The sequence below is a fragment of the Salminus brasiliensis genome, chromosome 9, assembly GCF_030463535.1.
Source record: "Salminus brasiliensis chromosome 9, fSalBra1.hap2, whole genome shotgun sequence".
NCBI lineage: Eukaryota > Metazoa > Chordata > Actinopteri > Characiformes > Bryconidae > Salminus > Salminus brasiliensis.
Window position 1 is genome coordinate 4,867,842 of NC_132886.1, and position 72,089 is coordinate 4,939,930.

A 72,089-nucleotide genomic window follows, 5' to 3' on the forward strand; every position below is an offset into this window, starting at 1 on the left:
AGTCATGAGTTCAGCTCTGCATGGTCTCCTGCTTTTCTCAGGTCAGTGGAGTTCATGATCATCTGTAAAATTCTCTGCTGCTTCATTACTGTACTGCCATGCTGATGAGAGCTTTAACCCCTACAGCTCTGTGGACTCTCTCCTTGTGTGGGACTCGTCAGTTTCATGTGGTGAAAGAAGGAAAGAACTGGACTGAAGCTCAAATATACTGCAGAGACAAGTTCACTGATCTGGTCACCATTGAGAGCCAAGAGAGACTGGACAGTGTAAAAGCTGCTTTTGATGGGACAGCAGGCCATTACTGGATAGGACTGAGGCAGAAACCAGGAGAGACCACCAGAGTAAGCAGTTAGTGTTCAATTATAAGGTGTATTAATTGTTTGATGAAATTGTGTAGAGTTAAAGGTGAATTAGGTGTACAAAGATCAAAACTCTTTAATTTATGAAAGATAATTTATCGTTATAATAAGATTATTTTGCATCACTTTCTGTGTGTTAGCTCTACTCATTCATTTTGCCAGTACTATTGTGGTACTATTGTGAACAGGCAGTGGATGATGTTAGGCCCTCATTATCGTGCCCCCGGGGGGGCGATCCCATTTCCATTGTTTTGTTCATGTGTTTCACCTGGGACTGGGGGTACTTAAGGAGCCTCCACTCCATGGTTCAACGCCGAGAATTGTATCGGTTGGAACCTTGTGGTTGCCCAAGAGGTTCCCTGTATGATTAGAGATGTGTTGAGGTCAGCTTCGGCTCGGTATCCGTGTTCAGGAGCTGGTCACACTGCTATTCACGTTGTTAGCAAGGTTTGCTCGCTCGCTCACTGTCAAGATTTGAGCTCAACTTACGTTAACCCCTGTTCAGCCCAGGCTCTGCCTGCAGGGTTTCTTTTGGGTCCCTTTTTGGTTTTCCCCCTGGCCCTAGCCATTCACAGCATTCACTGGGCTCTTTCTTTCTCCTTTGTTCTCCTTTAGTTACTTCACAGAATTTTATATATATATATATATATATATATATATATATATATATATATATATATATATATATATATATAAAGCATTGTATAAAATGTCATTTGGTACAAGTAGGATATACATGCATTTGCAAATATATTCACAATTGACCAATCTTAATATGTTTAAATACAATTAAGTGCATTTAGAGATATTTATTTTTTTGGTTCTCAATAATAATGCTTATATGAATTGCTGTTGTTAATTAATATCCACTGTTCAAGAATTAGTGGATCTTAGGTTGTACTGAGATCCTATTTTATTATGATATATTTATGAGAATCAGAAGTTTTTTCCCTGTAAACTATACCTACACTTCTGACAGACCTTAGAACTGAGAGTTCAGTTCTTTCAACTGTTCACTGATCAGGAATTAATTTGTCTCTAGAGCTGGATCTGGTCAGATGGGAGTAAATTCTTGTACAGTAACTGGTACCCTGGACAGCCAGACAACCCTGTGGGTGATATCTGTGTGCAGTCATGGAATGAATATGGATACAAATGGATTGATGTATTTTGCCATTGGGCAAATCCATTTATCTGCTATGAAGGTAAGTGATATTTAATAAACACAGCGCATCTGTTACTGTTTGTGTTTGGAACAGTTACACCGTTAAACGCAACCTGATATGAATAATGATGCTCTTATGTATGTAAACCAGGACAGATTTTAGCGAACAATTTGATGAAATGTTCCTCTCTTCTGCAGAGATCCCTCTCATCCTGATTAAACAGAACATGACATGGAGAGAAGCTCTGAGATACTGCAGAGAGAATCATGTGGACCTGGTATCTGTTCATACTGAGGACATTCAGAACCAGGTGGAGTTTGTTACTAAAAATGCCTCCACTGATAATGTATGGATGGGTCTGCGTCACACCTGCACTCTGAGCTTCTGGTTCTGGGTGAGTGGAGAGTCCATCTGCTACCAGAAATGGGCTCCAGGGAACGGGACGGTGGAGGAAGACTTCAGTGGAGGAGAAAGAACAGGAGCGGTTCAGTCTGGAAGTAAGAAGTGGGTCAGTCTGCCAGAGACCCAGAAACTCAACTTCATCTGTAGCACCACCTAGAGCAGGTCTGAGGATTATATATGTATCAACAGCTGGATTTTGTGGCTGTCATTGCAAAAACATCTTATCTCCAAAATGTTAAGGATGCAAAACATTCACCTGCATCTTAGCCGCATAGTTCAGGATCCAACTGATCTTTCATAGCCATTTGTTCAACAACATGCTTCTGATACATCTTTTGTCATGGAAAGATACCATATTATTTCAACAATATTAATATTCATAAGACTGATGCTGTTTTATTCTTTCTTCCTTAGACCAATATTAATTGGGTTATTTATAATAAGCTACTCTTTGGTCACTTATAATGGCAATTTCCGGTATGTAAAGATACCTAAGAACACATTACTCCAGTTACAGATATTACAGTAAAGGTACGTACAAAATTAATTTTAAAGTGCTGCTACTAGTTTACTAGTTTAAATCATGGAATTGTTTTGAGCCAGATCTGTTTTGAGCCAACATCATCTAATATTCTTAAACAAGATTATTTAAGTAGGCCTCTTAGAGCCATGGTCAACTAGTTGAGTCCAGACTAACAGGGTAAAAGCATGTAGCTTTATTATTTTATAATTGAGCTCTATAACTTGACTGTTACTTCATGTTTATTTTGTCCAATGACTTGTCCAATGAATTAATGTTATTAATTCTTAACTAAATGTTTTATTAATACAATATGTAAATATTCATCCAAGCTTTATCAACTTCTAAGTCTATTCCTGATCTCAGGAATGTACTAATCACTTATATGGTTAGGTAAAGCACTTTGAATTGCCACTGTGTGTTAAAGGTGCTATACAAATAAATGTTTATTGGCTTGCTTTAAGTGTATTTTCAGTTTCTTTAAATTACAGGGTAGGTAGTAATGCACTAAAATACTTCTAGAAATAGTTGTGTAAAAATACAATAACCACAACATAGCCAAAGGTTTCTAATCTACAAATGTTATGATTTAGTTTATGCAGTACAACCTTTAATTGTTTACAATAGCCTATATTATGGAGAATGAAAATCCAAAATCAATTCTTAAACTTTTATTAATCACAAGATAAACTATGGGCAAAGTATTGGGACACTGTTTATTTTTAAATGATTAAAAAGGGTATTAAATTAAAAGGTTTATCCTGCTTTTGTTGGACTTTCTGTCCCTACTGTCCAGAGAATGCTTTCTTTTAGGTTTTTGAAACATTGGAAGAATAGAAAGTTAGTGAGGGCAGGATTATGAATAATCATTATCCCACCTGATCCTCAACCCAAATATATTAGATGGAGCACATACTTCCAGAGAACACTATAGCCCTTCCAGTCCTCAAGATACTGTGTGCTGCCCCAAACCCACCAGACATTTAGAAGACACCTGGTTATGTATTCAGGAACCATCTCCACCGAATATGGAGCTGGAGAGGGTGAGGTCACTGTACAGCAATGACTTGGTGGAGGTTAGGAGCACTTGGACTGCTAAATGTAGGCCAAGTCCTTATGTTCCATCCAGACCAGGAAGCCAATGCCTCAACTGCTAGTGCTAGCTTAACTGCTAGTAACTCCTGATCACCCACATCATAGTTGTGCTCCACTGTGGTGACATAATGCAGAAAGGTGGCACAGAGATCTAACTTCTAGGCAGGACCAGAGTGCTGTGACCGGAGCACACCTAAGGCATTCACCTCAACCCCAAAGGAGAGCTTGGGATCCAGAAGCTGGAGGACCAGAGCCATGTTCAGGCAACACATGATTTCCTCAAATGTTTCCAAATGCCACCCAGAAAGGAGAAAAAGACTTTTCCAGCTTCACTAATAAATGGTTCACTAGGGGCTAAATGGAGAACCCAGAGCTACACTGTTGTCTGTTCTTGCTTTTGTCAAGATTTCATCCTGGAAGACATAACAGTCAAGAGTCTTCCTCAGGACCCCATTAATGTACCTTTGGGAGGTTGCCTGAGTTCATCAGCCCAAAGGGCATGACCAAATGTTCATAATGGTTTGACACACATATCAGGGGAGTCTTGGGAATTGGGGAGGGGGGGTGTTTCATAGGAGGACTATTCCTGCACCATTCCTCCTACCTGTATGGTTAGGCTAAGGGTTTGATCAAGTTTAGTTTGATCAATTTAGTGTGCAAGGAAGATCTTAAATGGCCAAACTGAAAGGTGGTCTTTAGCACAACAGAGGTCCACTGGCTTTTCTGCCACGAGTGTAAGGAACTCAGTAGCAAGTCAATAATCACTCTTTGTTATGTATGCCAATTAGATGGTAACTGCTAATTATAAAACACAGACTCTGAACCACTACTACACCCCCTCCCGAGAGGCAAAACAGCAAAACGGATCATTCCTCAATCCTGTTCCTGCCCATCTGTAGGCAGAAGCTCAAATAGGAGCTGCCCACCATCAGGGTGGTTTTCCAGACAGTTTTAATAATGTGGACTGGGTGATTTGTCAAACAAAATTTGAATAGTATGCAGACTCATATGGAAGTGCATAGAGGAAACAAAGACTGTTTGTACTTACCACAATCAGAAGCCATGGTACACAGTGCTGGTACACAGTGCTGCTTTCAGATCTGGAAAAAGTATAAAGTAGTATAAAATAGGCAGCTATGCTCTCCATAAGACCATAAAAACAGCAAAATGTAAATACAGAGCTGAAGTAGAAGCACAGTTTAGTTTCACCAATACCAGAAGCATGTGGCAGGGGTTAAACACAATCACAAACTTTAAAGGAAGTTCTTGCTTTGTGTTAAACACAAGGCAAACCACGCTGCACCCCTGAAGAAAGCACCATCCACCCTCCAAAGCTGATGTGTGCAGATCCCTTAAGTGATTCAACACGCATACATCTGCTGGCCCAGATGGCATACCCATACAGACCTAAAGCATGCACCAGTCAGCTAGCTGGAGTCTTTGCAGACTCTCTCAGTCATGCCGGCGTACTTCAAACTGACCACCATTGTTCCTGTTCCAAAGACAGCCAGCATTATCTGCTTAAATGACTGGTGCCCAGTTGCTTTAACCCCTATCATAAGCAAGTGCTTTGAGAAGCTGGTCATCTGTTCCTCATTACCTGCCACCCTGGATCCACTGAAATTTCAGATCTATCATTTAAGCAACATATAGCTAATATTAGCCTTTCTACTTCTTCAAAACAGTGCCAAATGAAGAAATTCCTTACAGGACGCAGAAAAGCTAGAACACACTTTTATTACCTCAAGACTAGATGACTGGAACCTCAATAAACTGTAACTAGTTCAAAATGCTCACAGTTAAATTCTGTATTGAGTACAAAATTCTTCTATTAACATATAAAGCATTATATGGCCTCGCATCTAAGTACCTGCAAGATGTTATTGCATATTATGAACCATCAAGATTACTTAGATCTCATGGTGCTGATTTTTTACTCGCCCCCAATATTCAGAAAGCCTCAGCAGGGGGAAGACCCTTTTCATTTTAAGCCCTCCATCTCTGGAATAACCTTCCAGATAATGTTCGGGACTCAGACACAGACTTAATCTTTAAATATTTTAAAACTCATCTGTTTAGTTTAGCTTTTGGTAATTAATGTTTCCCCTTAGATAAAGGTTGTAGGTCCAGGGGTTCGTGACACAGGGAATTGTAGTACACTGAGATGCTGTCAATTTTTTTCTTTCCACTGTTGCCGTTGGCTTGCTCACTGGGGGCCTTAGATTTTTCATGTCTTTTTATGTTAAATTTTTTTTCTGTCTTTTACCAATTACTGATTGTGAAAAAGTTGCTTTATGACATCAACCATTGTAAAAAGCATTATACAAATACATTTGATGTAATTTGATTTGAATTTGCATACAGGCGGAACAGATCCACAACCTTTCTCTTAACATCAGGAAGACCAAGGAGCTGGTTGTGGACTTCAGAAAACAGGAGAGAGTGCAAACCCCAATCTCCATCAATGGGACCACTGTGGAGAGGGTCCTCAGATGCAAATCTTAAGAATTTTCTTAAAATTCAAAAAGTCTGTCAGATTCATGATGTGTTTTTAAACTGCTGAACTGTTCACAGCTCTGCTCTTATAATGATGTTTGTTTTAAAGAATGACTTGAGGGATTATACATGTCTAGCAACTTTTTAAAAGAACCGTGCATTTTCTCTTACTGTGTCAAAAATATCAATGTAATAAAATGATTGGACTTCAAGTGAAAAGTGAACCTTGATTTTAGACAATGATCCATTTTGCTTGCTGTCTGCAATCGTCTCAAGACATTGAAGGCATTCATTTTTCCTTCTCTGCTTTTTTATTGTCCAGCTTTTCCATCCATAATGAAATTTAGTAAGAAAATACTGAATATTCAATAATATAAATTATTGTTTGCTATTTCATTATTACACTCAAGTCATTCGTTTTTTAGCTTTCCTTGTCAAACAAACTGAGAACAGCTGATTACTGATTTGATTTGAATTTGCATACAGGCGGAACAGATCCACAACCTTTCTCTTAACATCAGGAAGACCAAGGAGCTGGTTGTGGACTTCAGAAAACAGGAGAGAGTGCAAACCCCAATCTCCATCAATGGGACCACTGTGGAGAGGGTCCTCAGATGCAAATTCCTTGGTGTTCACATTACCGAGGAACTTGGTATGGACATGGACAGAACACACCACACGAGTGTGAAGGCACAACAGCACCTCTTCTACCTTCAGATGGCTAAGTAGGTTTGTTATGAACCCCTGCAGCCCAGCTTTTGCTAAGTTCTAAGACAAAGGTACACGCAATGTGTATCTCTGTCTAAGCCCTTTTCAAGCCCTCTTCCCAAGTGTTGGCAGTTGAGCTTTTATAAAAGAAACTACTTATAAAAGTCAGACTGTGGCTAGTCTCAGCCTCAGATGCTCTGTCCACTCACAAAAACAGAATCTGAGAACTTTGGCACATTAAGCAACCAAAATTTTTTTTTAGTCCAATTTGAAAGACACTAAATATATCATTTAAAACTTTTCTTTGAAGATTTAAAAAAAGGTTAAGCAATATATTCATAGCTGTTTCTAGCAAGGTGGTTTTGTTTACAGCTCTGTTTTGAAAATCAATTGGGCATACTGGTCACTCTAAAAAAGCTATCTGTGGTCATTCATTCTGTATGTCAAAAAAGTCTAATTGAATGAATTCCATTTGTGAAATGTATGCATTTTAATAGAAAAGGAAAACATTAAAAAGAAACATGCTTCAAAACATCTTTTAAGTGATTCATCCTTTTGATTACATAAAGAATCAATTTATAACAGAGACATGTGGAGAGTGTGAAGAAACCTTTAAAGGTCTAAAGAAAGTAAATAAAACACACAATTCTGAGTAAATTTACCTTTACATATTTTCTTGGACACAGAAATATACATGGTGTCAGATCTAGTGTGGTGCAAGTGTTGAACTGCTTGCTGGTCAAGAGACAGGAAGTCAAACATTTAAATCCCATCAACACCACAGCCAGACATGGTCTGTGTCTGAGAATACAGAAGCCTCCCACCCATGTAATAGTGAAGTTGTAATATGCAAATGGGAGTAAACAGTAAACACAAAGAGGGGGAGGAGCCACAGACTAAACATCTTACACATAATTGAATTCATTTGAAACTTAGTAATTTTTTGAGGCTCAACTTAAAATGGCTTGTTAACTGTAATCAGTTACTGTAACTGTAATCAGTTGATTTATCATTTAAATTTGGCCCTAATTTAATGTTGTTTTGTCCACAACATCAGTGATTGCAAACACTGTGTCCCACCTGTTTCACATGTGCATCTGTTGTGCTTCTGCATGTCTGTTTATTTGCATTTGTTCACACCATGCAAATGATCACAAGAAAAAGACACACAGAATGGATAAAGAAGCCTACAAGTTCTTATGTTCCCACACTGAACTCACAGCGTAGAACAGATGGACTAACAGAGCAGCTTCTGAATCAGTAACAGGTAAGAAACCTCTTTAAGACACTGTAACTCATTAAGACACTAAAACTCGTACTTGAAAACAAGTTCTCTTAATATTTACACAAGCATATATTCTTGCCCATTTGTATCCATGTGTATAAAATATGTAAAGAACATGAATGAAATATAGATCTTTAACTAATTTAAGTTGTTCTTGCACATTTATTCACTTTTCAACTGAAACTACAGATCTTTTTGTGGATGCAGTGTTCACTGTGAATCTAATCATTTTCAACCACTACTGTGAGTTAGAATTAATTACCAGGGGTTGGATTCACAAGACCTTCCCTAAGAAACAACTAATGTGGAAGCTTAAGGTGAAAAATAAGAAGCTTATAATAATTAGCCTCATTCAACAATATCTTCTTAAGAATTTTCTTAAATTTAAAAAGTCTGTCAGATTCATGATGTGTTTTTAAACTGCTGAACTGTTCACAGCTCTGCTCTTATAATGATGTTTGTTTTAAAGAATGACTTGAGGGATTATACATGTCTAGCAACTTTTTAAAAGAACCGTGCATTTTCTCTTACTGTGTCAAAAATATCAATGTAATAAAATGATTGGACTTCAAGTGAAAAGTGAACCTTGATTTTAGACAATGATCCATTTTGCTTGCTGTCTGCAATCGTCTCAAGACATTGAAGGCATTCATTTTTCCTTCTCTGCTTTTTTATTGTCCAGCTTTTCCATCCATAATGAAATTTAGTAAGAAAATACTGAATATTCAATAATATAAATTATTGTTTGCTATTTCATTATTACACTCAAGTCATTCGTTTTTTAGCTTTCCTTGTCAAACAAACTGAGAACAGCTGATTACTGACATATCTTCCTGAAACATATTGGGTATAAATAAAATCAATGATTTACATAAGATACACTGTTGATAAGGTACAAGAAAACAATGTACCCTGTGTTTAATGCATGTCTGTGTTCATTTAGACTTACAGCAAAAAACAACTTTACCAATTTTACATATCTTTACATATTTCTACACATCTTTACATTTCTTCACAGCATTAAATGTCATGTAAATTCCTAAATTCTATGTGGCTTTATATATATATATATGCACACACACTGTATATATATATACACATATACATACACTGTATATATATACAGTGTATCACAAAAGTGAGTACAACCCTCACATTTCTGCAGATATTTAAGTATATCTTTTCATAGGACAACACTGACAAAATGACACTTTGACACAATGAAAAGTAGTCTGTGTGCAGCTTATATAACACTGTAAATTTTAATTTCTTCCCTCAAAATAACTCAATATACAGCCATTAATGTCTAAACCACTGGCAATGAAAGTAAGAGACTACACCCCTAAATGTCCAAATTGAACACTGCTTGCTATTTTACCTCCAAAATGTCATGTGACTCGTTAGTGTTAGTTCCAACATGGCACCTCATGGCAAAGAATTCTCTGAGGATCTTTAAAGATGAATTGTTGCCCTACATCAAGATGGCCAAAGCTACTAGAAGATTGCCAACACCCTGAAACTGAGCTGCCGCACATTGGCCAAGATCATCCAGCATTTTAAAAGAGCAGGGTCCACTCAGAACAGACCTCAGAACCGACAGTTGGTCATCCAAAGAAGTTAAGTGCACATGCTCAGTGTCACATCCAAATGCTGTCTTTGAAAGAGAGTCGCAGAAGTGTTTTCAGCAATGCTGCAGAGATTGAAGAGGTGGGGGGTCTGACTGTCAGTGCTCAGACCATACGCCGCACACTACATCAAATGCATGGCTGTCACCCCAGAAGGAAGCCGCCTCTTAAGTCTGTACACAAGAAAGCCTGCAAACAGTTTGCTGAAGACATGGATTACTGGAACCATGTCCTGTGGTCTAATGAGACCAACATTAAATTGTTTGGTTTAGATAGTCTCAAGCATGTGTGGCGGCAATTAGGTGAGGAGTACAAAGATAAGTGTGTCATACCTACAGTCAAGCATGGTGGTGGGAATGCCATGGTCTGGGGCTGCATGAGTGCAGCAGGTGTTGGGGAGTTACATTTCATTGAGGGACACATGAACTACAATATGTACTGCGAAATATTGAAGCAGAGCATGATCCCCTCCTTTCGGAAACTGGGTCACAGGGCAGTGTTCCAGCATGATAATGACCCCAAACACACCTCTAAGACGGCCACTACTTTATTGAAGAGGCTGAGGGTAAAGGTGATGGACTGGCCAAGCAGACCTAAATCCAATAGAACATCATTGGGGCGTCCTCAAGCGGAAGGTGGAGGAGCGCAAAGTCTTGAATATCCGCCAGCTCCATGATGTCGTCATGGAGGAGTGGAAAAGCATTCCAGTGGCAACCTGTGAAGCTCTGGTAAACTCCATGCCCAGGAGAGTTAAGGCAGTTGTGGTAAATAATGGTGGCCACACAAAATATTGACACTTCAGGAACTTTCACTAAGTGGTGTACTCACTTTCGTTGCTGGTGGTTTAGACATTAATGGCTGTATATTGAGTTATTTTGAGGGAAGAATAAATCTACACTGTTATATAAGCTGCACACAGACTTATTTTCATTGAGTGTCAAAGTGTCATTTTGTCAGTGTTGTCCCATGAAAAGATATACTTAAATATCTGCAGAAATGTGAGGGCTGTACTCACTTCTGTGATACACTGTAATCAAAAATAGCAACTTTACACAAGAAGAAAAAATCCAGGTCATTTTGGATAATTTGTATTGCTCCGTCTATGTTGGATCTACTCTGTTCTTCTGAAATCACGGATTGTGGTTGATGGTACACATAACATTATTAAAATAAATACCATCACTGAAATATGATAATCTTATATACTCCCTATAAAGTCTGACCTGGTGTGTCTCTCTCTCTCTCTCTCTCTGTCTGTCTCTCTGTAGTTCTCCACAGTCATGAGTTCAGCACTGCATGGTCTCCTGCTTTTCTCAAGTCAGTGGAGTTCATGATCATCTGTAAAACTCTCTGTTGCCTCATTACTGTACCGCCATGCTGATGAAAGCTATAACCCCTACAGCTCTGTGGACTCTCTACTTGTGTGGGACTTGTCAGTTTCATGTGGTGACAGAAGGAAAGAACTGGACTGAAGCTCAGAAATACTGCAGAGAGAAGTTCACTGATCTGGCCACCATTGAGAGCCAGGAGGAAATGAATGCTTAAAAGCTGCTTTTAATGGACCAACAGGCAATTACTGGATAGGACTGAGACAGAGATTTGATAACACAGATGTAAGCAATGGGTTTAAGAAACAAAAAACTAACAAAACACATAGTTGAACTGTTTTTTATTGATATCCCTTCCTAAAGGAAATAAGTAACCTAATCAAAATCTAAGAAGCTTCCAAAAAACAATCTAACAAGTTAGTAACTTCTGGTCAGACTAATCTAATCTCTATTCACATCACATAAGTGTAAAATCTCCTCATTTTGTATCTAGCTCTCTTCTACATCTCAAATCTTTCTGCTGTCTATCAGAGAGGAACGACACATCATGCTTTTCTCATTTGTCTCAAGAATTTACAACAGTTAAGTGCTGCAGTTAATGTCTGTATGTTGTCTAAGATTGTCCATAGCATTGCACCCTCACGTTTTAAGAGCTTTGTATAGCTTTGTTTTGGGAATTAGTGCAGAAGGTTTGTCTCCAGGGGGCAGTGTAAAAATGGCTGCTGTTGCTTTAATCTGCGTTTTCTCACGAAGCTGCTAAACAATGGAATTAAACATCCTATCGTTTTGAATGTTAGTATGTCATATGTACATATCAATCTGTATGTGAGTGTATGTGTGAGTTAAAAAAAAAGAAATATTTGCATTATTGTCCATAGTGAGTTGTCTGTGAGCCATAGTTGTGTATTGTAGTGAGTGAGGGTCCAGTTTGTGTATGTAGATACTTTAATTTAGTGTCCTAGTCCCTGTCCCCATTCAGGGCACGGATGGCTTGTGGAAAGAAGCTCCTCCTCATTCTCTCTGTGTTAGCCTTCAGGGTTCTTAAGCATTTCCCCGAGGGCAACAGAGAAAACAGTCCATTGTTGGGATGACTGGGGTCCTTCACAATCTTCTTGGCCTTGGTCCAACACCGCTTCTTGTAGATGGACTGCAGGTCAGGAAACTTCATCCTAGTGATTTGCTCTGCTGAACGTCTCACTTGTCGTAGCGCTTGCCTGTCCTGCTTGGTGCTGTTCCCGAACCAGACTGTGATGTTCCCCGTGAGGATGCTATCGATGGTGCAGGAGTAGAAAGATCGTAGTACCTTGGAGGGTAGTCTGAAGTCCCTCAGCCGTCTCAGGTGGTATAGGCGCTGACGAGTCTTCTTCATTATGGTGTTGATGTGGTCCTGAGAGATGGTCACTCCAAGGTATTTGAAGCTTTCTACCCTTCCCACTGCCATTCCACTGATGTGTACAGGTTGATAGCTCCTCTGCTGTTTCCTGCTAAAGTCCACAATCAGCTCCTTCGTTGTGCTGGCATTTAGCTGGAGATTATTATCCTGGCACCAGTTCTCCAGGGTTCTAATCTCTTCCAGGTAGGCCTTCTCGTCATTTCCTGAGATCAGGCCCACCACAACTGAGTCGTCAGCAAACTTAATGATGTCAGCTTTTTATTTTATAATATTTAACATTTTTAACCATTCTTAAGGACAGGGAAATGTATAGATGTTAATTGATGAGGGTCCTGTATGCATTTGGGTCAGCTGGGGTGCATAAATTTTACAGTGTGTGCCATATACAATACATATAGTCATAAATTGAAATTGACATGTTGTAAAGGGTCAGGCTGTGCTAAAAGCGGCCAGCAGAGGGTGACGGTGACCTAGTTGTCACACCTGGTTGTCACTGAATTTAAGACTGTGGCAAACAGCACTTTTCTGTCACACCTTTGTAAAGTTGAAAAGAGCTAAAAAGGAAGTTGAATAGATAGAGGCAAGAGAGCTCAGCTGTGATTTCAGCTAAAAAAGGAGAAAATAAGTTGAACTGACAGAAGAGTCAAAGACAAACATCACATCTCTTCAGTGGGTGTATGTGTTTTTTGAATATAATTACACTCTTAAAAATAAAGATGCTAGAACGATTCTTCATGGTTTACTTTTTATGAAGGCTGAAACTAATCACATTAACTACAATTAAGGAGGGCATTTTTTAACTTAAAATGCATCTAGATTACACATCAATCTGAAAGCTAAGAAAAACATCTGAAAAGGACACCTGGGCTAGGCAGTAGGTCTACTACTGTGTCTGAAAGTGGTAGAGAAAGCTGCTGTAGTATGAGGCTCCACCAAGTGGTCACTTTATTAACCTCTGCAAAGATTCTAAGTTGGATGTGTTTTGCATTAAAATAACTTGCCTGAATCTTCGTAATGAATCTGTTTCCAGAGCTTCCCTCCTTTAGCTCTTGTATGATGCACCAAGCCTCACACATAGAGCATATTAATAAAGCATCTTAGCATCCACTTAGGAAGCAACACTGATTGACAATCAATTGCACATGCTGTTGTGCAAATGGAATAGACAACAGGTGGAAATTATTGGCAATTAGCAAGACACACTCAATAATTGAGTGGCTCAGCAGGTGGGGACCACAGACCACTTATCAGTACCTATGCTTTCTGGCTGATGTTTTGATTACATTTGAATGTTGGAGGTGCATACACACTCGTGGTAGCATGAGACGGACTCTACAACCCACACAAGTGGCTCAGGTAGTGCAGCTCATCCAGGATGGCACATCAATGCGAGCTGTGGCAAGAAGGTTTGCTGTGTCTGTCCGTACACCAGGAGACGTGGCAACAACCCAGCAGCAGGACCGCTACCTCCACCTTTGTGCAAGGAGGAACAGAAGGAGCACTGCCAGAACCCTGCAAAATGACCTCCAGCAGGCCACAAATGTGCATGTGTCTGCACAAACGGTTAGAAACTCCATGAGGATGGTATGAGGGCCTGACGTCCACAGATGGGGGTTGTGCTTACAGTCCAACACCATGCAGGTCGCTTGGCATTTGCCAGAGAACACCAGAATTGGCAAATTCACCACTGGCGCCCTGTGCTCTTCACAGGTGAAAGCAGGTTCACATTGAGCACATGTGACAGATGTGACAGTCTGGAGATGCCGTGGAGAGCGATCCGCTGCCTGCAACATCCTTCAGCATGACCGGTTTGGCAGTGGGTCAGTAATGGTGTGGGGTGGCATTTCTTTGGAGGGCTGCACAGTCCTCCATGTGCTCGCCAGAGGTAGCCTGACTGCCATTAGGTACTGAGATGAGATCCTCAGACCCCTTGTGAGACCATATGCTGGTGCGGTTGGCCCTGGGTTCCTCCTAATGCAGGACAATGCTAGACCTCATGTGGCTGGAGTGAGTCAGCAGCCTGCAAGATGAAGGCATTGAAGCTATGGACTGGCCCGCCCGTTCCCCAGACCTGAATGAAACTGAGCACATCTGGGACATCATGTCTCGCTCCATCCACCAATGTCACATTGCACCACAGTCCAGGAGTTGGCGGATGCTTTAGTCCAGGTCTGGGAGGAGATCCTCATCAGGAGCATGCCCAGGCTTTGTAGGGAGGTCATACAGGCATGTGGAGGCCACAAACAATACTGAGCCTCATTTTGACTTGTTTTAAGGACATGGCATCAAAGTTGGATCAGCCTGTAGTGTGTTTTTCCACTTTAATTTTGTGTGTGACTCCAAATTCAGGCCTCCATTGGTTAAAAAAATTGATTTCCATTGATGATTTTTGTGTGATTTTGTCAGCACATTCAACTTTGTACAGAACAAAGTATTCAATGAGTATTTCATTCATTCATATCTAGGATGTGTTATTTGAGTGTTCCCTTTATTTTTTTTGAGCAGTGTATATTAGTATACATACCCTTGGATGTTTCTGTTTTTTTGCTTTTATTAATGGAATCATTGTGTTATACATAGTTTACAAAAAAATATAAATAAAACAATGTCAATTGGATAAAAATATAATGTACAATAAGTGACCAATCAAATTCAACAAAGGCTTAGCAGGCAGTTGGTGCTCACAGTCTCACAACTGGTGAAATGTAGAACTGGAGATTGGTTAAGTGCAGTGAATGTGTCTCAAATGATTGTAGTATAAAGTCACCTGTCTGGAAGGTCCAGGCACTGGTTAATCCATATTCCTGGCTACAGATGCACAATGAGGACACAAGCACTCCACTCAAGTCAGACAAAAACTTTCTGAAGAGTATAAGTCAGAGGATGGATACGAAGGTCACTGAATATTTTGGTAAAATCCATAATTTAAGAAAAGAAAGGAATAGAAGCAAGTGTAAAGCTGCCTAGAGCAGGCCGTCCTCAAAAATGTTAGCACTTCAATACAAAGAGTCCGATTAGAATAGTGCAGGAAACAACCCAAAGCAGGATAAACAGAGTTATCTGAAGCCAGAACAGGAGAAGACAGCTATCAAAAGGCATTCTCAGTTTGCAACAATGGGTTGGCAATACTTCACAAAGAAACAGACACATTGAGCAGGTATTTATTCAAGACTTGGTGATTGTGAACAGGTGTGTATGGTCATGAGAGCCTGATCGGGAGAACAGTCTCTGATTGGCTGAGGTAGATTTTGTGACTGTGATGGCATTTGATGGGTGACTGGGAGTTGTAGTTGAGCTGGTCAACATGGGTGGAGGAAAAACACTGTGGCGTGATGGACGATTTGGAACTTTTAGCACAGCTAAAATATGAATCTAAGTGGATGGATGTAGGGGATTTGACACTCAAACCAAAAATTTACTTTTTACCGTTTTCTAATAAAGACTCCATCTAACCCAGAAAAAAACAGGTCAGAATAACCAGTGAAAGCCCAATACTGTCATGTCCATAATGACTGTATGTATACGTCTATCCCTAACTGTAGCAAGGGATTAAAAACATTAAGAAAAACAGTTGGGATGAGGTCAGGACAAACATCTGGGCCATGCTCAAGACTAAAACTAGCTTTCTAAAATGTCTGAGGCCTCTGGGTGTCTGATGGCAGGTTTATAGAGGCAGCAATATCTTTACAGTAAAGGCAGGATGGTGACTATATTGGTAGAGGACCACCTGAAAGCTGCACTGTGTAGAATCCTGCTGAGGCTCTCATGAGGTTCTAAGCTCTTTAGAAGGGGGAATCAAATTTGCATTTGGTCAGCATAGCCATATAATGAACGGAGACTGGTTGATCAGGTAGCGCATCATGCAAATCAGAGTGAGCCTAGAGGAAGTTATTATGATGCAACTTACATGTCTCTTCAACCTGCAGGTTTGAGAGAGGCAGCTACACTAAACAGCTAATACCTCTGGTTTCAAAGCTAAAAAGCTTGTACATTGTGCAGCTGCACATTTGGAGAATAGGATGGTTAGAAAGCAGATGGCTGCGCCCACAAAAGTTTCTAAGCTTTTAAAGCCAGATTGTAGCATAGATAAACTTTGAGGAACTGCTTCGCCCGTTTAAGCGTGCCCTCCATTTTTTTAGTTCTTAAGCAGCATTCCTAAACTGAAGGTCAGATTTATTGAATATATAATGTCCAGATTGTAACTTTATTAAAATATAAATACAATTTTTATTAATGTCAAGGCCATGATTAAATGCTTAAGTTAAAATAAACTTATGATGACAAAGACAATTTACAAAATACAATTAATATTTAATATTAAAAGAAATAGGAAATCCAGGTAATTCCAAAGGGTTCACTCACTTTTTCACACTTGATTTTTCCGGAGGCACCCAGCGCGCCCTCTCGAGCCACAGTGGTGCCCATCGCGCCCTCTCAGGCCACGGCGGCGCCCATCGCACCCACCGAAGCCAAGATGGCGCCCAGCGCACCCTCCGAACCCAAGACGGCGGCCCCGTGCGCCTCTCAAGTCACGTCGGCGCCCCCATACGCTTCTGTTCATGTCTCAGCAGTGGCTTCTGCACCCCCTAACAGGCAAGCAGGGCCAGCTGCCCCAGGGTCAAGGTCTGGTCTGGCGGTGGTACCCATGACTGCCCCAAAGCAAGTGGTACCGGCTGGCCGAGGTCTAGCGAAGGTGGGGCTTGCTGCCCCAGTGCCCTCGAGGACGGCGCCCTCCACGTCGGCCCCTTCGAAGACCGCGCCCTCCGCATTGGTCCCTACGTCGGCATCCTCCGCATCGGCTCCGGCGTCTGCTAAGACGCCCTCCGCAGCAGTGCACATGACAATGACGCCCACTGCGTCGTTTATAGAGCCTGTGGCCCCTAGGATTGCGCCTGCCTGGGGCACTGATCATCATCGGCCCCCAGGGGGCCCCACACAAGTTAAGTGGTCTTTCTTTGAGTTCTGGTTTGTCACGGTCATGTTCATGTTTTCACCCCAGTCTTGTTTATGGTCCATGTTTTTCAGCTACGCCTGTGGGGTCCGGGTCCCTGGACGTGGTCACCCTGGAGGAAATGCCGCCAGGGCCTGCAGAGGCAAGGGGACCCCCATTCACACGGTCTGCCAGGGGCTGGGTTCCCAGAGGCGTGGGGGCAGGAGGCTCACAGGCGATCACGAACTCCCCCTATCACAGTAATGTCACAGACTCTAATTATTAAATAACTTTTATTTTGACTTTTATAACTTTTATCATGTTTTGTTCTCGCTTCACGGTTCAGTTGCCTTCCTGTGTCTGACTTCACGCTCTATTGATGTGTTTCACCTGTGGGCTGGTGTATTTAAGGAGGGCTAGCGCAAGCAGCCAGTGCTGAGAATTGACTTTAGTTAACTCTTAGTAGCTCTGGTTATCGCAGGTCAACACTGGGTTGGATGTAGTGTCTCGTTATCTGTTGGGCTCTCCATTGGCCTCTGCTAATGTAAGCTAAATCTCCTCTGTCTAGGGACTCAAGTGTGGCTGCCGAACCGCTATTGCCTGCTCACCTTCGGTCATGGAGCACCGTAAGGAGTATCATGGGCTTGTTCATGGGAGTGCGCTGAACTCTCCTCGCTTCGTTCATGAAGCTCATATCAAGGAAGTCCGCTCTGGTGCGTGCTCTAGTTATCGCCTGTGTTCTGGTAAGCTAGCACCGTCATAGTATTGGTTCTGATGTTTGGGTTTGGCAGCGGATCCCTCAGCTCCGGAGGTCCAGTAAGTCTCAGAAGCACCTGACCCGCGCTGTCTTTCTGTTTCACGGCTTTCCCCAGGCACTGCCTGTAGGTTTAGGTTTTCTGTATCGTTCTGGCTCAGCCCTGGCATGCTAGCCTAGCCCTCGTCCCTCACCAGCCACAGGTGTTCTCTTTTGTTTGGTTGTCACGTTTGTCTTTTGTTTATCGTTAACCCTGTTAGTCTGTTGCTGCTTTTTCCTTGTTTTCTGCCCTGTTTGAGTTAATAAACTCTCTCGCTTTGGTCCATCCCCTGCAAGTGTTCTCCCTCATTGTCTGACCCAGTGGATCATGACAATAATGACCATTTATCACTTTTTCAGAAAAAAAGACAATAGGCCATGGATTTTCTAATGCTATTTAACAGCAGGTGTAAAATGCACTTTAAATAAATAATCATAACGTGAACATTTTTTTGGGGGGTATAATAGGTAATGCCACTAAATAAATAATTCTAGTTCTTTATCAGGAGAAATTAATTTATTAATAACACTGCTTAAAATGTCTAGAGCTGGACTATCTAAACCAGCTGCCTGCAGAAGCTGGTCTTGAGCTGGATTTGTTAGTGGAAGCTAATTTGAAGATTTTGGCAGGAAAGACTGTGTGCTGCACTATGTTTTCCAAGATTACCAATAAAGCCTGACTCTGATTGTGATACGATTTTGATAGATCCCCCTCCTGTGAGGAGGCACAGGTGGCACAGATACTTTGTGGTTGTTAAAGTCTGTGGGCACACTTTAGATGTTGCATGGTATACAACACTCAAATCCAGAAGATGAGCCAAAGATGTCCTCAGAGGTGTGATGCTTCTGTGTAGCATAGCCTACATATAAGTTAGGAATATGTAGCTCCTAACTACCTAATTTACACATTAAAATTATTACTGTAAATTGAGTAACCACTCCCATATCAGTCATTTATGCCAAGATTTCCTGTCCTATGTGAATCTGTCACAGTAATGTCAATTACATTATTCCACTCTACCTCTCCATGTAGAACTAATCATGTCTAAAAAGGGGCTTTAGCCACTGTTCTTAAATGTAAAACTGTACCAAAGAAACAAATTAAGGCCCTTTTAAGGTGCCCCCATCACTTAGGGGTCCACTATTCTCAGTTGATAGACACTCCAAACACCCTCAGTGCTCTGTTTATTACTAAAACTAAAAAGTGCAGGTGAATTGAACAGTGTTGGTTTTCTGGTTGCAGGATGTCTGTATTAGCAAGTGAACAGTCAGTTTGTAAGGTGATGATGGTGTTCAAAGCAGGAAAAATGGATACACACGTGGACATAATTGTTGGTACCCCTCAGTTAATGAAAGAAAAACCCACAATGGTCAGAAATAACTTGAATCTGACAAAAGTAATGATAAACAAAAGTTCTATTAAAATGAACAAATGAAAACCCAACATTGATGTTGAACCATGTTTCAACAGAATTATTAAAAATAGTAAACTCATTAAACAGGCCTGGACAAAAAGTACGGTACCCCTGAAAATAATGTAACCAAAGGGACACGTTAAATCAAGATGTGTCCACTAATTAGCATCACAGCTGTCTACAATCTTGTAATCACTCAGTGGGCCTATATATAGGGCTACAGGTAGTCACTGTGCTGTTTGGTGACATGATGTGTACCACACTCAACATGGACCAGAGGAAGCTGGAGATTAGAAAGAAAATTATAGACGAGCATGTTAAAGGTAAAGGTTATAAGACCGTCACCAAGAAGCTTGATGTTCCTGTGACTACAGTTGCACATATTATTCAGAAATGTAAGATCCATGAGAATGTAGCAAACCTCCCTGGACATGGCCGCAGGAGAAAAATTTATTACAAATCAAAGATACAGATAATACTAATGGTAACAAAAGAGCCCAGAAAAACTTCTAAAGAGATTAAAGGTGAACTTTAAGCTCAAGGAACAGTGTCAGATCGCACCATCCATCATTATTGCCATGTTGACAAGCCCCAAAGCATCTGGGAGATGTCCTATGGACAGATGAGACAAAAATGGAACTTTTTGCCAAGGCACATCAGCTCTATGTTCACAGACGGAAAAATGAAGCATATCAAGAAAAGAACACTGTCCCTACTGTGAAACATAGAGGAGGCTCTGTTATGTTCTGGGGCTGCTTTGCTGCATCTGACACAGGGTGTCTTGAATCTATGCAGGGTACAATGAAATCTCAAGACTTTCAAGGGATTCTAGAGAGAAATGTGCTGCCCATTGTCAGAAGGCTTGGTCTCAGTCGCAGGTCATGGATCTTTTAACAGGATAATGACCCAAAACACACAGCTAAAAACACCCAATAATGGCTAAGAGGAAAACATTGGACTATTCTGAAGTGGCCTCCTATGAGCCCTGACCTCAATCCTATTGAGCATCTTTGGAAGGAGCTGAAACATGCCGTTTGGAAAAGGCACCCTTCAAACCTGAGACAACTGGAGCAGTTTGCTCATGAGGAGTGGGCCAAAATACCTGAAATAGCTGAGAGGTACAGACGTCTCAATGACAGTTACAGGAATCGTTTGATTGCCTCAAAAGGTTGTGCACCAAAATATTATTTTTGTCAAAAATAAGCATTTTTTTATTTACTGAATCTGTAGTTAACTCAGGGATTGTTAAGTTATTTGAATTTCAGCTTCTTTTTGGATGTACCTTGAGGTTAGATGCAATAATTATTTTATTCATGAGACTACAGGAGTGTGTGTGTGTGTGTGTGTGTGTGTGTGTGTGTGTGTCTGTGTCCTCTCTTTGGGGATAATAAAGAGAACTGAAATTAACTAACTGCAAACAGTCCTCAGCAAAACTGTATTTGGGGGACAAAAAACACCAGCATTTGAAGATACAAAAATATTTTAGCTCCATTAAATGGAAACTTATCATGGGTAACAACAATGTGCCATTTATTATTTGTCTGTGGATCTCTGTTCATTTGCATATGTTTACAGGAACACCATGTAAATGAGCATCAGAAAAGCAGCAGAAACAAATACAGAGCTGTTCCAAGTTTAGTTTCCGCAATCATCCCACCAAACCAAGACTGCAAGAGAGTAAGTTCTCGGTCAGTAACAGGTAAGAAACACTTTGTCTTTGTCTAAGCATCTGGAAGCACTTGCTCAAAATGCAAGCCTATTTTTATAGCTTAGACACCAGTCAGTCATAACATTTAAAAGCCATGACTGGTGAAGTAAACAACGTTTATCGTTTTGGTTACAACGGAATCTGTCAAGGGGTGGATATACATTGTATTAGGTAGATAAGAATCTGAGACACTTTGACAAGAAGCAAACAGTGTAGACGGAGTCAGACTATCTGCAAAACATCAGGCAGGTCATGTGGGGTGTTCTTGGTATGCAGTGGTCAGAGCCAGTGCTCGAAGTGGGTCAGTTTGCTTCATACATTCTTAAAATGTATCTGTTTAGTCCTGCCTTCTCGCTGCCACTACTTGAATACAGGCACACAAAAAATGGACAAAAGTATTTGGACACCTGCCCATTTAAGGTTTCTTTTGAAATCAAGGGTATCAGCGTTCATCCTGCTTTTGTTGGAGTCTCTACTGTCCAGGGACAAAGGCTTTTACTAGATTTTGGAGGAGCATTGCTGTGAGGATTTGACTGCATACAGTGACAAGTAAATGAGTGAGGTCAGGATGTTTGTATGAGGTGTGAGGTATGGTGCCAATTAGCTCTCTGCTCTAGGGAGTCCTATTCTACAGATGGCCTGAGACCAGCCATGTTTGCTGATTTCCTCTGCTCCAACACACCAACTAAACTGTGCAATTAATTCATTAGCTTATTTGGGTGTTTTTAAGCAGGAAAAGAACAAACTGTGCAGGAATTCAGCCATTCAAGGCAGGATTTACCCATTGCTGAAGGATCTGCTGCTAATGTCTTGGTGTCAAACACCACAGATCAACTTCCTCAAAAGAAGAGGGTCATGTGGTGTTGTGCTCTTAATGAATACATTCAGCTACTTTAAGTTGCACCCATTGCTGACACATATGTACAAATGCAAAAGCGCACATACAGCTTGTCTAGTTGAACAGGACTGTCTGGAGCAGATAAACACTATTAAATGGACAGTTTTAAAGTCATGGCTGATCTGTCTATTCTTCAGATATTTATGTGTCAGGAAGAGATGCATAAACCTCTCTTAAGCATTTTTTTCCAATAGTAATTTTACAGGTGTCCCAGAATGGACACCTAAATTTATTTTGTAATAGCTGAATAACAGATCTTTTGTATTGAGAAGACTAGACCACTGAAGTTGTGAAGATTTTACCACACTTTCTGTGGTAATAAAAATATTCAAGAAAGTTCATATCCTCAAGGTCATTTAAGAGACAAAATATATGAACAGTTCTACAGTAAGCTAATGCTACAGTGCAGTAAATTGATGTCACTAGACTGGCAGCCTCTTTATAAAAAACAAAACAACCCCCCTCCCCCACCCACACAACACAGTACACTTTGCCAGTGTGGTACTCAAATGGTATTGTAATGTCTCCCTCTGCTGGCCTCAGTGGGGGCTCATGCAGAGTTATGTGCAAGGGCTAAGTTGTGCCCCTCACCTGAGCTGTTCATGATTGGACGGATTTAGAACTCCTCTTAAGCTCCTCAGTTTGGAGTGTTGTAGGGGGAGTCACTGCAATGCTATCAATCCTTGTGGTTCTTTTGTAAATGACTCTCCTGCTTTTTTTCGCTACTTGGATTATGAATTCACTTGTTATACCTTCCTACCTGTCGTCAAACTTCTGCCTGTCCTGACAGCAAGTATTGCTGTAGTCCTACTGAAGTCCCCCTGCACATGTAGCCTGCCTTAACCATTATGTTACAGGTATCTGCAAGCTGAAACTGGTTAACCAGCTTGGTCAGGTTGTTCATGCTGACAGACCAGCTAAACCACCAAACTCTAATGAAATGAACATATGCTGTGCTGGTTAACCAGCTTAACCAACTTACTTACAGGTTATGGTTTCACAAGGATGACCAGCTTTTTCAACCACTCTGACCATCAAGGCCCAGCTTGGATCATCTGAAACCAGTTACCAGCTGAAGCTGGTGTTGAGCTGGAAGGTGGTGCAGTGCAGTTATCTGTACTTTATTTAATGCCCACTGAAACACAAGCTTTCCCCCCTTAGCTTGCACTGACAAGCCCAACACGTTGACCTGCACTTGGGCTACACTGCCCAACATGACCTGACTTTACTGGTCATCCTTGAAGAGGACTGACAGAGTGAAACGACTGCTATCGCCTGCCTTACTTCAGTGTAGCTTACTGATGTCTAACTGGTGTGATAGCATTAGCTTACATGTAGCAATATTGGTATTACGACTCTTAAATGGACTAATAGAATAGAGGATCTTGGGTAATACTTTATTTGAACTGCTTCTTTGTAGATGATTAATAAATAGTCAAATCAAATTTCTTTGTATAGCACTTTTTTATTAACCCAGCTTTACACAATCAATAATTAGTAAAATAGGAAAACACATAAAAAATGACCCCCAGTAAACAAGCCAATGATGGCAAGGAAAAACTCCAATACTGGAGGAAGAAACCTTTGAAGGGACTGCTGCTACATCAGTGAGATGTTCCTGAGATTCTAATGAGTATCGGTTTCATCTAAAAAGGACCACCCCTTAAAAAAAGTGTCGGACCCTGCCAGATATGAGCACCCAGTAACCCTCATACAGCAATATGCAATGTAGAGATTCCTAAACTATGCAAAACCTGCAGAGAAGAACAAGACCAGTGCAAATGCATTAAAGGCTTAAATAGCAACAGCAAAATAAGCTGTTTGGTAATGGCAAAGAGGATTTGACAATTGTTTCATGGGTGCAACCCACATACTCGGCTCTACTGCTCATCCTCCAAAGAATTCCATTTAAAATTAAATTAATATTAATGAATTATTTCAATTATTTATTAATATGTATTGCCAAGAAGCTACAACAAAGAAATAATCTACACAAATTAAGCGCTCTTGAAAATGATGGGTCTTCAGTTGGAGTTTAAAAAATGGCAAGTGATTCTGCTGTTGGGACACTTGTTCCACCTCTTTGGTGACGGGACAGAGGATATTGGTCTAATTTGACCAAGTGTGGGCTCTTTTATAGAATAGCTAACCTGTCTGGCCTCAGGATGCTCTTTGTTAAAGGGAAACTAGATCAAGCTTGTAGGAAAGTGGCTATTATAGGAATACTTATACTGGATTTATTGATTAATTGATTAATGTTGTCATCTAATATAATGTTTTTAACAACAATAACCATTTAATTGAGCTAAAATATGTTTATATTTTCAAATGCTGGTGTTTGTTTTACACCCACAATACATCAGTATTGTCACAATACAACAGTATATGGTCCAATGTATTGATTGTGGCATTGAATGTCTGAGCTCTCTCTCTCTCTCTCTCTCTCTCTCTCTCTCTCTCTCTCTCTCTCTCTCTCTCCACAGTCATGAGTTCAGCACTGCATGGTCTCCTGCTTTTCTCAGGTCAGTGGAGTTCATGATCATCTGTAAAACTCTCTGCTGGTTCATTACTGTACTGCCATGCTGATGAGAGCTTTAACCCCTACAGCTCTGTGGACTCTCTCCTTGTGTGGGACTCGTCAGTTTCATGTGGTGATAATGAATAAGACCTGGACTGAAGCTCAGAAATACTGCAGAGAGAAGTTCACTGATCTGGCCACCATTGAGAACCAGGAGGAAATGGACGCTGTAAAAGCTGCTCTCAACAGGACAGCAGGACATTTCTGGATAGGACTGAGAGAGAACACCGGTGTAAGGAGTTGTGAACATTTACTGGAAACGAGCCGAAATAATAGCACCAGGGTAAGTAGTTAGAATTATTGAACCACAAGAAAATTACTTAATAAAATTTATTGAGTCTTTGGTCTTTTATATTTAAACACATGTTTACTTTAAAATGTTCTCATATTGTTAGACAACTTTGTAAAATCAGCTAATTTGTTTCCTAGTGTTGGATCTGGTCAGACGGGAGTAATTTCTCATACACTGACTGGATCACTGGAGAGCCAAACAACCCTGTGGCTGAAAATTGTGTGGAATTATGGAGTGAAAATGAATTCAAATGGAATGATGCAGGCTGTAATCACACAGTTAATTTTGTCTGCCACAAAAGTGAGTAATTTATTCATTTGTATTGTTTATGTTTGGAGCAGTCCTATTGTCTCAGTGCTTACATGTAAACTTCTCAGTAGTGAATATAAATAAGCTAATAAAATCTCTACAAGAAGCGTGCTGTCCAAACCATACCTACGGTGTATCACAAAAGTGAGTACACACCTCACATTTCTGCAGATATTTCAGTATATCTTTTCATGGGACAACACTGACAAAATAACACTTTGACACAATGGAAAGTAGTCTGTGTGCAGCTTATTTAACAGTGTAAATTTATTCTTCCCTCAAAATAACTAAATATACAGCCATTAATGTCTAAACCACCAGCAACGGAAGTGAGTACACCCCTTAATGAAGTTCCTGAAGTGTCAATATTTTAACTTTTATAAGTTATATAAGCTGCACACAGACTACTTTTCATTGTGTCAAAGTGTCATTTTGTCAGTGTTTGTCAGTGAGGTGTGTACTCACTTTTGTGATTCACTGTACATCAGACTCTTTGCTAAAGTGAAACAAGAACTATGATTCATTTTTTTATTAGATATTACTTACATGGTTGTCTGTCGCAATCGCATCTTTTAAAGATGCTATTGCAACAATAGCATGCTAAGATGCTCAGAGAATACTTGGGCGAATAGCAGAGTGGTCACCCTACTGACTTGTCTACTGTCTGACTAGAGTCTAAGCTTAGAGGTATCTTTGAATTTTTTAGCCTTTTCAAACTAGCTGAGGTTTTTCTTGGGTAAATAGCAAAGCACTTTTGTAAGTTGCTCTGGATAAGAGCGTCTGCTAAATGCCTTAAATGTAAATGTAAAGATTAAGCATATTTAAAAGGCAACATTTGTCCCTGAATGGAAGCGGGGGGGGGGGGGGGGGGGGTGATTATGCAATCATGGGTTTTAACAGTAGGGAGCAAGTTACTGCAATTCGGTGCACCTGTGTGGGCAATATGTGTACATGGAATTGCTCATTAGTATCACTACAATTCTTTCCTTTAATCTTTGTATAGTTACTCTACACTGTCATATATTAAAATATTATGACCACCTCTGCTAAATGGACCTTTATGTGCATATACAATTTAGCCCTGTACTGCACTTGTTTAAACAATCTAACATTGACCAATATAAAATGAATGTCAGTTACACAAAGTGTTTTCTCTCTGCTTAAGAGATCCCACTCATCGTGATTAAACAGAACAAGACGTGGAGAGAAGCTCTGAAATATTGCCAAGAGCATCATGTGGACCTAGTCTCTGTTCACACTGAGGACATTCAGCACCAGGTGGAGAACGTTACTAAAAATGCCACCACTGCTAATGTGTGGGTGGGCCTGCTTCACACCTGTGCTCTGAAGTTCTGGTTCTGGGTGAGTGGACAGTTACTCTGCTACCAGAACTGGGCTCCAGGGAACGGGACGAAGGAGGAAGACTGCAGTGGAGGAATTCGAACAGGAGCGATTCAGTCTGAAAGTAATCTGTGGGTTAGTCTGCCAGAGAATCAGACTCTCAACTTCATCTGCAGAACTGTCTGAAACAGGCCTGAGGATTATGTATTTGTTGACAGTTAAATAAACTGATGGTGAAACTAATACTGATTTAAATGTTGTTTGCTTTGTTTTAGGGGACATTTGAAGATACTCATGGTTAAGAGTCTGGTTTATATATATGTTAAAGCACAATTTGTCTTTTAAAATGATTATGTGCTAATTATTCTAATCTTTTTGGTCTTTTTGATTGCTTTGACATTTTAGTCCTGGTTTATCGTTCTGTCCCTTAGATTGCTTCACCCTCTCTCTTAAAACAAAAAAATATTTAAAATAAATCTGAGATGTACTATGTGGACAAAGGTATTGAGACACCTACACATTACACCAACAGAAGCTTTAATGACATCCCATTCTAAACCCATAGGCATTAATATGGAGCTGGTCCCCCTTTGTATCTTCCCATTGGTGTAGCACAGTATAGTTACCCAGACCAGGAATCAAACCCCAGTCTCCCACATGGTGTGGTAGCTTAGTGCCAGGTAGTGGTGTTATCTGTAGCGCCACAGCAACCACTCAAGTCTCAATTTATAGTAATATACTGTTTGGTTTATTGGCTGTATTACTTAATAGTTTTATGTGTGAATTGTACTGTTTTGGTTGTCTGGTGATGTTTTATTGGCAGCAGTTCAAAAAGAGGTGGTGGCTGGTTGTGCATGTGTCAATTACTTGAAAGTTAACTTTCAAGTAATAATCACATTCATATTTCCTGGTACATTATCCCTGTTCTTTTGAGGACCTGATGGGTGCTTTGTAATGTTTACTTTACACGTGATATCTGACATCCTACCCCTGATTTTAAGGAAAGTAGCACCAGCACCCCCTTAATAATCCCTAAATATATTATCAATATTAATGCATCTTCATTTTTGATTTTTTGAAATAATTGAATGTCTTTTTTTATATTGTATTAGAAGTCCATGATGACTGGACCAATAGAAATGCTCCAAAACTGATTCAGAATAAAAATCTTTTTACATTGACTTCCATTGAAAGGTTTTTCTTCTACTAAAAGTTGACATTTTGTAGATAAGAGGTTTTTGAATTCCTTCTGTGTTTAGCCTCTGTAAAATGTTTGCAAAAAATATAAAACCATGGGCTCTATACTTACTATACTGTCTTCATTTTGACTGTCATTAAATAATGTTTAGTGATGTTTGTCTAATGTAAACCAAGCTAGATATATACAGAAAATGTGACATCTCTGACTAAGAATTTTTTTTTGATAAAATCACCTGTGCCACAATTATTGGCATCCCTAAGAATTCCCTGTAAAATAAATGTAATTAAAGCATTTCTGACATTTCTACTGTAGTTTATAAAGTTGTAGTATCTGTAGAGTATCTGGGAACCTTTAATTAACAATTCATCACGTCCTGTTTCTCTGGAGTATAAATATGATGATGTCACACAGAGGCCTTTTTCCACTTTTCAACATGGGAAAGACGGGAAAACACACCATTCAAGTGTCAGGCCCCCGTTGCCACGCTCTCCGCCGGGGCGTTCTCAGGACTCCACCCATGCCCAAAGTAGGAGTTGGGATTCCACGCACATGTGCTGCGGTCGACTTCCTCTCAGCACTGTGTCTGTGACTGTGGCTTTTTTCGCTCTCATTGCCGTGAATTACCATTGTGTAACCTTGTACCAGTTTGCTCGGCAGTCTACTCAAAGGAAAACCTTTGCGTTTTGTGTACTCCTGCTTTGCCTCTGGGTATCCCTGCCTGTTGATTCCCTTGTTTTCAAGCTCTGCTTCACATGTTTGTTTCCCTTGTTTGTACAGTGCCCTGTTTGTGGTTTAGTCCGAAGCATTGCTTTGTAGTTTTGTTTCTCCCTGTTTTGGGTTTTCCTTGCCTTGTCCACCCTGGTTGGTTTTCTCGTTATCTTAACCTTAATAATACCTCTTACAGCTGATAGAGGAAGATCTGGGAGGTAGAAATTTCACCAGCTGAGTGGTTGTTGCAGCGGTGGCGAGTTCAGTGAGCTCTTTAAAACCTCCCATTCTTTCACTAGTGTGGAAAGGCAGACTGCAGGACTGGGGGCTTGTTTTTCTACACCTGTGGCAATAGGACTGAGGTGTGTCCCAATACTTTCCACAGAGTGTATCTTGTATATAATTTGTGGGCCTCATGAATATTTGGGAAATCCCCAGAACTCCCAGGAGAAGTGGGATGTTTGTTTATACATTCTGCAAATATTTTGCGCTTCTCTTGACTTTAAATCGAGAACCTGATTATAAATAAAACAATCAAATTTACCAGTGAAACTCATAATTTAGAAAGCATGGCTGAATACATCCCAGAATTAGGACATGTCAACGTTAAAAGAGCATGCATGCACAACCTAATTTAGGCAAATGACATTTCAGATACTACCTCATGAATAACTGACCATTGCTGGATAATAAACTCTGTCTGTGTTTATTCATTTGCATTTGTTCACGGCAATATCATGCAAATGAGTGCCAGAAACTGAACAAAACAAACACAGAGCTCTATGGTCTTTAGTTTCCTCTATTATTACACAGAAGAAAGACTGTAGGAGAAACAGACCAACAGAACTTTTCAATCAGTAACAGGTAAGAAAGGTACTTTAAGCTAAAACTCACTCAAATATTTACTTCAGGAATCAGGCTTATTTTTACATACTTCTTATTCTTAGAAAATGATTCATTAAAAAAAATGATCTTATATTATATCTACTGAAGTAAAACGATTCTACAGGTATGAACTCATTTATCTTTCTTTGTTGTGATCTGACCTTTTAAAAAAGCTGCTGGACCATGTATAAATAATTGCAGCACAACTTCTCTGTATCATCTCGGTCACATAACCTTGAATCTCCATTTTTTTACTTTTTGTCAAAATGTGAATGTCACTTCACTTTTTTTTTTACATTGTCAATTTCATGACAAAAGGACTAATAGAAATGCTCCAGAATGATCTTGTAATGTAGTCATTTTACATTGTATTGTTAATCCTCTGCTTTTTGTTATCTACCCTACACAGAATATTAGAGTATATTTGTGGAGTTTCAGATTAATGTTGTTCATGAACCATATCAGTGTCACACACTTCTGTGGGTCATATCTTGTGCCTTATTTAAAGGAAAGCCTAATTAAGAGTCATCCATTGCTAATATGGCGTGTGTGGGATTTCTGCTGTTTAATAAAACATTCCCCATTAACTTTACTGTAAATTCACATGGTCTACCACTTAGTGGCTGAGGAGCTGTGATTCCTAAACACTTCTATTGTTCAATAATAACTCTCACAGCTGATGGAGGAAGATCTAGGAGGGAGGAAATGTCACCAGCGGACGTTGTTGTTGGTGCAGCAGTGTCTCCTATTACATACAGAACCACGCTGGAGTTCAGTGAGGTCTTTAGAACCTCCCACTCTTTCACTAATGTATGTGAGAGAGGCAGACTGCAAGACTGGAGGCTGCAGACTTTGGCAATGGGATTGAATCAAACACCTAAATTCAATGATTAAGAAACATCCCAATACTTTTGTCCTTATAGTGTAGCATCATATTCTATTTTGTCTGGATAAAGAGCCCCATACCCCAGCTGCCCCACGCCCAGATATGGGCTTGCATGACACCTCTGATCTTAGATTTACATTTCTATATGCCCTATTTTCCTACAATCACACATGGCATTGGGCAGCGCTCTCTGTACAGCCTTTCAGAGATCAGTGTTTCCTGTTTACTGTCCATCACAGCTCATCTCTACAAAGTCTCTTAGTCTTGATTAGTCCACTGTTGTGCTGTTGTTGTTGTTCACACATACTTCCTGCTGCAGCCTCACAAAACTCACTGTGGCTTTAAAAACTTTTTTATCTAAATAAAACTGCATGACTGACACACACTACATGTCCAAATGTTTGCAGACAGCCCTTTTAGTGAGTACATTCAGCTACGTAAAAAAAAATGCACACAAGCAAAAACTCACACACAGCTTGTCTAGTCCCTGTAGGAAAGTACTGCCAATAGAATATGACTTGCTGCAGTAGACAGGCATGAGTGTATTGACACCATGCCTAATGCCAGGTGTAGACTACAGGGGTATAAAGGCCCTTTGAGTTTTGTACTTTGAGCTATGGAAGCCTTCTTCCTCGGATGGTAGAGACAGTTACTCCAACAAAAGTTTTTATTTTTGCCCTTGATCTTGGGGAAAAAAAAACAATGACTGAAGGCGTCCCAATCCTTATAGTTTATGATAATCTGATATACTGCTGATTCTTCAAAGCCTGAACCCCCTTTGTCTCTCTGTAGTTCTCCACAGTCATGAGTTCAGCACTGCATGGTCTCCTGCTTTTCTCAGGTCAGTGGAGTTCATGATCATCTGTAAAACTCTCTGCTGGTTCATTACTGTACTGCCATGCTGATGAGAGCTTTAACCCCTACAGCTCTGTGGACTCTCTCCTTGTGTGGGACTGGTCAGTTTCATGTGGTGACAGAAGGAAAGAACTGGACTGAAGCTCAGAAATACTGCAGAGAGAAGTTCACTGATCTCGCCACCATTGAGAACCAGGAGGAAATGGACGCTGTAAAAGCTGCTCTCAATGGGACAACAGACAATTTCTGGATAGGACTGAGACAGAAACCTGGAGAGAACAACAATGTAAGCAGTTTTGTAAAATTAGAGAAGATGTGTAGTACTCCTGACACAATGACATACACACTAGTGAACAAACAAAGTGAGCAGACGTGCCCCAATCGGTGGGCAGCCATCATGATGCTCAGGGACCACAGAGAGGGGTTAGGGCCTTGCTCAATCAGTGGTGTTTCGTTCAAGGGCCCAACAGTAGCAGCTTGCTGAGCCCGGGTATCAAACCCCTCAAACTTAGTCATCCCATAGCCCAGTGCACTAACCACCAAGCCACCAATCCCCCATAAGACTCCCCATAACACTGTTTAACCACTGAAGGTTTTTAACTGGGCACTGAGCTTAAATTCTGCTCCACAATAATCAGACACTGCAGATGTGTGTGTGCATCACTGCAGTTGCTCTGTTAGGTGTGTATATATAGTGTGTGTTCCCTGCAGAGCTACATTTCAGCCTTATTTACTGAGCACACACTGAACCGAGTACAGTGATTCAAACAGTTCACTGATCAGGTGTTAATGTATCTCTAGAGCTGGATCTGGTCAGATGGGAGTAACTTCTCATACAGTGACTGGAACACTGGAGAGCCGAACAATGGTGTGGGTGATATCTGTGTGACATTAAAATATGGATACAGATGGAATGATGCAGCATGCTGTTGGTCTAATCCATTTGTCTGCTATAAAGGTGAGTGATATGAGGTGATAATGCAGTAAATCTGTTCTGCAGCTCTAGTGCATTCACTTAATATTTACATTTGGATTTAGGAAAATATCTGAATAGTGCATTATTAACCACGAACAGCAACAACTAGAATAACTGAACTACTACATTGGGTCAAATCTTTCTCCTCCCCCTTCTGCAGAGATCCCGCTTACCCTGATTAAACAGAACAAGACGTGGAGAGAAGCTCTGAGATACTGCAGAGAGAAGCATGTGGACCTGGTATCTGTTCACACTGAGGACATTCAGCACCAAGTGGAGTGTGTTATTAAAGATGCCTCCACTGCTAATGTGTGGATGGGTCTGCGTCACACCTGCACTCTGAGCTTCTGGTTCTGGGTGAGTGGAGAGTTCCCCTGCTACCAGAACTGGGCTCCAGGGAATGGGACAGAGGAGGAAGACTGCAGAGGAGGAGAAAGAACAGGAGCGATTCAGTCTGGAAGTAAGCAGTGGTTCAGTCTGCCAGAGACCCAGAAACTCAACTTCATCTGCAGCACCACCTAGAGCAGGTCTGAGGTCTTATGTATTTGTCCACAGCTAAATAAACTGATGGTTAAATGAAGATTGATTATTATTGTCTGCTCTGATAGAGGATGCCAATCATTAAAGATACTCATGGTTGAGGGTTTCTATGTACGATTATGTAAAATGTCTCATTTATAAATGACTTTTTCTTTTATATTCTTTCATATCGATGGTTGGCCCTCCTGGAAGTCAATGTAGTAAGATTTTATTCATTTTGGAGTGTTTCTATTGGACTATTCATCAGGACATTCTGTTACAATATCAAGAACAATTGCCAGATTCACATTTTGTCAAAAAGTGAAAAAAAAACAACAAACACGAGGATACAAGGTTTTTTCACGTTACGTTGGCGATATGTCTTTAGTCCATTAATAGAAATGTTCTCGAAGCATTTCTGCAATGGTGTATTTGGGTTGTGTATTAATGTCTAAGCAGTGTTACTTCTTTTTTTTCATTCAAATGATATTTTCTCAGTAATTTCCAAATGTTTAACAAATCTTTCACTGCATCCAACCCCATTGGAGCCAAAAACAGGAAAATCCATACATAACTGCAAAGTTTGAACATTATAACACAGAAATTAAGAGCAAAGGAAGAGAACTGAAAGGAACCACATGTGGGATCAATGACCAATACCTCAAAGAAATACGGAAAAAACTAATCCGGTACAACTCCAGTGCAGTAACTTACGTGTAACACTTACATTTACTAAAGATGTACTCCACATTTTATGTATTTTCCTCACTGTCTGTCTGAATCACTATATGTGTACAAAATAAAACAATACATTTACTGTAGCTCACTCTAATTTCCTATTTTTTTATGTCAACTACAAATGCAAAAATGGTAAGCTGGAAAATAAGAGGCATTAATTCACCAGTTACGAGAACTAAAAGCTGATATGAATCATAAGGAGCAAGATGAAACGATTGGGCACGGCATCTCTTGTGATCAGTAGTGCATCAGACCTGCTCTAGGTGGTGCTGCAGACAAAGTTGAGTTTCTAGGCCTCTGTGGTCCAGCGGAAAGATCCTTGGTCCATGTAAAGGGCCACTGAGTCGGCATGAAACACAGATTTCTCCAACTTTATGAACAGATGGCTCTCTAACAGGAGCTGGAGAACCTGCCTGACATGTCCTATGTGTTTCTTGAGGGACTGATCAAATTAAAAAGTCATCGAAGTACACATATACAAACCTGTCCAGGGTCTCCTTTAACACCTTGGAACGTTAAGCTGGAAGACAGCTGGAACATTCATCAGCCCAAAGGGAATTACTTGGTACCAGAGGGTGTGATGAATGCGATCTTACACTTGTCCCCCTTTCTTATGTGGAGGAGGTTATAGGCACTCCGCAGTCCAACTTGGTAAATATGGAAACCTGGTACAGCAGTCGCTGCGAGGGTTATAGAGTTCAAGCCAGGGGTATCCCAACACCAACTGAAGATGAGAGGCCTGGGTGAAATAAACCTTCCACTCTCTCAATATGTGAGCCTATCCATAATGGAAGGGGCTGAGTGCGGTGTATAACTGGACCAGACCCCAGTGACTGCCCATCTACAGCAAGAATAGGCAATGGGTGATCTAGAAGCACTATTGGTAGTCCAAGGGTCAAGACAAGAGAGGAGTCTATAAAGCTCCCTGTGGTGCCAGAATCCCTCGCAGTTTGGTGGATTTATGGGCACCCCACAAAAGGTTGACCTCCAGGTGGAGGACAGATGTTTGGGAAGGAGACAAGCCTAGTCCCGGTTAGCCAGTTCATCCTTAAACCTACCATTAAGTTCTTGCTGGAAGATGGCCATCTAGGCCTTCTCATTTAAAACCTTCTTTAGCTAGTGTTTGGAATTCGATGACGTAATTGGCCACAGAGCGCAAGCTTTTGGAAAGTTCCAGGAGATGTGGTGCAGCCTGCCTTCCTCCTACAGTACAGTGAACCAAGCTAGGGCACGCCCTGTTAATAAGGACACCTTTACACAAAAGCCACATTTTTTGCTGGAGAACCTGACAAATGCAGGATGTTCCCTGGTGTTTGAACAGCAACCTTCTCATTTCCCTACCAAACGTTTAGTTTGGTAGGGAAATGAGAAGGTTGCTGTTCAAACACCAGGGAACATCCTGCATTTGTCAGGTTCTCCAGCAAAAATCTCTGGTGTTGCCACCTGAGCATCCCCTCTGTGTGGGATCATGCCTGAGGGGGAAGTAGGATCTAGAAAGGGAGCCTGAGTAACAGGAGCCTAAGCAGCAGCTGCTGCTAAACAAACTGAGAAATTGATCACCAGAAAGCTCAACTAGGATGACTGGGTGTGTTTTGCTTAGAGTGCTGGAAGCCAGAGTCAAACTAGCAGCCCACTGAACCAAAGGACATCACCATGGGTTCAACAAAAAACATCCTCAGCCTTGGAGCAGAAAATAAGGCCGTAACTGAAATGTTTGTTCACAGAAATGAATAAACTTAAAGGCAGTGAGCTGAGCCCCTGGTTTAAACAGAGTGTCCCTCCTAAATAAAGAATTCAATTGACTTGACTTCTTTCTTTCCTTCCATTTTCTCTTTACCCGTTTACTATATGCCTCTCTACAAAGGTGCAGCACTGAGCCACTGTTTGGGAGAGCTTCTATGCAAAAGCCCAGCAGGTGTGTCTGATTATCTGTAATTAGTGCTGGGGATTCTGGGAAATGGAGTTTTCAGAGCTGCTCCCAGCTGTTTTCCAACTACACCGCCTTGGCCCCCTGCTGGTGACTGGCGGTGTGGACTGAAGCCTTACACAGGTGGGTTTTATTGAACAGAAACCACACCTCAGACAACTACTATAGGGAGTACTATATGCACTATAGTGATGTGTACTAGTGGTCACCTTATTGCCTTGTGTTTAGTAATGTCTAAACTTAAAAATAATAATAATAATAAAATGTTTAGTCTATTCAAACTAGCTGAGGTTCTTCTTGGGTAAATAGTAAAGCACTTTTGTAAGTCGCTCTGGAGAAGAGGATCTGCTAAATGCCTTAAATGTAAATGTAAAATGAATAGTTTTTGGAAGAAAATTACCTAAAAACTATCCACATTCTTAGAGAACAGCATTCCAGCAACACCTGCTCTGTGCCCATTAGTAGACCTCACAACAAAAACTCCAAACCACTACTTTTAGCATTAAACATGGCAAAGAAATGATTCTTCTTAACTAGAAAAACAGACAGCATCTTCCTACTGCACCTGACTAAATCTGACTTTTGTTGCCTCAGTAATCCAAAACAACGCAAAACTGAATTTTTATGCATGTACGTGTATATGTTGGTGTGCAAGCAGGGACGGGGGTGGATATGTGGTTGTGCATTTGTGGCTGTATGTTTGTGCAGGTGTGGATGATGCTGTGCATAGCTTGTGTGGCCCCCTTGTCCACAGAGAGTGCTTACACACCTGACCTCTTCTCCTTCTGCCCACCTGCTCTTATAGTGGGAGGCAGCCCATGCATCTCGGCTGTTGTAAACCCATTAATAAGACCTTGTAGGGTCATTGCCGTGGTGAGCAGGTCCCCTGTAGCAGCACTTTAAGATGGAGGTGCATTGTATTACCCATGCAGATCGCTACAGCAGCTAGGGGGGAGATGGCCAGTCACTTCTGTTGAACTGGGGTGAACTGTGCACTGGTCCTGGGCAGAGGAGAAGAGACAGTGCTGAGAGGGAGGGATGAGGGCACCTCTGTAGATGGTCCAGCCCATCGGTGCTGTTTGTAGTGCTGAAATGATTTTCATAGTTTTGATATTGTACTGATATATGCTGATCAAGGTAAAATACTAATATGTAAATAATTGTTGTTTATTTTTTGTTTGTTTGTTTTTGTCTCTTTTTTATCATGTCTTCTTGTCTTATGTAATGTTTTGTTACACTGCAAATAAAAAGCTATAAAATAGCAATATATAATATGTATAGATATATAAAATAAAAATCTGATTATTGATGTATGGCTTTATATTAACATTCATATTTTTATGTAAACATAAATGTAATTTTTACATACTAATATGAGGACATGTCCAGGTGAAAGAGCATGTGTGCATAACATGCCAAGCAGATTTAGACCCCTGCTAAGGTGAAACGTAAAAGAGCCTTACTAAACGAATCATAATCCAAGTTCATGGTCACAATTCACAGGCTAGGGTCAATTCTATGAGGCAAAGAAGAATAAACATCCAAACCCAACGTAACCAACCAAAAAGAGCAAGGCAGAAACATAGTCAAAAATACAAGCTGAAGATCAAAATACAAAATACTAAATGCAGGCAGAAAGTCCAAAGGGCACGACAAAAAGCAAGGTTAAAAAAACACAATAGCAGAAATAATAATAATAATTTAAAAAAGTGAATCATGAGCTCTCTTTGTGTCTATAGTCATTTGCATTTGTTCACAGGAATATCATGCAAATGAGCATCAGAAACAAAACAAACACAGTCTTTAGTTTGCTTTGGTTTTACACAGAAGAAAGACTGTAGGAGACACAGACCAACAAACGTCTCGATCAGTAACAGGTAAGAAAGATACTTTAAGCTGAAACTCACTCAAATATTCACTTCAGGATTGTCTTATTTTACACACTTCTTATCCTTAGAACATTATTCATTAAAAATGATTTTATATTACATCTACTGAAGTTATACAATTTCACAGATATGAATTTCTCTATCTTTCTTTATTGTGATCTGACCTTTTTAAAAAACAGGCTCTTGCTTTTTAACTGACTGGATCAGGGATAAATAACTGCAGCACAACTTAACCTGCCTTACTCTACTTATTGTCTCTGTCACATGAAAAAACCTTGTTTCTTTATTTTTGCTGTTTTTATCTTTTTGTCATTGTAAATGTTTGATCTGTTGATCTATTGTGACACAAATTTCATGTCATGAATGGACCAAAAGAAATGCTCCAGAATTACTTGTAATAAGGTCATTTTACCTTGATTTCCATGCTCTCCTGTAAAGCTAACATTTTTGACAGAACATTTTTGTTATCTACCCTACACAGAATATTAGAGTATATTTGTGGAGTTTCAGAGTAATGTTGTTTATGAACCATATCAGTGTCACACACTTCTGTGGGTCATATCTTGTGCCTTATTTAAAGGAAAGCCTAATTAAGAGTCAACCATTGCTAAAATGGCTAAGGGTGGGATTTCTGCTGTTTAATAAAACATTCCCCCTTAACTTTACTGTAAATTCACATGGTCTACCACTTAGTGGCTGAGGAGCTGTGATTCCTAAACACTTATATTGTTCAATAATACCACTTACAGCTGATGGAGGAAGATCTAGGAGGGAGGAAATTTCACCTGCTGACTTGTTGTTGTTGTTGTTGTTGGTGCAGCGGTGTCTCCTATTACACACAGAACCACGCTGGAGTTCAGTGAGCTCTTTAGAACCTCCCACTCTTTCACTAATGTATGTGAGAGAGGCAGACTGCAAGACTGGAGGCTGCAGACTGTGGCAATGGGACTGAATCAAACACCTAAATTCAATTATTAAGAAACGTCCCAATACTTTTGTCCTTAAAGTGTAGCATCATATTCTATTTTGTCTGGATAAAGAGCCCCATACCCCAGCTCTAGCTGCCCCACGCCCAGATATGTGGCTTGCATGACACCTCTGATCTTAGATTTACATTTCTATATGCCCTATTTTCCTACAGCCACACATGGCATTGGGCAGCGCTCTCTGTACAGCCTTTCAGAGATCAGTGTTTCCTGTTTACTGTCCATCACAGCTCATCTCTACAAAGTCTCTTAGTCTTGATTAGTCCATTGTTGTGCTGTTGTTGTTGTTCACACATACTTCCTGCTGCAGCCTCACAAAACTCACTGTGGCTTTAAAAACTTTTTTATCTAAATTAAACGGCATGACTGACATGCACTACATGTCCAAATGTTTGCAGACACCCCTTCTAATGAGTGCATTCAGCTACGTAAAAAAAATGCACACAAGCAAAAACTCACACACAGCTTGTCTAGTCCCTGTAGGAAAGTACTGCCAATAGAATATGACTCGCTGCAGTAGACAGGCATGAGTGTATTGACACCATGCCTAATGCCAGGTGTGGGCTACAGGGGTATAAAGGCCCTTTGAGTTTTGTGCTTTGAGCTATGGAGCAGTGTAACAGTGTTCTCTGTAATGATGGATGGGGCTCCATCTAATACGTTTGAGATGAGTTGGGGAGTTGCGGATCTCACTAATGCTTTTATTGCTGAATACAATCAAACCATCACAGCAATGCTCCTCCAAAATCTAGTAGAAAGCCTTCTTCCTTGGACGGTAGAAACAGTTTCTCCAACAAAAGTTTTATTTTTGCCCTTGATCTTGGGGGAAAAAAACAATGACTCAAGGCATCCCAATCCTTATAGTTTATGATAATCTGATATACTGCTGGTTCTTCAAAGCCCGAACCCCCTTTGTCTCTCTGTAGTTCTCCACAGTCATGAGTTCAGCACTGCATGGTCTCCTGCTTTTCTCAGGTCAGTGGAGTTCATGATCATCTGTAAAACTCTCTGCTGGTTCATTACTGTACTGCCATGCTGATGAGAGCTTTAACCCCTACAGCTCTGTGGACTCTCTCCTTGTGTGGGACTCGTCAGTTTCATGTGGTGGAAGTAAAAAAGACCTGGACTGAAGCTCAGAAATACTGCAGAGAGAAGTTCACTGATCTGGCCACCATTGAGAACCAGGAGGAAATGGACGCTGTAAATGCTGCTCTCAACGGAGAAGGACATTTCTGGATAGGACTGAAACAGAAACCTGGAGAGAACAGAGTAAGCAGTTGTGAACAATTAGAGAAGTTGTGTAGTACTCCTGACACCATGTAGGATCCAGGTTTAGAAAAAGACATTAAATTGGCTTTAAGATCAGATTCTGCTCCATGAACAGAAGCAGCAGATGTCTGTGCATTACTGCAGATCAGGACTGTCCCGACTCAGATTCTTGTCAGTCGATTTGGTGGTTTAATAAGAAGGTTCAACTATTCATTCATAGTTTTTTTCCCCATTATGGGAACATATTTTGAGCATTTGACTATTTTACTTATTGACTGTCGTATGGATTTGTGGAATATTAGGAGAGACTGCACAAATGTATTTATGATATTTATAGTCCATTCTATTCTTTAAGTTCATTTTTAATCATTAAAAACCTCTTCAACAGGATCAGCTTACTACTTTTTCTCTTTAAATTAGTACTGTCAGCATTAATGCATTAACACACACAATTTATCTGCAAACTTTCATGTGTAGTTTTTTTTTATACAAATTAATCATCTTACCAAGTCTTAGGGATGTAAACATGTCTGATGTTTGAAATTAACTAAATTTTAAAAGAATATTTGTCAATATTTTAAGAGGAAAAGACAAACAGTAGACCTGACAGAAATTTACAGTGTCACCCACTTTGAAATAATAATTGTACACATGTTCAGTGTTGCTGAAAGATGAATGAATGCTCATAATTGTAATGGTAATATGATCATTTCTATGATCACTTCCGACCCCCCCCCCCCCCCGTGTCTTCATTTAGTCCTATTTATCATATTAAATCTATAAAAGTGCAGCATTGTAAGTAGTTTATTAATCAGGTATTAATGTGTCTTTAGAGCTGGATCTGGTCAGATGGGAGTAACTTTTCATACAGCAACTGGAATGTTAGAGAGCCCAACTATGATGTGGGTGAAAACTGTGTGCAGTTATTAAGTGAACATGGATACAAATGGAATGATGTAGACTGCCATTATCCTGATCCATTTGTCTGCTATAAAGGTAAGTAAAGTGATAATGCAGTAAATCTGTTACAGCTCCAGTTCATTAAATTAATATTAATCACACTGTTCTGAATAGCAAACATAATAACAAAAACAGATTTACTAATTCTAAATTCAAGGTTAAATCTTTCTCCTCCCCCTTCTGCAGAGATCCCACTCACCCTGATTAAACAGAGCAAGACGTGGAGAGAAGCTCTGAGATACTGCAGAGAGAAGCATGTGGACCTGGTCTCTGTTCACACTGAGGACATTCAGAACCAGGTGGAGTTTGTTACTAAAGATGCCTCCACTGCTAATGTGTGGATGGGTCTGCGTCACACCTGCACTCTGAGCTTCTGGTTCTGGGTGAGTGGAGAGTCCATCTGCTACCAGAACTGGGCTCCAGGGAACGGGACAGAGGAGGAAGACTGCAGTGGAGGAGAAAGAACAGGAGCGGTTCAGTCTGGAAGTAAGCAGTGGGTCAGTCTGTCAGAGACCCAGACCCTCAACTTCATCTGCAGCACCACCTAGAGCAGGTCTGAGGTCTTATGTATTTGTCCACAGCTAAATAAACTGATAGTAAAATGAAGATTGATTATTATTGTCTGCTCTGATAGAGGATGCCAAGCGTTACAGATACTCATGGTTGAGGGTCACACTGGTCATCTCACTAAGTGAGTTTGATGTACAGTTTCTATGTATGATTATGTAAAATGTGTCATTTATAAATGACCTTTTCTTTTATATTCTTTCATATCGATGGTTGTCCTTCCTGGAAGTCAATGTAGTACGTTTTTTTCCATGTCGTTTTGGAGCATTTCTATTGGTCCATTCATCAGGACATTCTGATACAATGTCAATAACAACTGCCAGATTCACATTATGTCAAAAAGTGAAAAAAAACAACAAACACGAGGATACAAGGTTTTCTCACTTTATGGTGGCGATATGTCTTTAGTCCATTAATAGAAACATTCTCGAAGCATTTCTGCAACGGTGTATTTGGGTTGTGTATTAATGTTTAAGCGGTGTTACTTCTTTTTTTTGCATTTAAATGATATTTTCTCAGTAATTTTCAAATATTTAAAAAGATCACATGAAGCTTTCCTGGTACATTTCCCTGTCCTGTTCATTTGTGGACATGAAAGATGATTCTCTGTATTGTTCACTTCATACCCAGTCAACCAATCATATCAGGGAAGTAGCCCAATCACCTCTACAACCCCCAAGAGACAGAGGGTGATTAACTGATACACTGACAAAAATATCAGACACACAAAAATTGTTTATTTGCAGTCCTTAAATAAAAGCATAAGCTGTATACTTACTCTACTGTTTTCATTCTTTCTTTGTTTCATAATGTTCAGCTGGATATATGCAGAAAATGTGACATTAAAATGTGCTCAACTCACATTTTTAATACCTTTAACAGTATAGTATTTCCTTGAGGAAAAGAGGAGCTCAGTCTGCTACAGCAAAAACACAAGAAAGATGCCCAGTGCTGGGATTGCATTCTTTGCAAATCTGGCAGAAATCACAGCTTTATAAATGGACAAAGTATTTTGCATGTAATGCACCAATGAGTAGCCTAACGGTGAATGTTTCATCAGATATCTCACCATGAGAACAGTGTAGAATTCAATCAATCACAAATTGAGACCCTGAAAAATAAAACGAACTAAAAACAGTCAGTACACTAAACTCTCAAATAGTTACCACTGTAAACAAAAATAAAGAAATTAAAGAAACTATTTTGGATTTACAGTGCAGAAGAGTGTGGGACAACCTATTTTTTCCAGCATACCTGAGCACATACCAGATAACCCTGAAAACTGAAAAAAAAAGATTTTATGCAGTCAGCCATCAAAATACAACCTGATACTGTGTATACTGTAACCTTTCACTGCCTCCACCACATTGGAGCCAAAAACAGGAAAACCCATACATACACACGTGGACAAAATTGTTGGTACCCCTCAGTTAATGAAAAAAAAAACCACAATGGTCACAGAAATGATTTGAATCTGACAAAAGTAATAATAAATAAGAATTCTATGAAAATGAACAAATGAATGAACCATGGCTCAACCGAATTATTTAAAAAAGTAAACTCATTAAACAGGCCTAGACATAAATGTTGGTACCCCTGAACATAATGTGATCAAAGGGACATGTTAAATCAAGGTGTGTCCACTAATTAGCATCACAGGTGTCTACAATCTTGTAATCAGTCAGTGGGCCTATAAATATGGCTACAGGTAGTCACTGTGAAGCATGGTTGAAAAGCAATGTCTGAATTTCATTGGTTAAATTTCATAGCATTTTATTTATTATTACTTTTGTCAGATTCAAGTTATTTCTGTGACCATTGTGGGTTTTGCTTTCATTATCCGAGGGGTACCAACAATTTTGTCCACGTGTGTAAGTGCTAAGTTCGAACAATATAACAAAGAAAATAAGAGGCATTAATTCACCAGTTAAGAGATTGCTTTATGAACTAAAGGCTGATGTTGTGTGTCTTACAAGAATCATGGGGCAAGATGAAACGAATGGGCACTGGATCTTTTGTGATTAATAGTGCATCCTCTGGCTTTAGTAACTGCCTTGACAGGGCATCAGGCTCTAGGTGGTGCTGCAGATGAAGTTAAGTTTTTGGTCCAGTGGAAAGATCCTGGGTCCATGTAAAGGGCACCCTTGGATACAATGAAGCCCAGGAAGGCCAAGGAGTCGGCATGAAACACAGATTTCTTCAATTTCTTCAACAGATGGCTCTCCAACAGGAGCTGGAGAACTCACCTCTTCTGTGTGTTTCTTGAGGGGCTGGCTAAATTAAAATGTCATCGAGATACACATACACAAGCCTGTCCAGGGTCTCCCTAAACACATTTTGGGCTGAGCTGGAAGACAGCTGGAACATTCATGAGCCCCAAGGGAATTACTTGGTATTGGTAATGCCCAGAGGGTGTGATGAATGCGGTCTTACACTCGTCCCTCTTTCTTTTTAGGAGGAGTTTATAGGCACTCCGCAGGTCCAACTTGGTAAATATGGAAGCCTGCTGGAGCTTCTCCAAGGTAGTGGGCATAACAGGAAGAAGGTCTTTTAAGGTTATTCCATTTCCTACATAGAAAAAGCTCATCCCTGCAGGAGAAGAGGGGGGCATTGTGAAGCCTGACTCCATAGCCTCTCAGACATAAGCATGCATAGCGGCATGCTCAGGAGGTGATTAGGAAAACAGCCTTACCCTGGAAGAAGGTTAAATGGCATTATCAAATGTGGAAATAGGACTTGGTCCTTTTCTTTGCTGAACACTTCTTTGAGATCCCAGTACACTTCTGGAACACAAGAGAGGTCAGCTAGAGCAGGAGACTGAGGTGACTGTACATTGAAAATGGTTGCTGAGAACCCCAAGCAATTGCCCTGGTAGTTGGGCTCCCATGCATACTCCAACCTGGTACAACAGTCGTTGCGAGGGTTATGAAGTTCAAGCCAGGGGTACCCCAACACCAACTAAAGATGAGAGGCCTAGGTGAGATAAACCTTCCACTCTCTCAACATGTGAGCCTATCCATAATGGAAGAGGCTGAGTGCAGTGTATAACTGGACCAGACCCCAGTGGCTGCCCATCTACAGCAAGAATAGGCAATGGGTGATCTAGAAGCACTATTGGTAGTCCAAGGGTCAAGACAAGAGTGGAGTCTATAAAGCTCCCTGCGTTGCCAGAAACCACAGACCCACAGTTTGGTAGATTTATGGGCACCCCACAAAAGGGTGACCTCCAGGTGGAGGACAGATGTTTGGGAAGGAGACAGGCCTAGTCCTGGTTAGCCAGTTCATCCTTAAACTCTACATTATGTTCCTGCTGAAAGATGGCCATCAAGGCCTTCTCATTGAAACAACCTTCTGTAGGTAGGGTTTGGAATTCTATGATGTAATCGGCCACAGAGCGCAAGCTTTTGGAAAGTTCCAGGAGAGGCGGTGCAGCCTGCTTTCCTCCTACAGTACAGTGGGCTAAGCTAGGGCACGTCCTGTTAACAAGAACACCATAAAAGCCACTTTTAAATGTTTGGTGGAGAAATGAGAAGGTTGCTATTTAAACACCAGGGAACATTGCAGCAGGAACCCCCTGCATTTGTTCTCCTGCATGTGTTACCTGAGTATCCCCTCTACGTGGAATCATGCCTGAGGGGGAAGTAGGATCTGGAAAGGGAGCCTGAGCAACAGGAGCCTAAGTAGCAGCTGCTTGCTGTCCTTCCAGTTCTGCTGGGTTTATAAATGGCTGCACCTTTGTCACTGGCTGGGTTCCCCAAGTGGACCCAAGAGAGAAGTTCCTGGTTTATTTATTTATTTAAAATAGGGAAATAAATAAATAAACAAACTGAGAAATGGATCATCAGCACGGCGAACAAGGGTGATGGGGTGTGTTTTGCTTAGAGTGCTGGAAGCCAGGTTCAAACCAGCAGCCCACTGAACCAAAGGGTAGTAACCACTGCACTACAGGGGAAAAAACACTCCAAGAAGTGGTGGGGTCAAAAAAAGGGGAAACAGCAAACAAAGGAGACAATGGACATCAAAATGGTTTCAACAGCTGAAAATAAGGCTGTAGCTGAAATGTTTGTTCACAGAAATGAATAAACTTAAAGGCAGTGAGCTGAGCCCTTGGTTTAAACAGAGTGTCCCTCTTAAATAAAGAATTTACTTGATTTAAATCTTTTTCTTTTTCTCTTGTTCTTAGTTTTATTTGTCTTTTCTTTCTTTCTTTCTTTCTTTCTTTCTTTCCTTTTTCTTTGTTTTCTTTTTCTCTTTACCAGTTTACCATCTGCCCCTGTAAAAAGGTGCAGCACGGAGCCACTCTTTGGGAGAGCTTTTATGCAGAGCCCAGGAAGTGTGTCTGATCATCTGTTATTGGGGCTGGGGTTTCTGGGAAATGGAGTTTTCAGAGCTGCTCCCAGCTGCTTTCCAACTACACTACCTTGGCCCCCTGCTGGTGACTGGCGGTGTGGACTGAAGCCTTACACAAGTGGGTTTTATTGAACAGACATCTGTGCACAATGCACACCACCAGTGGTCACCTTATTGACTTGTGTTTAGTAGCGTCTAGGCTTAGAGGTATTTTTAAATTTAAGTCTATTCAAACTAGCTGAGGTTTTTCTTGGGCAAATAACAAAGCACTTTTGTAAGTCGTTCTGAATAAGAACAACTGCTAAATACCTTAAATGTAAATGTAAAATGAATAACCTTTGGAAGAAAACTACCTAAAACTATCCACGTTCTTGGAGAACAGCATTCCAGCAACACCTGCTCTGTGCCCATTAGTAGACCTCACAACAAAAACTCCATGGATGTGTGGATACACATTTGTGGCTGTATGTGTGTGCAGGTGTGGATGGCGCTGTGCATAGTCTGTGTGGCCCCCTTGTCCACAGAGAGTGCTCTGAGTGCTTACACACCTGACCTCTTATAGTGGGAGGCAGCCCATGCACCTCGGCTGCTGTGATCTAATCTGCTATGGTGAGCAGGTCCCCTGTAGCAGCACTTTCAGATGGAGGTGCATTGTATTACCTATGCAGATCGCTACATCAGCTAGGGGTGAGATGGCCAGTCTCTTGTGTGGAACTGGGGTGAACTGTGCACTGGTCCTGGGCAGTAGGGGAGTGGGGGAGCAGTGGCACCTCGGTACACAATGTGGCTTGCTGTCTCCAGTACAGTACTGAAATGATTTTCATAGAGTTTTGGTATTGTACTGATATATGCTGATCAAGGCAAAATACTTGTATACTTAATATGTAAATAATTGCTTTTGTTGTTTGTTTTTTGTCTCTTTTTATCATGTCTACTTGTCAAAATGTCATGACTTGTCATTAATACAAGCATACAAAAATACAAGCTAAAGATCAAAATACAAAATACAAACCACAGGCAGAAAGTCCAAAGCACACGGCAAAAGGCAAGGTAAAAAAAAAATAGCAGAAAATCATTCACGAAAATCAATCAGAAATAAACGCTCAGTAGTTCAGCAAAAGAGATATAATACTTTTCACTGGTCTGCTCTATAGCCTGGGCTTAGGTACTACACTAATCAGTAGAAATACAGGTGGTAATAATTAGAACTCTAGAGATGGAGGGTTAGAATCAAGTGATCGCTCAGGTGATCTCCCAGAGTAGTCTTGGCTGATTTGTGACTGTATGTACAACCCAATAATACTACCTAATAAATACAATTTAATTATTTATTTGAGGCCTAACTCGTTCACGGATAACTGAACACTGCTGGAACATGACCTCTCTTTTTCTCTTTATTCATTTGCATTTGATAACAGGAATATCATGCAAATGAGCATCAGAAACAAAAACAAACACTGAGCTCTACTGTCTTTAATATTCTCTGTTATCACACAGAAGAAAGACTGTCAGAGACACAGACCAACACAACTTCTCAATCAGTAACAGGTAAGAAAGATACTTATTTATTTAATTATTTAAGTTATAACTCACTCAAATATTCACTTCAGGAATCAGGCTTCGTTTTACACACTTCTTATTCTTAGAAGATTATTCATTAAAAATGATTTTATATTACATCTACTAAAGTAATACTCAGGTATTCACAGATATGAATTCCTCTATCTTTCATTATTGTGATCTGACCTTTTTAAAAAAACAGGCTCTTGCTTTTTAACTGACTGGATCATGGATAAATAACTGCAGCACAACTTGACCTGCCTTACTCTACTTATTGTCTCTGTCACATGAAAAAACGTTTGCTGTTTTTAACTTTTTGTCAATGTAAATTTTTGATCTTTACATTGTGACACAATTTCATGATGACTGGACCAAAAGAAATGAGAATGACTTGTAATAAGGTCATTTTTAAATTGACTTCCATGCTCTCCTGTAAAGCTAACATTTTTGACAGATAACGTCTTTGATATGATATAGACTACACAGAATATTAGAGTATATTTGTAATATACAGTCATGCCCAAAAGTATTCATACCCCTGGCAAAGTTTGACTTAAATTTACTTTTATTTAACCAGAAGTTATATTTTTGCCTTGAAACGACACAGGCATCTCCCAGGAGATAACACGATGATGTACAAGAGGCATCATTGTGGGAAAAAGTATTTCTCAGCTTTTATACACATTTGAACAAAAAGTGGCATGTCCAAAATTATTCATACCCTTTGAAAACTGTCACAGTATATGGGAAAATCCAAAGTTCTATACCATTCCAAATAGTCCAAGCTGTTTTAAAGCATCCTAATTACCCTGATTCATTGGGAACAGCTGTTTTAATCAACTCAACAGGAGAAAAACAGCAGCTCTCTGCAGTTGGTTTGTGGACAGTCATGGCTAAGACAAAGGAGCTCACTAAGGACCTGCGGCTGTGCATTGTGGCCGCTCACAAGTCAGGAAAGGGCTATAAAGTCATATCAAAATGTTTTCAAGTTCCAGTGGCTACAGTGCAAAGTATTATTAAAAAATACAAGAAGTTCCGCACTGTGGAAAATCTCAGAAGATGTGGTCGGAAGCCAAAAGTGACACCTGTGCTGGCCAGGAGAATAGTGAGAGAGGTGAAGAAAAATCCAAGGATCACCACCAAGGCCATCCTGGTGAATCTGGACTCTGCTGGTGGCGACATCTCAAGGCAGACAGTTCAACGGACACTGCACACTGCTGGGTTCCACGGACGCAGGCCAAGGAGGACACCACTTCTCCAGAAAAGGCACACAAAAGCCCGCTTGACCTTTGCAAATGCTCATCTGGACAAAGAAGAAGACTTCCGGTGTTCTGTTTTATGGTCAGATGAAACAAAAATTGAACTGTTTGGCCACAATGATGTGTGCACCATTTGGCGTAAAAAAGGAGAAGCCTTCAACCCTAAGAACACCATCCCCACTGTCAAACATGGTGGTGGGAACCTAATGTTTTGGGAGTGTTTTTCAGCCAATGGACCAGGGAACTTGATCGCAGTAAATGGCACCATGAAAAAAGAGCAATACATCAAGATTCTCAACAACAACAACATCAGGCAGTCTGCAGAGAAACTTGGCCTTGGGAACCGGTGGACATTTCAGCACGACAACGACCCAAAACACACAGCCAAAGTGGTGAAGAAATGGTTAGCAGACAAAAACATTAATGTTTTGCAGTGGCCCAGCCAGAGTCCTGACTTGAATCCAATTGAGAATCTGTGGAGGGAGCTAAAGATCAGGGTGATGGCAAGGAGACCCTCGAACCTCAAAGAGTTGGAGCTCATCACTAAAGATGAATGGGCAAAAATACCAGTGGAGACATGCAAAAAGCTGGTCAGCAATTACAGGAAGCATTTGATTGCTGTAATAGCCAATAAAGGATTTTCTATTAATTATTGAGAAGGGTATGAATAATTTTGGACATGCCACTTTTTGTTCAAATGTGTATAAAAGCTGAGAAATATTTTTTCCCACAATGATGCCTCTTGTACATCATCGTGTTATCTCCTGGAAGATGCCTGTGTCATTTCCAGGCAAAAATATAATTTCTGGTTAAATAAAAGTAAATTTAAGTCAAACTTTGACAGGGGTATGAATACTTTCGGGCATGACTGTATATATATAAATATTTTTTTTCAGAAAGTCTAATTAAGAGTCATCCATTGCTGAAATGGCTAAGTGTGGGATTTCTGCTGTTTAATAAAATATTCCTCATTAACTTTACTGTAAATTCACATGGTCTACCACTTAGTGGCTGAGGAGCTGTGATTCCTAAACGCTTCTACTGTTCAATAATAACTCTCACAGCTGATAGAGGAAGATCTAGGAGGGAGGAAATGTCACCAGCTGACTTGTTGTTGTTGTTGGTGCAGTGGTGTCTCCTATTACATAAAGAACCACGCTGGAGTTCAGTGAGCTCTTTAGAACCTCCCGTTCTTTCACTGAGAAAGGCAGACTGCACGGCTAGGGGCTTGATTTTATGCACCTGTGGCAATGGCATGGAATGAAACACCTGAATTCAATGATTAAGAAATGTTCCAATACTTTTGTCCTTATAGCGTAGCATCATATTTAATTTTGATAAAGGAGAGCTGTTCTGTTGATCACTGCCCACTGTTTGGGATTCTATCTATAGTTTACATAGCTTTTTATTTTTACATTGTCATTATTTTCTCTTTTTTCTGGATAAAGAGCCCCATACCCCAGCTCTAACTGCCCCAACCCCAGAAATGTGGCTTGCATGACACCTCTGATCTTAGATTTACATTTCTATATGCCCTATTTTCCTACAATCACACATGGCATTAGGCAGCGCTCTCTGTACAGCCTTTCAGAGATCAGTGTTTCCTGTTTACTGTCCATCACAGCTCATCTCTACATCTCTCTAAAGTCTCTTAGTCTTCTCTCAGGTGATGGAAAATTCCTAGCTTCCTCCTGTGCATTCTGAGTGGTGACTGTATTTGATTAGCCCACTGTTGTGCTGTTGTTGTTGTTTACACACACTTCCTGCTGCAGCCTCACAAAACTCACTGTGGCTTTAAAAACTTTTTTATCTAAATAAAACTGCATGACTGACACACACTACATGTCCAAATGTTTCCAGACACCCCTTCTAGTGAGTGCATTCAGCTACGTAAAAAAATGCACACATGCAAAAACTCACACACAGCTTGTCTAGTCCCTGTAGGAAAGTACTGCCAATAGAATAGGACTCGCTGCAGTAGACAGGCATGAGTGTATTGACACCATGCCTAATGCCAGGTATGGGCTACAGGGGTATAAAGCCCCTTTGAGTTTTGTGCTTTGAGCTATGGAGCAGTGTAACTGTGTTCCTGGCTCCATCTAATACGTTTGGGATGAGCTGGGGAGTTGGGGACCTCACTAATGCTTTTGGTGCGAATACAATCAAAAATTACAGCAATGCTAAAATCTAGTATAAAGCCTTCTTCCTTGGACGGTAGAGACAGTTACTCCAACAAAAGTTTTTAATTTTGCCCTTGTTCTTAGGGAAAAAAAACAATGACTGAAGGCGTCCCAATCCTTATAGTTTATGATAATCTGATATACTGCTGGTTCATCAAAGCCTGAACCCCTTTTGTCTCTCTGTAGTTCTCCACAGTCATGAGTTCAGCACTGCATGGTCTCCTGCTTTTCTCAGGTCAGTGGAGTTCATGATTATCTGTAAAACTCTCTGCTGGTTCATTACTGTACTGCCATGCTGATGAGAGCTTTAACCCCTTCAGCTCTGTGGACTCTCTCCTTGTGTGGGACTCGTCAGTTTCATGTGGTGAAAGAAGAAAAGAACTGGTCTGAAGCTCAGAAATACTGCACAGAGAAGTTCACTGATCTGGCCACCATTGAAAACCAGGAGGAAATGGATGCTGTAAAAGCTGCTCTCAACAGGACAACAGGCAATTTCTGGATAGGACTGAAACAGAAACCTGGAGAGAACAACAGAGTAAGAAGTAAAGTACAATTAGAGAAGATGTGACATACATCTTCTCTAATTATACACAATGACATACACACTAGTGAGCAAACAAAGAGAGCAGACGTGCCCCAATCGGTGGGCAGTCTAGAGACCACAGAGAGGGGTTAAGGCCTTGCTCAATCAGTGGTGTTTCATTCAATGTCCCAACAGTAGCAGCTTGCTGAGCACGGGTATCAAACCCATCAAACTCATCAGTTATCATTAGGCCAGTGCACTAAACACCAAGCCACCACTCCCCCATAAGACTCCCCATAAGACTGTGTAACCATTGAAGGTTTGTAACTGGGCACTGAGCTTAAATTCTGCTCCACAATAATCAGACACTGCAGATGTGTGTGTGCATCACTGCAGTTGCTCTGTTAGGTGTGTATCTATAGTGCGTGTTCCCTGCAGATTTACATTTCAGCCTTATTTACTGAGCACACACTGAACCGAGTACAGTGATTTAAACTGTTCACTGATCAGGTGTTAATGTGTCTCTAGAGCTGGTTCTGGTCAGATGGGAGTAACTTCTCATACAGTGACTGGAACAGTGGAGAGCCGAACAATGGTGTGGGTGATATCTGTGTGACATTAGAACATGAATACAGATGGAATGATGCAGCATGCTGTTGGTCTAATCCATTTGTCTGCTATAAAGGTGAGTAATATGAGGTGATAATGCAGTAAATCTGTTACAGCTCCAGTTCATTCACTTAATATTTGCGTTTGGATTTTGGAAAACATCTGAATAGTGAATTATTAACCACGAACAGCAACAACTAGAATAACTGAACTACTACATTGGGTCAAATCTTTTTCCTCCCCCTTCTGCAGAGATCCCGCTCATCCTGATTAAACAGAACAAGACGTGGAGAGAAGCTCTGAGATACTGCAGAGAGAAGCATGTGGACCTGGTCTCTATTTACAATAAGAACATTCAGCACCAGGTGGAGTTTGTTACTAAAGGTGCCTCCACTGCTAATGTGTGGATGGGTCTGCATCACACCTGCACTCTGAGCTTCTGGTTCTGGGTGAGTGGAGAGTTCCCCTGCTACCAGAACTGGGCTCCAGGGAACGGGACTGGAGTGGAAGACTGCAGTGGAGGAGAAAGAACAGGAGCGGTTCAGTCTGGAAGTAAGCAGTGGGTCAGTCTGCCAGAGACCCAGACCCTCAACTTCATCTGCAGCACCACCTAGAGCAGGCCTGAGGTCTTATGTATTTGTCCACAGCTAAATAAACTGATGGTTAAATGAAGATTGATTATTATTGTCTGCTCTGATAGAGGATGCCAATCGTTAAAGATACTCATGGTTGAGGGTTTCTATGTATGATTATGTAAAATGTCTCATTTATAAATGACCTTTTCTTTAATATTCTTTCATATCGATGGTTGTCCTTCCTGGAAGTCAATGTAGTAAGATTTTATTCATTTTGAAGCATTTCTATTGGACTATTCATCAGGACATTCTGTTACAATATCAAGAACAATTGCCAGATTCACATTTTGTCAAAAAGTGAAAAAACAACAAACACGAGGATACAAGGTTTTTTCACGTTACGTTGGCGATATGTCTTTAGTCCATTAATAGAAACGTTCTCGAAGCATTTCTGCAATGGTGTATTTGGGTTGTGTATTAATGTGTAAGCGGTGTTACTTCTTTTTTTCATTTAAATGATATTCTCTCAGTAATTTCCAAATGTTTAACAATTCTTTCACTGCATCCAACCCCATTGGAACCAAAAACAGGAAGACCCATACATAACTGCAAAGTTTGAACATTATAACACAGAAATTAAGAGCAAAGGCAGAGAACTGAAAGGAACCACATTTGGGATCAATGACCAATACCTCAAAGAAATACAAGAATGGCGGAAAACTAATCCGGTACAACTCCAGTGCAGTAACTTATGTGTAACACTTACATTTACTAAAGATGTACTCCACATTTTATGTATTTTCCTCACTGTCTGTCTGAATCACTATATGTGTACAAAATAAAACAATACATTTACTGTAGCTCACTCTAATTTCTTATTTTTTTATGTCAACTACAAATGCAAAAATGGTAAGCTGGAAAATAAGAGGCATTAATTCACCGGTTACGAGAACTAAAAGCTGATATGAATCATGAGGCAAGATGAAACGATTGGGCACGGCATCCCTTGTGATCAGTAGTGCATCAGAACTGCTCTAGGTGGTACTGCAGACAAAGCTGAGTTTCTAGGCCTCTGTGGTCCAGCGGAAAGATCCTTGGTCCATGTAAAGGGCCACTGAGTCGGCTTAAATCACAGATTTCTCCAACTCTATAAACAGATGGCTCTCCAACAGGAGCTGGAGAACCTGCCTGACATGTCCTATGTGTTTCTTGAGGGACTGATCAAATTAAAAAGTCATCGAAGTACACATATACAAACCTGTCCAGGGTCTCCCTTAACACCTTAGAAAGTTAAGCTGGAAGATAGCTGGAACATTCATCAGCCCAAAGGGAATTACTTGGTATTGGTAATGCCCAGAGGGTGTGATGAATGTGGTCTTACACTCGTCCCCCTTTCTTATGTGGAGGAGGTTATAGGCACTCCGCAGGTCCAACTTGGTAAATATGGAAACTGGTACAGCAGTCGCTGCGAGGGTTATGGAGTTCAAGCCAGGGGTACCCCAACACCAACTGAAGATGAGAGACCTGGGTGAGATGAACCTTCCACTCTCTCAACATGTGAGCCTATCCATAATGGAAGGGGCTGAGTGCAGTGTATAACTGGACCAGACCCCAGCGACTGCCCATCTACAGCAAGAATAGGCAATGGGTGATCTAGACGCACTATTGGTAGTCCAAGGGTCAAGACAAGAGAGGAGTCTATAAAGCTCCCTGCGCTGCCAGAATTTCCCGCAGTTTGGTGGATTTATGGGCACCCCACAAAAGGGTGACCTCCAGGTGGAGGACAGATGTTTGGGAAGGAGACAGGCCTAGTCCCGGTTAGCCAGTTCATCCTTGAACCTTCTATTAAGTTATTGCTGGAAGATGGCCATCAAGGCCTAATAATAATAATAATAATAATAATAATAATAATTTTAAAAAAGTGGATCATGAGCTCTCTTTGTGTCTTTGGTCATTTGCATTTGTTCACAGGAATATAATGCAAATGAGCATCAGAAACTAAACAAACACAGTCTTTTTTCCTTTGGTTTCCTTTGGTTTTGCACAGAAGAAAGACTGCAGGAGACACAGACCAACAAACGTCTCAATCAGTAACAGGTAAGAAACATACTTTAAGCTGAAACTCACTCAAATATTCACTTCAGGATTCTCTTATTTTACACACTTCTTATCCTTAGAACATTATTCATTAAAAATTATTTTATTACATCTACTGAAGTTATACGATTTCAAAGGTATGAATTCCTCTATCTTATATACGATTTCAAAGGTATGAATTCCTCTATCTTTCTTTATTGTGATCTGACCTTTTTAAAAAACAGGCTCTTTCTTTTTAACTGACTGGATCATGGAAAAATAACTACAGCACAACTTAACCTGCCTTACTCTACTTATTGTCTCTGTCACATAAAAAACCTTGTTTCTCCATTTTTGCTGTTTTTAAGTTTTTGTCAATGTAAATCTTTGATCTGTTGATCTATTGTGACACAATTTCATGATGACTGGACCAAAAGAAATGAGAATGACTTAATGACGTAATAAGGTCATTTTATATTGACTTCCATGCTCTTCTGTGAAGCTAACATTTTTGACAGATAACTTTTTTTGTTATCTACCCTACACAGAATATTAGAGTATATTTGTGGAGTTTCAGATTAATGTTGTTTATGAACCATATCAGTGTCACACGCTTCTGTGGGTCATAACTTGTGCCTTATTTAAAGGAAAGCCTAATTAAGAGTCATCCATTGCTGAAATGGCTAAGTGTGGGATTTCTGCTGTTTAATAAAACATTCCCCCTTAACTTTACTGTAAATTCACATGGTCTACCACTTAGTGGCTGAGGAGCTGTGATTCCTAAACACTTCTATTGTTCAATAATAACTCTCATAGCTGATGGAGGAAGATCTAGGAGGGAGGATATTTTACCAGCTGACTTGTTGTTGTTGCAGCGGTGTCTCCTATTACATACAGAACTACGCTGGAGTTCAGTGAGCTCTTCAGAACCTCCCACTCTTAAAGGCAGACTGCATGGCTAGGGGCTCAGTTTTATGCACCTGTGGCAATGGGACTGAATCAAACACCTAAATTCAATGATTAAGAAACGCCCCAATACTTTTGTCCTCATAGTTTAGCATCATATTCTCATTTGTCTGGATAAAGAGCCCCATGCCCCAGCTCTAACTGCCCCACCCCCAGAAATGTCTATTGTCTATCTATATACATTTCTATATGCCCTATTTTCCTACAATCACACATGGCATTGGGCAGCGCTCTCTGTACAGCCTTTCAGAGATCAGTGTTTCCTGTTTACTGTCCATCACAGCTCATCTCTATAAAGTCTCTTAGTCTTCTCTCAGGTGATGGAAAATTCCTAGCTTCCTCCTGTGCATTCTGAGCGGTGACTGTATTTGATTAGCCCACTGTTGTGCTGTTGTATTTGTTCACACACACTTCCTGCTGCAGCCTCACAAAACTCAATATGACTTTACAAACTTTTTTATCTAAATTAAACGGCATGACTGACATGCACTACATGTCCAAATGTTTGCAGTCAGCCCTTCTAGTGAGTGCATTCAGCTACATAAAAAAATGCACACATGCAAAAACTCACACACAGCTTGTCTAGTCCCTGTAGTAAAGTACTGCCAATAGAATAGGACTCTAGTAGACAGGCATGAGTGTATTGACACCATGCCTAATGCCAGGTGTGGGCTACAGGGGTATAAAGGCCCGTTGAGTTCTGAGCTTTGAGCTATGAAGCAGGGTGTTCTCTGTAATGATGGATGGGGCTCCATCTAACACGTTTGGGATGAGCTGGGGAGTTGGGGACCTCACTAATGCTTTTGTTGCTGAATACAATCAAACCATCACAGCAATGCTCCTCCAAAATCTAGTATAAAGCCTTCTTCCTTGGACGGTAGAGACAGTAACTCCAACAAAAGCAGAGTAAAGTTTTTAGTTTTACCCTTGATTTTGGAGAAACAATGACTGAAGTCCCAATCCTTATAGTTTATGATAATCTGATATACTGCTGGTTCTTCAAAGCCTGAACCCCCTTTTCTCCCTGTAGTTCTCCACAGTCATGAGTTCAGCACTGCATGGTCTCCTGCTTTTCTCAGGTCAGTGGAGTTCATGATCATCTGTAAAACTCTCTGCTGCTTCATTACTGTACTGCCATGCTGATGAGAGCTTTAACCCCTACAGCTCTGTGGACTCTCTCCTTGTGTGGGACTCGTCAGTTTCATGTGGTGAAAATGAATAAGACCTGGACTGAAGCTCAGAAATACTGCAGAGAGAAGTTCACTGATCTGGCCACCATTGAGAATCAGGAGGAAATGGATGCTGTAAATGTTGCTCTCAACTGGACAACAGGCAATTTCTGGATAGGACTGAGACAAAAACCTGAAGAGAACAAAGTAAGCAGTTGTGAACAATTAGAGAAGATGTGTAGTACTCCTGACACCATGTAGGATCCAGGTTTAGAAAAAGAAATTAAATTGGCTTTAAGATCAGATTCTGCTCCATGAACAGAAGCAGCAGATGTCTGTGTGTTACTGCAGTTCAGGACTGTCCCGACTCAGATTCTTGTCAGTCGATTTGGTGGTTTAATAAGAAGATTCTACTATTCATTCATAGTTTTTTCCACATTATGGGAACATATTTTGAGCATTTGACTATACTGTGGAATATTAGGAGAGACAGCACAAATGTATTTATGATATTTATGGTCCATTCTATTCTTTAAGTTCATTTTTAATCATTAAAAATCTCTTCAACAGGATCAGCTTACTACTTTTTCTCTTTAAATTAGTACTGTCAGCATTCATGCATTAACACACACAATTTATCTGCAAACTTTCATGTGTAGTTTTTTTTATACAAATTAATCATCTTACCAAGTCTTAGGGATGTAAACACAGCAGTGCTACTGTTGAGATCAAAGGGCAGATTACACTTTATTTATGCTGAAATAGGGATTAAATCTTATAACCACACACACACACACACACACACACCATTAAACTTCAATAGATTTCAAACATAGAAAGTCTGATGTTTGAAATGAACAAAATGTTAAAAAAATTATTTGTCAATATTTGACAGACAGAAATTTACAGTGTCACCCACTTTGAAATAATAATTGTACACATGTATATATATACATATACATACATACACAAACACACACACAAATAAATGTTTGTCAGGGCCTGCATTTTGAAGTAGCCTGTAAATAAATGTGCTTCCTGCCCAGATCACAGGAGAATTGCCACCTCTAGCCTATTTCAAGTGGTTTGCCCTGTTCAGTGTTGCTAAAAGATGAATGAATGCTCATAATTGTAATGGTAATATTGTAATTGCTAGCCTAACTTCTGACCCCCCCCCCCCCCCCGTGTCTTTATTTAGTCCTATTTATCATATTAAATCTATAAAAGTGCAGCATTATCAGTAGTTTATTAATCACATTAAACAAATCACATGAAGCTTCCCTGGTACATTTCCCTGTCCTGTTCATTTGTGGACATGAAAGATTATTCTCTGTATTGTTCACTTCATACCCAGTCAACCAATCATATCAGGGAAGTAGCCCAATCACCTCTACAACCCCCAAGAGACAGAGGGTGATTAACGGATGCACTGACAAAAATATCAGACACACAAAAATTGTTTATTTGCAGTCCTTAAATAAAAGCATAAGCTGTATACTTACTCTACTGTTTTCATTCTTTCAGCTGGATATATGCAGAAAATGTGACAATAAAATGTACTCAACTCATTTGTATACCTTTAACAGTATAGTATTTCCTTGAGGAAAAGAGGAGCTCAGTCTGCTACAGCAAAAACACAAGAAAGATGCCCAGTGCTGGGATTGCATTCTTTGCAAATCTGACAGAAATCACAGCTTTATAAATGGACAAAGTATTTTGCATGTAATGCACCAATGAGTAGCCTAACGGTGAATGTTTCATCAGATATCTCACCATGAGAACAGTGTAGAATTCAATCAATCACAAATTGAGACTCTGAAAAAGAAAACAAACTAAAACCAGTCAGTACACTAAACTCTCAAATAGTTACCACTGTAAACAAAAATAAAGAAATTAAAGAAACTATTTTGGATTTACAGTGCAGAAGAGCGTGGGACAACATAGTTTTTTTCCAGCATACCTGAGCACATACCGGATAACCTTGAAAACTAAAAAAAATATTTTATGCAGTCAGCCATCAAAATACAACCTGATACTGTGTGTACTGTAACCTTTCACTGCATCCACCACATTGGAGCCAAAAACAGGAAAACCCATATATACACACATGGACAAAATTGTTGGTACCCCTCAGTTAATGAAAGAAAAACCCACGATGGTCACAGAAATGATTTGAATCTGACAAAAGTAATAATAAATAAGAATTCTATGAAAATGAACAAATGAAAATCCGACATTGATTTTGAGCCATGTTTCAACAGAATTAAAAAAAAAGTGAACAGGCCTTGACAAAAATGATGGTACCCCTGAAAATAATGTGACCAAAGGGACATGTTAAATCAAGGTGTGTTCACTAATTAGCATCACAGGTGTCTACAATCTTGTAATCAGTCAGTGGGCCTATATATATGGCTACAGGTAGTCACTGTGAAGCATGGTTGAAAAGCAATGTCTGAATTTTATTGGTTAATTTTCATAGCATTTTATTTATTATTACTTTTGTCAGATTCAAGTTATTTCGGTGACCATTGCTGGTTTTTCTATTATTAACCGAGGGGTAACAACAATTTTGTCCACGTGTGTAACTGCAATGTTCGTACAATATAACAAAGAAAATAATTAATTCACCAGTTAAGAGATCTCTTTATGAACTAAAAGCTGATGTTGTGTCTTACAAGAATCATGGGGCAAGATGAAACGAATGGGTACTGCATCTTTTGAGGAAGAAGGTCTTTTACTGTTATTCCATTTCCTACATAGAAAAAGCTCATCCCTGCAGGAGAAGAGGGGGGCATTGTGAAGCCTGATTCCATAGCCTCCCAGACATAAGCATGCATAGAGGCATGCTCAGGAGGTGATTAGGAAAACAACCTTCCCTTGGAAGAAGGTTAAATGACATTATCAAATGTGGAAATAGGACTTGGTCCTTTCTTTGCTGAACACTTCTTTGAGATCCCAGTACACTTCTGGACCACAAGGGAGGTCAGCTGGGGCAGGAGACTGGGGTGACTGTACTTTGGACATAGGTGCTGAGAACCCCAAACAATTACCCTGGCAGTTGGGCTCCAAGAGCAAAGTTCCTGGTTCGTTTATATATTTAAAATATGGAGATAAATAAATAAACAAACTGAGGAATAGATTACCAGAAAGGCTAACAAGGGTGATTGGGTGTGTTTTGCTTAGAATGCTGGAAGCCAGGTTCAAACCAGCAGCCCACTGAACCAAAGGGTAGTGTATAACCACTGCACTACAGGGGAAAAAACAAAAAAGGTGGAGACAAAAAAGGTGGAACAGCAAACAAAGGAGACAATGGAGATCAAACTGGGTTCAACAAAAAAAAAAACATCCTCAGCCTTGGAGCTGAAAATAAGGCTGTAACTGAAATGTTTGTTCACAGAAATGAATAAACTTAAAGGCAGTGAGCTGAGCCCTTGGTTTAAATAGAGTGTCCCTCCTGAATAAAGAATTTACTTGACTTGACTCTTCTTTCTTTCTTTCTTTCCTTCCATTTTCTCTTTACCCGTTTACTGTCTGCCCCTGTACAAATGTGCAGCACTGAGCCACTGTTTGGGAGAGCTTTTATGCAGAGCCCAGCAGGTGTGTCTGATCATCTGTAATTAGCGCTGGGGTTGAGAATTTCCCCACTGCGGGACTAATAAAGGACTATCTTATCTTATCTTTCTGGGAAATGGAGTTTTCAGAGCTGCTCCCAGCTTTTTTCCAACTACACCACCTTGGCCCCCTGCTGGTGACTGGCGGTGTGGACTGAAGCCTTACACTAGTGAGTTTTAACAAAACAGACACAACACCACAGACAACTACTTTCATGCATTATAGGGATGTGTACCAGTGGTCACCTTATTGACTTGTGTTTAGTAGTATCTAAACTTAAAAAAAAAAAAATAAATGTTTAGTCTATTCAAACTAGCTGAGGTTCTTCTTGGGTAAATAGTAAAGCACTTTTGTAAGTCGCTCTGGAGAGGAGCATCTGCTAAATACCTTAAATGTAAATGTAAAATGAATAATTGAATGAATAACACCTGCTCTTTGCCCACTAGTAGACCTCACAACAAAAACTCCAAATCACTACTTTTAGCATCTTCTTAACTAGAAAAACAGACAGCATCTTCCTACTGCACCTGACTAAATCTGACTTTTGTTGCCTTAGTAATCCAAAACAAAGCAAAACAGAATTTATTAATGTACGTGTATATGTTGGTGTGCATGCAGGGACGGGGGTGGATATGTGGTTGTGCATTTGTGGCTGTATGTTTGTGCAGGTGTGGATGGCGCTGTGCGTAGTCTGTGTGGCCCCCTTTTCCACAGAGAGTGCTCTGAGTGCTTACACACCTGACCTCTTCTCCTTCTGCCCACCTGCTCTTATAGTGGGAGGCAGCCCATGCAGCTCGGCTGTTGTAAACCCATTAATAAGACCTTGTAGGGTCGTTGCTGTGGTGAGCAGGTCCCCTGTAGCAGCACTTTCAGATGGAGGTGCATTGTATTACCTATGCAGATCGCTACATCAGCTAGGGGTGAGATGGCCAGTCACTTGTGTGGAACTGGGGTGAACTGTGCACTGGTCCTGGGCAGAGGAGAAGAGACAGTGCTGAGGGGGAGGGGTGAGGGCACCTCTGTAGATGGTCCAGCCCATCGGTGCTGTTTGTAGTGCTGAAATGATTTTCATAGTTTTGATATTGTACTGATATATGCTGATCAAGGTAAAATACTAATATGTAAATAGTTGTTGTTTGTTTTTTGTTTGTTTTTTTTGTCTCCTTTTTATCATGTCTTCTTGTCTTATGTAATGTTTTGTTACACTGCAAATAAAAAGCAATAAAATAGCAATATATAATATGTATAAATATATAAAATAAAAATCTAATTATTGATTTATGGCTTTATATTAACATTCATATTTTTTATGTAAACATAAATGTAACTTTTACATACTAAAATGAGGACATGTCCAGGTGAAAGAGCATGTATGTATAACATGCCAAGCAGATTTAGACCCCTGCAAAGGTGAAACATAAAAGAGACTTTACTAAACGAATCGTAATCCAAGTTCATGATCACAATTTACAGGCTAGGGTCAATTCTAGGAGGCAAAGAAGAATAAACATCCAAACCCAACGGAACCAACCAAAAAGGGCAAGGCAGAAACATAGTCAAAAATACAAGCTGAAGATCAAAATACAAAATACTAAATGCAGACAGAAAGTCCAAAGGATACGGCAAAAAGCAAGGTTAAAAAAACACAATAGAAGAAATAATAATAATTAAAAAAAAGTGGATCATGAGCTCTCCTTGTGTCTTTGATCATTTGCATTTGTTCACAGGAATATCATGCAAATGAGCATCAGAAACAAAAACAAACACAGTCTTTAGTTTCCTTTGGTATTACACAGAAGAAGGAGACACAGACCAACAGAACGTTTCGATCAGTAACAGGTAAGAAAGATACTTTAAGCTGAAACTCACTCAAATATTCACTTCAGGATTATCTTATTTTGCACACTTCTTATCCTTAGAACATTATTCATTAAAAATGATTTTATATTACATCGACTGAAGTTATACAATTTCACAGGTATGAATTCCTCTATCTTTCTTTATTGTGATCTGACCTTTTTAAAAAACAGGCTCTTGCTTTTTAACTGACTGGATCATGGATAAATAACTGCAGCACAACTTAACCTGCCTTACTCTACTTATTGTCTCTGTCACATAAAAACCTTGTTTCTCCATTTTTGCTGTTTTTTACTTTTTGTCAATGTAAATTTTTGATCTTTACATTGTGACACAATTTCATGATGAATGGACTAATAGAAATGCTCCAGAATGACTTGTAATAAGGTCATTTTACCTTGACTTCCATGCTCTCCTATAAAGCTTTTTGTTGACATAACATTTTTGTGATATACACTACACAGAGTATATTTGTGGAGTTTCAGATTAATGTTGTTTATGAACCATATCAGTGTCACACGCTTCTGTGGGTGATAACTTGTACCTTATTTAAAGGAAAGCCTAATTAAGAGTCATCCATTGCTGAAATGGCTAAGTGTGGGATTTCTGCTGTTTAATAAAATATTCCCCATTAACTTTACTGTAAATTCACATGGTCTACCACTTAGTGGCTGAGGAGCTGTGATTCCTAAACACTTCTATTGTTCAATAATAACTCTCACAGCTGATGGAGGAAGATCTAGGAGGGAGGAAGTGTCACCTGCTGACTTGTTGTTGTTGTTGCAGCGGTGTCTCCTATTACATACAGAACCACGCTGGAGTTCAGAGAGCTCTTCAGAACCTCCCACTCTTAAAGGCAGACTGCAGGGCTAGGGGCTTGATTTTATACACCTGTGGCAATGGGACTGAATCAAACACCTGAATTCAATGATTAAGAAACGTCCCAATACTTTTGTCCTTATAGTGTAGTGTCATATTCTCTTTTGTCTGGATAAAGAGCCCCATACCCCAGCTCTAACTGCTCCATGCCCAGAAATGTGGCTTGCATGACACCTCTGATCTTAGATTTACATTTCTATATGCCCTATTTTCCTACAATCACACATGGCATTGGGCAGCACTCTCTGTACAGCCTTTCAGAGATCAGTGTTTCCTGTTTACTGTCCATCACAGCTCATCTCTCTAAAGTCTCTTAGTCTTCTCTCAGGCGATGGAAAATTCCCAGCTTCCTCCTGTGCATTCTGAGTGGTGACTGTATTTGATTAGCCCACTGTTGTGCTGTTGTTCACATATACATCCTGCTGCACCTCTCTGTTTATATTTTTATATCAAAATAAAACGGCATGACTGACATGCACTATATGTCCAAATGTTTGCAGACAGCCCTTCTAGTGAGTGCATTCAGCTATGGAAAAAATTACACCTATGCAAAAACTCACACACAGCTTGTCTAGTCCCTGTAGTAAAGTACTGCCAATAGAATAGGACTCTCTGCAGTAGACAGGCATGAGTGTATTGAAACCATGTCTAATGCCAGGTGTGGGCTACAGGGGTATAAAGCCCCTTTGAGTTTTGTGCTTTGAGCTATGGAGCAGTGTAACTGTGTTCCTGGCTCCATCTAATATGTTTGGGATGAGCTGAGGGGCCCTCACTATTGCTTTTGTTGCTGAATACAATCAAACCATCACAGCAATCCCTCCAAAATCTAGTATAAAGCCTTCTTCCTTGGACGGTAGAGACAGTAACTCCAACAAAATCAGGGTAAAGTTTTTATTTTTACCCTTGATATTAGAAAAACAATGACTGAAGTCCCAATCCTTATAGTTTATGATAATCTAATATACTGCTGGTTCTTCAAAGCCTGAACCCCCTTTGTCTCTCTGTAGTTCTCCACAGTCATGAGTTCAGCACTGCATGGTCTCCTGCTTTTCTCAGGTCAGTGGAGTTCATAATCATCTGTAAAACTCTCTGCTGCTTCATTACTGTACTGCCATGCTGATGAGAGCTTTAACCCCTACAGCTCTGTGGACTCTCTCCTTGTGTGGGACTCGTCAGTTTCATGTGGTGAAAGAAGGAAAGAACTGGACTGAAGCTCAGGAATACTGTAGAGAGAATTTCACTGATCTGGCCACCATTGAGAACCAGGAGGAAATGGACGCTGTACAAGCTGCTGTTAACAGAACAACAGGACATTTCTGGATAGGACTGAGACAGAAACCTGGAGAGACCACTAGAGTAAGCAGTTTTGAACAATTAGAGAAGATGTGTAGTACTCCTGACACAATGACATACACACTAGTGAACAAACACACAAAGTCACAAAGTGAGCAGACGTGCCCCAATCGGTGCCCAGAGACCGCAGAGAGGGGTGAGGGTCTTGCTCAATCAGTGGTGTATAGATCAGACACTGCAGATGTGTGTGTGCATCACTGCAGTTGCTATGTTAGATGTGTATATAGTGTGTGTTCCCTGCAGAGATACATTTCAGCCTTATTTACTGAGCACACACTGAACCGAATACAGTGATTTAAACTGTTCACTGATCAGGTGTTAATGTGCCTCTAGAGCTGGTTCTGGTCAGATGGGAGTAACTTCTCATACAGTGACTGGTACACTGGAGAGCCGAACAATGATGTGGGTGATATCTGTGTGACATTAGAAAGTGAACATGGATACAGATGGACTGATGCAGGCTGCCGTTGGCCTAATCCATTTGTCTGCTATGGTGGGTAATATGAGGTGATAATGCAGTAATTCTGTTACAGCTCCAGTTCATTCACTTAATATTTGCGTTTGGATTTTGAAAAACATCTGAATAGTGAATTATTAACCACGAACAGCAACAACTAGAATAACTGAACTACTACATTGGGTCAAATCTTTCTCCTCCCCCTTCTGCAGAGATCCCGCTCATCCTCATTAAACAGAACAAGACGTGGAGAGAAGCTCTGAGATACTGCAGAGAGAATCATGTGGACCTGGTCTCTGTTCACACTGAGGACATTCAGCACCAGGTGGAGATCATTTCTCAAAATGCCTCCACTGCTAATGTGTGGATGGGTCTGCGTCACACCTGCACTCTGAGCTTCTGGTTCTGGGTGAGTGGAGAGTTCCCCTGCTACCAGAACTGGGCTCCAGGGAACGGGACAGAGGAGGAAGACTGCAGTGGAAGAGAAAGAACAGGAGCGGTTCAGTCTGGAAGTAAGCAGTGGGTCAGTCTGCCAGAGACCCAGACCCTCAACTTCATCTGCAGCACCACCTAGAGCAGGTCTGAGGTCTTATGTATTTGTCCACAGCTAAATAAACTGATGGTGAAATGAAGATTGATTATTATTGTCTGCTCTGATAGAGGATGCCAATTATTAAAGATACTCATGGTTGAGGGTCACACTGGTCATCAAAGTAAGTTTGATGTACAGTTTCTATGTACGATTATGTAAAATGTCTTATTTATAAATTACTTTCTTTTATATTTCATATCGATGGTTGTCCCTCCTGGAAGTCAATGTACTAAGATTTTTTTTTCCATGTTATCTTGGAGCATTTCTTTTGGTCCATCCATCAGGACATTCTGTTAAAATGTCAAGAACAACTGCCAGATTCACATTTTGTCAAAAAGTGAAAAAAAAACAAACATGAGGATACAACGTTTTCTCACGTTACGGTGGCGATGTGTATTTAGTCCATTAATAGAAACGTTCTCTAAGCATTTCTGCAATGGGGTATTTGGGTTGTGTATTAATGTGTAAGCGGTGTTACTTCTTTTTTTTTTCATTTAAATGATATTTTCTCAGTAATTTCCAAATGTTTAAAAAAATCACATAAAGCTTTCCTGGTACATTTCCCTGTCCTGTTCATTTGTGGACATGAAAGATGATTCTCTGTATTGTTGACTTTATACCTATTCAACCATTCATATCAGGGACCAACCATTCATATCACCTCTAACCCCTGCTAAAGCAAAAGCACAAGAAAGACGTCCAGTGCTGGGATTGTATTTCCTACAAATCTGGCAGAAATCACAGCTTTATAAATGGCTTAAAACAAATATTCAGTCAGTTTAAACTCTAGTTAAAAATAGCCTTTTTTAATGCAAATGAAACATCTCATCCAATTTGGCCCCTTCCCCCCATAGCTCACTCTTTTTACAGAGTCTTGTGATGTATTAGCATTTCATTTAGTGATATCTTCTCTTCCATCATCTATTTATCTCTCTATTAAATCTTCTGTGTTCGAGCTTTGTTTTATTAGAGGCTAAAGTTCTCAAAACTACACTGAGACCTGAGAAAATTCTTTAGACTTTATAAAATTCTTTAGTTTATTAGGCATTCATTCAAGGACCCAGAAATTCAAGGACCCAGAAATTCAAGGATCCAGAAATTCTAGGACCCAGAAATTCAAGAATGTGGTAGCTAGCATTTTAACTTGTTGTGATTAACAGTTTTAATAGATTAACACTACTACTTAAAATACATATTTTCGGTCAAATGTAACAACCAAAAGCAATCCTAAAACTGTGTTAAAAACCTGATGTGTTGAGAGCAATTAAGGACAATTTCTCCCTCTCCAAATATTAAAGAGGACAAGTCCCCTCCTGCCTTCTTAAATCTACACCTGTGTTTACAAAGAGTAAATGTATGACTATGCTAGGACATTCAATTGAACCATCTATTTAGAGTGTAGATCATTTGTGGGCATCAGGGAGATGATACAGATATTCGGGAGACTCAAATAACTTCCCAGGATAGATGGGAAAGTCTGTGATGTTTCCATCTAAACTCATTGCACCTTCAGTTTCTCTGTATTTACATTCAGATTGTGTATGCTTTACAGTTAGGGGTAGACAACACCATATCTATTAGATCTATTATGAAGTTTCTTGGTGTATTTATGTAAATCTTACTTCCATACTGTAAGACAGAGCCTTACTGAATAGTGGTTCTTTTTTCAATGAAGGTCTGCCTGAACGCTACCTGATGTTGCATCCTGCTGAATGTGGCCCTGCAAGACCACAATGTTCCAACAGGTGTCAGCTTTCATGTCTGGACAAAGTATTTTGCATGTGATGCACCAATGAGTAGCCTAACGGTGAACGCTTTATCAGATATCTCACCATGAGAACAGGATAGAATTCAATCAATCACAAAATGAGACCCTGAAAAATAAAACGAACTAAAAACAGTCATTACACTAAACTCTCAAATAGTTACCACTGTAAACAAAAATAAAGACATTAAAGAAACTATTTTGGATTTAAAATGCAGAAGAGTGTGGGACAACCTATTTTTTTTCCAGCATGCCTGAGCACATACCAGATAACCCTGAAAACTGAAAAAAAAAGATTTTATGCAGTCAGCCGTCAAAATACAACCTGATACTGTGTATACTGTAACCTTTCACTGCATCCACCACATTGGAGCCAAAAACAGGAAAACCCATACATACACACATGGACAAAATTGTTGGTACCCCTCATTTAATGAAAAAAACCCCCACAATGGTCACAGAAATGATTTGAATCTGACAAAAGTAATAATAAATAAGAATTCTATGAAAATTAACAAATGAACGAACCATGGCTCAACAGAATTATTTAAAAAAGTAAACTCATTAAACAGGCCTAGACATAAATGTTGGTACCCCTGAACATAATGTGATCAAAGGGACATGTTAAATCAAGATGTGTCCACTAATTAGCACCACAGGTGTCTACAATCTTGTAATCAGTCAGTGGGCCTATAAATATGGCTACAGGTAGTCACTGTGAAGCATGGTTGAAAAGCAATGTCTGAATTTCATTGGTAAAATTTCATATCATTTTATTTATTATTACTTTTGTCAGATTCAAGTTATTTCTGTGACCATTGTAGGTTTTTCTTTCATTAACCGAGGGGTACCAACAATTTTGTCCATGTGTGTAACTGCAAAGTTCGAACAATATAACAAAGAAAATAAGAGGCATTAATTCACCAGTTAAGAGATCTCTTTATGAACTAAAGACTGATGTTGTGTGTCTTACAAGAATCATGGGGCAAGATAAAATGAATGGGCACTGCATCTTTTGTGATCAATAGTGCATCCTCTGGCTTTAGTAACTGCCTTGACAGGGCATCAGGCTCTAGGTGGTGCTGCAGATGAAGTTGAGTTTTTGGACCAGCGGAAAGATCCTGGGTCCATGTAAAGGGCACCCTTGGATACAATGAAGCCCAGGAAGGCCAAGGAGTCAGCATAAAACACAGATTTCTTCAATTTTATGAACAGATGGCTCTCCAACAGGAGCTGGAGAACTCACCTCTTCTATGTGTTTCTTGACATTAAAATGTCATCGAAGTACACATATACAAACCTGTCCAGGGTCTCCCTTAACACCTTGGGCTGAGCTGAAAGACAGCTGGAACATTCATGAGCCCAAAGGGAATTACTTGGTTTTGGTAATGCCCAGAGGGTGTGATGAATGCGGTCTTACACTTGTCCCTCTTTCTTATTAGGATGAGGTTATAGGCACTCCGCAGGTCCAACTTGGAAAATATGAAAGCCTGCTGGAGCTTCTCCAAGGTAGTGGGCATAACAGGAAGAAGGTCTTTTACGGTTATTCCATTTCCTACATAGAAAAAGCTCATCCCTGCAGGAGAAGAGGGGGGCATTGTGAAGCCTGACTCCATAGCCTCTCAGACATAAGCATGCATAGTGGCATGCTCAGGAGGTGATTAGGAAAACAACCTTACCCTGGAAGAAGGTTAAATGACATTATCAAATGTGGAAATAGGACTTGGTCCTTTTCTTTGCTGAACACTTCTTTGAGATCCCAGTACACTTCTGGAACACAAGAGAGGTCAGCTAGAGCAGGAGACTGAGGTGACTGTACATTGAAAATGGTTGCTGAGAACCCCAAGCAATTGCCCTGGTAGTTGGGCTCCCATGCATACTCCAACCTGGTACAACAGTCGTTGCGAGGGTTATGAAGTTCAAGCCAGGGGTACTCCAACACCAACTAAAGATGAGAGGCCTAGGTGAGATAAACCTTCCACTCTCTCAACATGTGAGCCTATCCATAATGGAAGAGGCTGAGTGCAGTGTATAACTGGACCAGACCCCAGTGGCTGCCCATCTACAGCAAGAATAGGCAATGGGTGATCTAGAAGCACTATCGGTAGTCCAAGAGTCAAGACAAGAGTGGAGTCTATAAAGCTCCCTGCGTTGCCAGAAACCACATAGACCCACAGTTTGGTAGATTTATGGGCACCCCACAAAACGGTGACCTCCAGGTGAAGGACAGATGTTTGGGAAGGAGACAGGCCTAGTCCTGGTTAGCCAGTTCATCCTTAAACTCTACATTATGTTCTTGCTGAAAGATGGCCATCAAGGCCTTCTCATTTCAAACAACCTTCTGTAGGTAGGGTTTGGAATTCTATGACGTAATCGGCCACAGAGCGCAAGCTTTTGGAAAGTTCCAGGAGAGGCGGTGCAGCCTGCTTTCCTCCTACAGTACAGTGGGCTAAGCTAGGGCACGTCCTGTTAACAAGAACACCATAAAAGCCACTTTTAAACGTTTGGTGGAGAAATGAGAAGGTTGCTATTTAAACACCAGGGAACATTGCAGCAGGAACCCCCTGCATTTGTTCTCCAGCATGTGTTACCTGAGTATCCCCTCTACGTGGGATCATGCCTGAGGGGGAAGTAGGATCTGGAAAGGGAGCCTGAGCAACAGGAGCCTAAGTAGCAGCTGCTTGCTGTCCTTCCAGTTCTGCTGGGTTTATAAATGGCTGCACCTTTGTCACTGGCTGGGTTCCCCAAGTGGACGCAAGAGAGAAGTTCCTGGTTTATTTATTTATTTAAAATAGGGAGATAAATAAATAAACAAACTGAGAAATGGATCATCAGCAAGGCGAACAAGGGTGATGGGGTGTGTTTTGCTTAGAGTGCTGGAAGCCAGGTTCAAACCAGCAGCCCACTGAACCAAAGGGTAGTAACCACTGCACTACAGGGGAAAAACACTCAAAAAAAGGGGAAACAGCAAACAAAGGAGACAATGGACATCAAAATGGTTTCAACAGCTGAAAATAAGGCTGTAGCTGAAATGTTTGTTCACAGAAATGAATAAACTTAAAGGCAGTGAGCTGAGCCCTTGGTTTAAACAGAGTGTCCCTCCTAAATAAAGAATTTACTTGATTTAAATCTTTTTCTTTTCTCTTGTTCTTAGTTTTATTTGTCTTTTCTTTCTTTCTTTCTTTCTTTCTTTCTTTCTTTCTTTCTTTCTTTCTTTCTTTCTTTCCTTCCTTCCTTCCTTTTCCTTTGTTTTCTTTCTCTCTTTTAAGCTTTTATGCAGAGCCCAGGAAGTGTGTCTGATCATCTGTTATTGAGGCTGGGGTTTCTTGGAAATGGAGTTTTCAGAGCTGCTCCCAGCTGCTTTCCAACTACACTACCTTGGCCCCCTGCTGGTGACTGGCGGTGTGGACTGAAGCCTTACACAAGTGGGTTTTATTGAACAGACATCTGTGCACAATGCACACCACCAGTGGTCACCTTATTGACTTGTGTTTAGTAGCGTCTAAGCTTAGAGGTATCTTTAAATTTAAGTCTATTCAAACTAGCTGAGGTTTTTCTTGGGCAAATAACAAAGCACTTTTGTAAGTCGTTCTGAATAAGAACAACTGCTAAATACCTTAAATGTAAATGTAAAATGAATAACTTTTGGAAGAAAACTACCTAAAACTATCCACGTTCTTGGAGAACAGCATTCCAGCAACACCTGCTCTGTGCCCATTAGTAGACCTCACAACAAAAACTCCATGGATGTGTGGATACACATTTGTGGCTGTATGTGTGTGCAGGTGTGGATGGCGCTGTGCATAGTCTGTGTGGCCCCCTTGTCCACAGAGAGTGCTCTGAGTGCTTACACACCTGACCTCTTCTCCTTCTGCCCACCTGCTCTTATAGTGGGAGGCAGCCCATGCAGCTCGGCTGCTGTGATCCCATTAATAAGACCTTGTAGGGTCGTTGCTGTGGTGAGCAGGTCCCCTGTAGCAGCACTTTCAGATGGAGGTGCATTGTATTACCTATGCAGATCGCTACATCAGCTAGGGGTGAGATGGCCAGTCACTTGTGTGGAACTGGGGTGAACTGTGCACTGGTCCTGAGCAGTAGGGGAGTGGGGGAGCAGTGGCACCTCGGTACACAATGTGGCTTGCTGTCTCCAGTACAGTGCTGAAATGATTTTCATAGAGTTTTGGTATTGTACTAATATATGCTGATCAAGGCAAAATACTTGTATACTTAATATGTAAATAATTGCTTTTGTTGTTTGTTTTTTGTCTCTTTTTATTATGTCTACTTGTCAAAATGTCATGACTTGTCATGACTACTTACAAAAATACAAGCAGAAGATCAAAATACAAAATACAAACCGCAGGCAGAAAGTCCAAAGCACACGGCAAAAGGCAAGGTTAAAAAAAACAATAGCAGAAAATCATTCACGAAAATCAATCAAAAATAAACGCTCAGAAGTTCGGCAAAAGAGATATAATACTTTGCACTGGTCTGCTCTATAGCCTGGGCTTAGGTACTACACTAATCAGTAGAAATACAGGTGGTAATAATTAGAACTCTAGGGATGGAGGGTTAGAATCAAGTGATCGCTCAGGTGATCTCCCAGAGGAGTCTTGGCTTATTTGTGACTGTATGTACAACCCAATAATACTACCTAATAAATAAAATTTAATTATTTATTTGAGGCCTAACTCGTTCACGGATAACTGAACACTGCTGGAACATGACCTCTCTTTTTCTCTTTATTCATTTGCATTTGTTAACAGGAATATCATGCAAATGAGCATCAGAAACAAAAACAAACACTGAGCTCTACTGTCTTTAATATTCTCTGTTATCACACAGAAGAAAGACTGTCAGAGACACAGACCAACACAACTTCTCAATCAGTAACAGGTAAGAAAGATACTTATTTATTTAATTATTTAAGTTATAACTCACTCAAATATTCACTTCAGGAATCAGGCTTCTTTTTACACACTTCTTATTCTTATTAAATTATTCATTAAAAATGATTTTATATTACATCTACTAAAGTAATACTCGGGTATGCACAGATATGAATTCCTCTATCTTTCATTATTGTGATCTGACCTTTTTAAAAAAAACAGGCTCTTGCTTTTTAACTGACTGGATCATGGATAAATAACTGCAGCACAACTTGCCCTGCCTTACTCTACTTATTGTCTCTGTCACATGAAAAAACCTTTGTTGTTTTTAACTTTTTGTCAATGTAAATTTTTGATCTTTACATTGTGACACAATTTCATGATGACTGGACCAAAGGAAATGAGAATGAC

At 40.3% G+C, this 72,089-nt stretch overlaps 2 protein-coding genes and 1 pseudogene across 2 annotated transcripts; all 3 read left to right on the top strand.

Moving 5' to 3' along the window:
* Positions 1 to 31,120: 31,120 nt before the first annotated feature.
* LOC140561941 (macrophage mannose receptor 1-like) lies at positions 31,121 to 32,797 on the top strand. The gene is made up of 4 exons (XM_072687219.1): positions 31,121 to 31,162; positions 31,248 to 31,462; positions 31,978 to 32,134; positions 32,313 to 32,797. Exons 1-4 carry the CDS (start codon positions 31,126 to 31,128, stop codon positions 32,672 to 32,674), a joined length of 771 nt encoding a protein of 256 aa, XP_072543320.1. The 5' UTR covers positions 31,121 to 31,125; the 3' UTR covers positions 32,675 to 32,797.
* Positions 32,798 to 39,165: 6,368 nt separating this feature from the next.
* LOC140562187 (macrophage mannose receptor 1-like) lies at positions 39,166 to 40,988 on the top strand (annotated as a pseudogene).
* A 9,582-nt stretch (positions 40,989 to 50,570) lies between these two features.
* On the top strand, positions 50,571 to 52,206 carry LOC140562192 (C-type mannose receptor 2-like). The gene is made up of 4 exons (XM_072687640.1): positions 50,571 to 50,591; positions 50,712 to 50,891; positions 51,408 to 51,564; positions 51,741 to 52,206. The coding sequence occupies exons 1-4, from the start codon at positions 50,571 to 50,573 to the stop codon at positions 52,100 to 52,102; spliced, it is 720 nt and encodes a 239-aa protein (XP_072543741.1). The 3' UTR covers positions 52,103 to 52,206.
* The last annotated feature ends 19,883 nt before the right edge of the window (positions 52,207 to 72,089 follow it).

What these genes read in the sequence shown, in the direction of transcription:
- LOC140562192 (XM_072687640.1), top strand. Translation starts at nt 50,571, where the DNA reads ATGGTCTCCTGCTTTTCTCAG. An exon ending in TGGTCTCCTGCTTTTCTCAG is followed by an intron (nt 50,592 to 50,711) that starts GTCAGTGGAGTT and finishes GGGACTCGTCAG; the next exon opens with TTTCATGTGGTGAAAGAAGA. An exon ending in TCCATTTGTCTGCTATAAAG is followed by an intron (nt 51,565 to 51,740) that starts GTGAGTAATATG and finishes CCCCTTCTGCAG; the next exon opens with AGATCCCGCTCATCCTGATT.
- LOC140561941 (XM_072687219.1), top strand. Translation starts at nt 31,126, where the DNA reads ATGAGTTCAGCACTGCATGGTCTCCTGCTTTTCTCAG. An exon ending in TGGTCTCCTGCTTTTCTCAG is followed by an intron (nt 31,163 to 31,247) that starts GTCAGTGGAGTT and finishes TAACCCCTACAG; the next exon opens with CTCTGTGGACTCTCTCCTTG. An exon ending in AACCTGGAGAGAACAACAAT is followed by an intron (nt 31,463 to 31,977) that starts GTAAGCAGTTTT and finishes ATGTATCTCTAG; the next exon opens with AGCTGGATCTGGTCAGATGG.